We start from the raw sequence: 72,089 nt of genomic DNA on the forward strand, positions 1-72,089 counted from the left end.
AAGAGATTGAGGATTGATTGTCCACACTGAAACTTCCACCATGAATCATGGCTTTAGTTAGCGGCCCAATGTTCTTCTCTAACAAGTATGCATACTCAAACCATTTGATCATGAAAATCGCTCTTACTTCGGACAAGACGAACATGCATAGCAACTCACATGATATTCAACAAAGGTAAAGTTGATGGCGTCCCCAGAAACATGGTTACCGCTCAACAAGCAACTTATTAAGAAATAAGACACATAAGTACATATTCTTCACCACAATAGTTTTTAAGTTATTTGTCCCATGAGCTATATATTGTAAAGGTAAAGAATAGAAATTTGAAAGGTAGCACTCAAGTAATGTACTTTGTAATGGCGGAGAAATACCATGTAGTAGGTAGGTATGGTGGACACAAATGGCATGGTTATTGGCTCAAGGATTTGGATGTACGAGAAGAATTCCTCTCAATACAAGGCTAGGCAAGCAAGGTTGTTTGAAGCAAACTCAAGTATAAAAGGTGCAGCAAAGCTCACATATGAACATATTGTAACTATTATAAGACTTTACATTGTCTCCTTGTTGTTCAAACACCTCAACCAGAAAATATCTAGACTCTAGAGATCAATCATGCAAACCAAATTTTAACAAGCTCTATGTAGTTATTCATTAATGAGTACAAGGTAAATGATGCAAGAGCTTAAACAAGATCTATGTGAGCACAAAAATTGCCAAGTATCACATTATTCAAGATATTAAACCATTTACCACATGCGGCATTTTCCGTTTCCAACCATATAACAATGAATGAAATAGTTCAAATTTCGCAATGAACATTAAAGATGAAGCTAAGAACACATGTGTTCATACAAAACAGCGGAGCGTGTCTCTCTCCCAAACAAAGAATGCTAGGATCCGATTTATTCAAACAAAAACAAAAATAAAAAATACAGACGCTCCAAGTAAAGCACATAAGATGTGACGGAATAAAAATATAGTTTCACTAGAGGAACCTGATAAGTTGTCGATGAAGAAGGGATGCCTTGGGCATCCCCAAGCTTAGACGCTTGAGTCTTCTTAAAATGTGCAGGGATGAACCACGGGGGCATCCCCAAGCTTTGACTTTTCACTCTTCTTGATCATATTGTATCATCCCCCTCTCTTGACCCTTGAAAACTTCCTCCACACACCAAACTCGAAACAAACTCATTAGAGGGTCAGTGCATAATTCATATATTCAGAGGTGACATAATCATTCTTAACACTTCTGGACATTGCACAAATCTACTGAAAGTTAATGGAACAAAGAAATCCATCAAACATAGCAAAACAGGCAATGCGAAATAAAAGGCAGAATCTGTCAAAACAGAACAGTTCGTAAAGACGAATTTTAAAGTGGCACCATACTTGCTCAGATGAAAATGCCCAAATTTAATGAAAGTTGCGTACATATCTGAGGATCACGCACGTAAATTGGCAGATTTTTTTGATTTTTCTACAGGGACTACTGCTCAAATTCGTGACAGCAAGAAATCTTTTTCTGCGCAGTAATCCAAATCTAGTATTGGCTTTACTATCAAAGACTTTACTTGGCACAATAATGCAATAAAATAAAGATAAGGAGAGGTTGATACAGTAGTAAACAACTTCCAAGACTCAAATATAAAATAAAGTGCAGAACTAAAATAATGGGTTGTCTCCCATAAGCGCTTTTCTTTAACGCCTTTCAGCTAGGCGCAGAAAGTGTGAATCAAGTATTGTCAAGAGACGAAGCATCAACAGCATAACTTGTTCTAATAATAGAATCATAAGGTAACTTCATTCTCTTTCTAGGGAAGTGTTCCATACCTTTCTTGAGAGGAAATTGATATTTAATATTACCTTCCTTCATATCAATGGTGGCACCAACAGTTCGAAGAAAAGGTCTTACCAATATAATGGGACAAGATGCATTGCATTCAGTATCCAAGACAACAAAATCAACGGGGACAAGGTTATTGTTAACCATAATACGAACATTATCAATCCTCCCCAAAGGTTTCTTTATAGCATTATCAACAAGATTAACATCCAAATAACAATTTTTCAATGGTGGCAAGTCAAGCATATCATAAATTTTCTTAGGCATAACAAAAATACTTGCACCAAGATCAAATAAAGCATTACAATAAAAATCATTGACCCTCATCTTAATGATGGGCTCCCAACCATCTTCTAACTTCCTAGGAATAGAAGTTTCAAGTTTTAGTTTCTCCTCTCTAGCTTTTATGAGAGCATTTGTAATATGTTTTGTAAGGCCAAATTTATAGCACTAGCATTGGGACTTTTAGCAAGCTTTTGTAAGAACTTTATAACTTCAGAGATGTGACAATCATCAAAATCTAAACCATTATTTTCTACAGCAATTGGATCATTGTCCCCAATATTTTGAAAAATTTCAGCAGTTTTATCAATTTCAGCAGTTTTAGCAGTTTCAGGCAATTTTGCACGCTTTGCACTAGGAGTAGTAGCATTGCCAACACCAATTATTTTACCATTGATAGTAGGAGGTGTAGCAACATGTGAATCATTAACATTACTAGTGGTGGTAATAGTCCAAACTTTAGCTACATTATTCTCTTTAGCTAGTTTTTCGTTTTATTCTCTTTAGCTAGTTATTCCCACCTAGCATGCAATTTAGCCATCAATCTAATATTCTCATTAATTCGAACTTGGATGGCATTTGCTGTAGTAACAATCTTATTATCAATATCCTTATTAGGCATAACTTTCAATTTTAAAAGATCAACATCAGAGGCAAGACTATCAACCTTAGAAGCGAGAATATCAATTTTATCGAGCTTTTCCTCAACAGATTTGTCAAAAAGCAGTTTGTGTACTAATAAATTCTTTAAGCATGGCTTCAAGACCAGGGGGTACACCCCTATTATTGTTGTAAGAATTCCCATAAGAATTACCATAACTATTACCATTAGCAGAAGGATATGGCCTATAGTTGTTACTAGAATTGTTCCTATAAGCATTGTTGTTGAAATTATTATTTTTGATGAAATTCACATAAACATGTTCTTTTTGGGCAACCAATGAAGCTAAAGGAACATTATTAGGATCAACATTAGATCTACCATTCACAAGCATAGACATAATAGCATCAATCTTATCACTCAAGGAGGAGGTTTCTTCAACAGAATTTACCTTCTTACCTTGCGGAGCTCTTTCCGTGTGCCATTCAGAGTAATTTGTCATCATATCATCATGAAGCTTTGTTGCCGCCCCCAAAGTGATGGACATAAAAGTACCTCCAGCAGCTGAATCCAATAGGTTCCGCGAAGAAAAATTCAATCCTGCATAAAAGGTTTGGATGATCATCCAAGTAGTCGAGTCCATGGGTTGGGCAATTCTTTACCAAAGATTTCATTCTCTCCCATACTTGAGCAACATGTTCATTATCTAATTGCTTAAAATTCATTATGCTACTTCTCAAAGATATTATTTTAGCGGGAGGATAATATCTACCAATAAAAGCATCCTTGCATTTAGTCCATGAATCAATACTATTTCTAGGCAGAGATAGCAACCAATCTTTAGCTCTTCCTCTTAAAGAGAAAGGAAACAATTTTAATTTTATAATGTCACCATCTACATCCTTATACTTTTGCATTTCACATAGTTCAACAAAATTATTAAGATGGGCAGCAGCATCATCAGAACTAACACCAGAAAATTGCTCTCTCATAACAAGATTCAGTAAAGTAGGTTTAATTTCAAAGAATTCTGCTGTAGTAGCAGGTGGAGCAATAGGTGTGCATAAGAAATCATTATTATTTGCGCTAGTGAAGTCACACAACTTAGTATTCTCAACAGTACCCATTTTAGTAGTAGTAAATAAAGCAAACTAGATAAAGTAAATGCAAGTAACTAATTTTTTGTGATTTCGATATAGAGAACAAGACAGTAAATAAAGTAAAACTAGCAACTAATTTTTTTTGTGTTTTTGATATAAGAAGCAAACAAAGCAGTAAATAAAATAAAGCAAGACAAAAACAAAGTAAAGAGATTGGAAGTGGAAGACTCCCCTTGCAGCGTGTCTTGATCTCCCCGGCAACGATGCCAGAAAAATAGCTTGATGCGTGCAGTCGACACGTCCGTTGGGAACCCCAAGAGGAAGGTGTGATGCGTACAGTAGCAAGTTTTCCCTCAGAAAGAAACCAAGGTTTATCGAACCAGTAGGAGCCAAGAAGCACGTTGAAGGTTGATGGCGGAGGCGTGTAGTGTGGCGCAACACCAGGGATTCCGGTGCCAACGTGGAACCTGCACAACACAATCACAGAACTTTGCCCCAACGTAACAGCGAGGTTGTCAATCTCACCGGCTTGCTGTAAACAAAGGATTAGATGTATAGTGTGGAAGATGATGATTGTTTGCGAAGAACGATGAAAGAACAATTGCAGCAAGTTTGTATTTCAGATGTAAAGAATAGGACCGGGGTCCACAGATCACTAGTGGTGTCTCTCCCATAAGATAGCAAATGTTGGGTGAACAAATTACAGTTGGGCAATTGACAAATAAAGAAGGCATAACAATGCACATACATATATCATGATGAGTACTATGAGATTTAATCAGGGCATTACGACAAAGTACATAGACCGCTATCCAAAGCATGCATCTATGCCTAAAAAGTCCACCTTCAGAGTTATCATCCGACCCCCTCCAGTATTAAGTTGTAAACAACAGACAATTGTATTAAGTATGGTGCGTAATGTGATCAACACAAATATCCTTAGACAAAGCATCGATGTTTTATCCCTAGTAGCAACAGCACATCCACAACCTTAGAACTTTCTGTCACTCGTCCCGCATTTAATGGAGGCATGAACCCACTATCGAGCATAAATACTCCCTCTTGGAGTCACAAGTATCAACTTGGCCAGAGCCTCTACTAGCAACGGAGAGCATGCAAGAACATAAATAACATATATGTGTTGACGTCAGAAACCCCCTGGCGGGCAGAGACGGGCAACACGGTAGAGCCGGGAACAACTAGGGCTGCGGCTGGCCCTAGTCCCTCAGAGCGACGGCCCGCAAAGCCTCCTGGTCGCACGCACCGATGTTTATCACAAGGGCGTGCCACCTGACCTATACCTGGTCAGGAAGGTGTGGATGATGCCTCGCTTAGTTTCCTGCAGGGCACACACGTAAACGTTAAATACGAGCCTCGATCGGCTCTCGGGTTATCCCGTGAATCGGCTCAAAGAGCCGATCCACCCATGATTCAGACGGGGTGTCCGAATATATGGTGGTCCTGCTTGATCAAGGTAAAGCTAATGAGATCTACGACGATGTGGGGTTTTCACCGCATAATCGGATCGTCCTACTCCAGGTTGGGCCTCGCGGCCACGCACGGTGATCGTAAGCCGATCCTAAACAAGGCCTAAAAACCAACACGAGGTTGATCCTCGGAACATCCTGCTTAGGGCCAACGAACGACACCCTACGTGCCGCTGGATCCTCCCCCTTTGTAAGGCCTAACTATTGCAGATATTAAACTAATCCTTGTAGAACAAGGAGCAATCGTAACGGATCAGATCTACTAAACTATGATCAAGCGGGGTGCCGCCCTACACCTGAGATAGGTGTAAGGGCGGCTAGACATGCAAGGGTTGCACTACGAAAGCATGCAGCATGAAGAACAATGCTAACCCTAACATGTCTAAGATAACTACGTTGCTCGCCATCAAAAAGGCTTCGATACGAGCAACGCATGAACAACGTGGGCAGGCTTGTGCTGCCTAGATCGCAAGATGCGATCTAGGCAGCATGATGCTTACCGGTAGAAACCCTCGAGACGAAGGGGTTGGCGATGCGCCGAGATTTGTTTGTGGTTGAACGTTGGTTGTTGTTTATTCCATAAACCCTAGATACATATTTATAGTCCAGGGGACTTTCTAATGTGGGCGTGCACCAAACCGTGCACAAGTAAGATTCTAACTCTAAACTAAGATGCGATCTAATATGTTACAGATACACGGGCAATTAAGCCCAACTTGGTAAAAGGCCGATTCACGTATCTCTTCTATATATATATATTCTTCACGTCCATCTCGATCGCGGCCCACCTCTGACTCGGTCAAATTCTGGTGATAACACATGCCCCCCTGGTTTTGGAAATGACATTTCCAAAATCATTACGCCTTCTTTCGTCGGGTCATGTCGCGACAGAGCAGAGCTACCACAGAATCTTCCATCATTACGCCTCGCCTCTCGGGCTTCTCTGTATGAACTGTCAATTTCGGCCTCACGTCCTCGAGAACCGTCATGGCATTAAATCTCCACTACACTCTCTTTATTTATCTGTGCCAAACGGTTCACCACTCCATCGCCTTGTTCTGCTCTGTTCACCAAACCAAAAACCCTTCTCTCCTCGCAGCCATGTCTTCCTCTTCCTCCTCCGCTTCAGGCACCTCTCTCCAACCGTTGCCGAAGAACAAAGAAGAGGACGATCTCCGCTCCAGGGCGCACCCCATCTCCTCTGACAAGGAGAAGAAGGGAGGAGAAGCGGAGAAGACCAAGGCCTCCCCCTCCGCCAGGCTCCCGCCGAAGAAGCGCTCACACATGTGGGCGGACAGCGAGGACGATGATGATGACGAGGAAGAAGAAGATGAGGAGGAGGAAGATGATTCCTCCGCCTCCATTGGGTATCCTCCAACGAAGCGCTTCCGCGGCTGGGCGGATAGCGAGGACGATGACGATGACGAGGAGGAGGAGGAGGCTCCAGCCGACGGCTGGGGTAGCAGCAGCGAGGAGCTTCCTGGGAGCAGCGCCGACGATCTCGACGACGGCGACGATAAGGACAGCGACGACTAGTAGAGTAGGACTAGCAGTAGTAGTGCACTAGGCACTAGATCCCTCTTTTGAGAGCCATCGGCTCCTCTTGTAAAGCCGCTCCTTTGAATTAATGAGAATTGTTCTTCCAATTTCTCCTTTCATTAATCCAACTTCCATCCTCCCGCTTGCCACACCAAGACCGATAGTAACGAATCGGGCTATTATTGTTTTTCTCGACCGTGGCGTTTTGCAGTCCCGCAGCCGATGACCATCCATCGGCTAATTTGAGAACCCAGTCTCTTCCTTTTCTTGCAGCACCGGCACGGTCCAATCCTCGTACCAGACGACGGCTTTTCCCTTCCCAGTTCTTCCTGAGAAGATCATGATGCAGTGACAGCCGAGGTAACTCCAATCGGCTCTTAAAAACAAGGCACCTACCAGGCCTGTTGCCCCCCGAGTCTCAGCCAAGGCAGAACAGAGACGAGGATACGCAAACTAGCTGTATGGACCTGGGTTTGATCACGTTTGAGGGAGCTTCTTATGCAGAGCCAGCCGATTTGAACATAAACCGGCTTCTCAAAGCAGAGAGCCTTCAAGGTGAGCTGCCCTCCGAGCTTCTTCAGTTCTTGCCGGCCAGATCGGCTCCTTTCCTTTGGTGGATCTGATGCAATTCATCCTTGACCTGATCTGCACGTCCAGGCTGCTCTTGGTCTTATCCTTGAAGAGAGGATCCGAGCTCTTAAGCTACTCCATTAAGGAGTTCTTTCATTAAAACCCTCTTCGTGCTCCACTGACCCTCTGATCGTATCAGTTATTCCTCTTGAGTCGATGGCCACGCATCGGCTTCCATATCCTTAAGTCGATGTCTGCTGCATCGGCTGTGCTCGAAAATTTTCGAATTTTCAGATTTTTTTTTACGGCCGACTAGTGCATCGGCCCCCATATTCCAATACCCATCACCAAAAGATGAGACGCTTCCATTGCATATCCTCGTGTTCTATCTACCTGGGTGCCCCCTCGAGCCGATTCTGTCAAGAGAATTGATGGTATCGGCTCTGTTGGATAACATGCTGAACCCAGGCAGAATGGTGGGTGAGGATAATTTTGGCCGATTGCTGGAATCGGCCTTCACGTTGCTTGCTCGGTGAAGGTTTTGTAAGTTCCCTTCATAAATTTTTGGGGCCGATCACAAGGACCAGCCTCGCCATGTTTGCTCCTTGACGTGCTCTTGCTACTCGTTCAGGCCGGTAGACAAAACCAGCCCAATCTCTGACTTTATCATGTTGGTGCGCTTGCTATCGTCCATCTTGGATGTATCGTGTAACCGTGGAGCACCGAGCTTCGTCGGAAGAACGAGCACCATGTTTGTGCCAGCCGATGTTTCATCATCGGCTTTCCTTTGCTTGGGGCGCCACTCCATTTTTCGTGGACGACCCTCTTCATCCAGGGTTCGCTGAACCTTCGCAGCCGAATCAGGCCTTGCCTTCCTCAATGTATGCAAGTATAACCTCTCGGCTTCTTCCAGGCTGCGCAATCGTTGAACCCTCGCGTTTCGGGAACGGCTAAGTCCGTCGGGGCACCACCTTGGCCGGTGGTACCTGTCTTCTTCTTCTCCCTCGTCTTCCGAATCTTCGAGATCTTCCAACCGAGGGGACTCAGCTCGTTTGCTCTGTGGCGGGAGAGGTCCCAAGCGCTCGAACACGGACACGTTGGCTGCCTCCTTCTTTTTTCGGTTGCATTCTGGGCAATTGCCGATTGTTGGCAATCGGCTCATTCCTGAATCCCAGCAGTGCCTGAAGAAAGGACAATCCCAGTGCCTGTCCTCGTCGTCCCGCTCCCTTGCCTTTCCCTTGGCGCCACGCTCGTGCTCCTCCTCATCACGATTATGCCGACGATGTCTTCTAGCCGACGATCTCTTTCATCATCATCGCTGGACCGTCGGCGTTGGTCGTACTGACTCACATACTTGTTGAGGAGGTGATCAGAGAGAGGTCGTTGATATCTTATGTTCTTCACTTCTCCCTCTGTTACGTAGCGCTTGCCGTCTTGGTGGAGCCGATCGCGTGGAGCGGCCTCCTCTGTATCTTTGCTATGAGAGCAGCTGCCCTCATCTCCATCCTTGCCAGCGTGATGTCCAAGATCTACCATGTTGATATTGCACAGGAAACTCGGCTGGCACCCTGCATGGCAAGCATACTCCACCATGTTCACGGCGGGAAAGGGGTGTGTGTCGACCTTCATGGCGTATTGGTTGAAAATCAACCGTCCGTTTTCTATCGCCATTTGGATCTGCTGCCGCCACACCCTGCAATCGTTGGTGGCATGGGAGAGCGAGTTATGCCATTTGCAGTATGGCTTTCCATTCAGCTCTTGCGCCGTGGGGAATTTGAGACCTTCAGGTATCTTCAACTGCTTTTCCTTGAGTAGGAGGTCGAAGATTTGCTCAGTCTTGGTCACGTCAAAATCAAATCCCCGGGGCGGGCCTCGGTGGCTTTACCCATTTGCAGGACACGGGGTTCCTCCCCGAGTCCACTCAGCCACTCGCTACTTCTTGGTCCCCCGCAGGAACTTCGTCTTCCTCTCGCATCGACCAGGGCTATCGCACGCTTGAACTTGTCTTGGTACAGGTCCGGGTGGCGCTGTTCATATGCTGAAAGTTTCGAACCATGTGCGCCAGCGAGGATAATCTGCTTGGGAGGCCATGTCCTTGAGCTGTGTTGCAAGGCCTCGCTACCGCCAACTCGATCGCTTCCTTTTCAGTTATACGAACCGAAAAGCATCGGTTCCTAATGGTCCTGAAGCGCCGGACGTATTCCGCCACCGTCTCCCCGCGCTTCGTCGTACTTGCGCTAGATCGGCTAAACCAACATCGGAAGCCTCTGAGTGATATTGCTCATGGAACTGCTCTTCCAATCGCTTCCGTGTTTGGATGGAGTTCGGTGGTAGCGATGTGTACCACCCGAAAGCCGATCCCGTGAGGGACTGCGAGAAGAACCTCACGCGCAACTCATCTGACGCTGAGATCGTGCCCAGCTGTGCCAAATATCGGCTCACATGCTCGATGGAGCTGGACCCGTCTGACCCACTGAACTTTGTGAAGTTCGGGAGCCGATATTTGGGTGGCAGCGGGATCAGTTCGTAGCTGTTGGGGTACGGCTTGGTGTAGCCGAACGCCTTCCTTTTCGGCATCATACCGAACTGATCTTTCGGAATTGTACAAATCTGATCCGCTGTGATGGCTGAAGGTGTCGAACCCTGAAGATTCGCCGGGGTGGCATACTTAACCAGCCATGCTTGCTTTTCCGGTTCTAAGCCAACCGCAGGAGCTGGGCTTTGGAGGTTTGTCGGGGTGGCGTACTTAGCCAGCCACGATCGCTTCTCGAGATCGGCTCCCGACGTTCCTCCCGCCGTTCCGGAGGCCGCTGTCATTGCAGCCTGGTTCGAGAGTGCCCGAGCGTTGCGGTCCGGTACGTATGCGCACGAGTATCCGTGCGGGACCTCCTTAGGTGGCTCAGGTAGGAATTGGTAGTCACTAGGATCACCACCAATCTTGTAGACGACGTATGCCGATGAGTTCGGCAGTTCCGGTGCTACCCATGCGAACGGCTGGGGCTGGGGCGGCATCTCTCCTTTGAATGTCCCCAGAGCCGGTCCCGACGGGGAGTACCGATGACTCATGATTTCCTGGACGACGCGCAAGGCAACACGCTCCAAGGTGTTCACCAGGCTCTCAGAGTGGCGGTGCAGCGATTGAGCCACCATGTAGTTGATCTCCTGCCGCAGCGACCTGGTGCGTTCTTCTGACGGGGCGGACAGGTCCACTCCATCGAGCGCGCCTTCAGGTGTGAAACCCTTCCACCTGACGCCATGGGAGCGGGTTCGGTGGAAGGAGCCGATGAGTTCGGCTTCGAAGGTTGCCTTGGTCTCGTCATGCTTCTTCTTGAGCTCATCAGGCAGATCCTTATACGTGACCGGAGTGTCTTCCGCCATCTTGGATGTAGATGGCGATGTCGTGGATGTCGTCGACTGTCCCACCGGCGTGCCGAGAATGTGTTGACGTCGAAACCCCCGGCGGGCAGAGACGGGCAACACGGTAGAGCCGGGAACAACTAGGGCTGCGGCTGGCCCTAGTCCCTCGGAGCGACGGCCCGCAAAGCCTCCCGGTCGCACGCACCGATGTTTATCACAAGGGCGTGCCACCTGACCTATACCGGTGAGGAAGGTGTGGATGATGCCTCGCTTAGTTTCCTGCAGGGCACACACGTAAACGTTAAATACGAGCCTCGATCGGCTCTCAAGTTATCCTGTGAATCGGCTCAAAGAGCCGATCCACCCATGATTCAGACGGGGTGTCCGAATATATGGTGGTCCTGCTTGATCAAGGTAAAGCTAATGAGATCTACGACGATGTGGGGTTTTCACCGCATAATCGGATCGTCCTACTCCAGAGTTGGGCCTCGCGGCCACGCACGGTGATCGTAAGCCGATCCTAAACAAGGCCTAAAAACCAACACGAGGTTGATCCTCGGAACATCCTCGCTTAGGGCCAACGAATGACACCCTACGTGCCGCTGGATCCTCCCCCTTTGTAAGGCCTAACTATTGCAGATATTAAACTAATCCTTGTAGAACAAGGAGCAATCGTAACGGATCAGATCTACTAAACTATGATCAAGCGGGGTGCCGCCCCTACACCTGAGATAGGTGTAAGGGCGGCTAGACATGCAAGGGTTGCACTACGAAAGCATGCAGCATGAAGAACAATGCTAACCCTAACATGTCTAAGATAACTACGTTGCTCGCCATCAAAAAGGCTTCAGTACGAGCAACACATGAACAACGTGGGCAGGCTTGTGCTGCCTAGATCGCAAGATGCGATCTAGGCAGCATGATGCTTACCGGTAGACCCTCGAGACGAAGGGGTTGGTGATGCGCCGAGATTTGTTTGTGGTTGAACGTTGGTTGTTGTTTATTCCATAAACCCTAGATACATATTTATAGTCCAGGGGACTTTCTAATGTGGGCGTGCACCAAACCGTGCACAAGTAAGATTCTAACTCTAAACTAAGATGCGATCTAATATGTTACAGATACACGGGCAATTAAGCCCAACTTGGTAAAAGGCCGATTCACGTATCTCTTCTATATATATATATATTCTTCACGTCCATCTCGATCGCGGCCCACCTCTGACTCGGTCAAATTCTGGTGATAACAATATGATAGATTGATAATCAACTTGACATAGTATTCAATATTCATCGGATCCCAACAAACACAACATGAAGGATTACAAATAGATGATCTTGATCATGATAGGAAGCTCACAAGATCTAACATGATAGCACAATGAGGAGAAGACGACCATCTAGCTACTGCTATGGACCCATAGTCCAGGGGTGAACTACTCACACATCGATCCGGAGGCGATCATGGCGATGAAGAGACCTTCGGGAGATGATTCCCCTCTCCGGCATGGTGTCGGAGGCGATCTCCTGAATCCTCCGAGATGGGATTGGCGGCGGCGGCGTCTCTGGAAGGTTTTCCGTATCGTGGCTCTCGGTACTGGGGGTTTCGCGACGAAGGCTTTAAGTAGGCGGAAGGGCAGGTCAGAAGGCGCCACGGGGGCCCCACACAACAGGCTGGCGCGGCCAGGGCCTAGGCCGCGCCGCCTTGTTGTGTCGTCGCCTCGTGGCCCCACTTCGTTTACTCCTCAGACTTCTGGAAGCTTCGTGGAAAAATAGGACCCTGGGCGTTGATTTCGTCCAATTCCGAGAATATTTCCTTACTAGGATTTCTGAAACCAAAAACAGCGAGAAAACAAGAATCGGCTCTTCGGCATCTCGTCAATAGGTTAGTGCCGGAAAATGCATAAATATGACATATAATGTGTATAAAACATGTGAGTATCATCATAAAAGTAGCATGGAACATAAGAAATTATAGATACGTTTGGGACGTATCACATTGGAAGTAGTATCAACTATTTTCTGGTGTCATTGCCTCTGTGTTACTATTACTACTGCTGTGTTACTGTTACTATTGCTCTCATATCACTGCTACTTTCACATCACCCCTGTTACTAGTGCTTTTCCAGGTGCAGCTGAATTCACAACTCAGTTGTTAAGGCTTATAAGTATTCTTTACCTCCCCTTGTGTCGAATCAATAAATTTGGGTTTTACTTCCCTCGAAGACTGTTGCGATCCCCTATACTTGTGGGTTATCAAGACTATTTTCTGGCGCCGTTGCTGGGGAGGCATAGCTCTACTCATAAGTTCACCTGGGGAGTACACTCTACCTCTCTCTCTGTTTTTGTTTTATTTTATTTTGTTTTGCTTAGTTTACTTTTGTCTAGTTTACTTGTGCTTAGTTTATTTCTGTCTAGTATTATTTTGCTTAGTTTACTTTTGTCTAGTTTTTTTTGCCTTGTTCTTATATATACCCAAAAATCCATAAAAATTTGAAAAACCGAAAAATTAAAAACTGTTGCTATGGGAGAACCCACAACCTATTTGGAGCTTATTGAAATATATATGAATTATAGAGAATCAAGAACGGGAAAAGTTATGAGTGTTGTGATAGAAAAAATGAATACAATTGCTGAAATCTTGCTTAAACGCCATGATATAAACTGTTGCTCTCAACAGGATACTAAACATCTTAAATTTCAATGTGGCTTTAGTGAAGAAGTTTTAATTATGAACTATAACTGGAATAACTATATTCATCTTGGGTTCGAAGAGGTAGAACAATTTGTTTTATTTATGGGAGCCTCTGAGATAGAATCCTTCATGGCTAAAAATTATGAAACTTGTGTTGCTTGTAAGGACCTTAAAGATTATGTCTCTTCTATCCTTATTTTTTGCATAGAAAGTTACAGCGATAATCCTTACATCATTGATTATAAAGAGAGACTCATTAATGCACAAGAATGCACTCACAATTTGCAGGAACCAGTGGAAGAAGAAATTGATGAACCTGAAAGCTCATTGGATGAAAAAGAGGAGGAAACTGATGAACCTGAAAGCTCATTGGATGAAAAAGAAGAGGAGAGTGATGAACAAAAGGAGAAATAATGGATTAGCTACCCATGCCAACCTTCTAATGAGAGTAACTCTTTATCTCTTACACTATTTGATTGTCCTCCATGCTTACCAAAGGAGGATGAATGTTATGTTCCTGTGGATTCTCTTGAAATATTCCCTATGAGTAAAACTTGTGAGAATAATTATGCTACTGTTATTTATGATAATCCATGCTATTTTGATAAATCTTATGATAATGCTTTTTTTGTGCCTGATGTCGAAATGCATGGTACTAAAGAGTTTTGCTTGGCAAATGTTTATGATAAATCTCTAGATGATGGTCCTTTGTTACTTGATAATATTAATTGTACTACTAATGAAAATGGGATTGGAGAGATCTTGACTTTGTCTAGGAGTCCCATATCTTTTGAGATTGATCAATCATCTTGTTATATTATTGATAAAAGTGGTTTTGAAAGTTTTGATCCTATTATTTTTGAGCTTGATAAAAATTATGTGTTTGTGGATCATGAAAAACACGCTTTATGTGATAGTTATATTGTTTAGTTTATTCATGAAGCTACTGAAAATTATTATGAGAGAGGAGAATATGGTTGTAGAAATTTGCATAGTACTAAAACACCTCTCTATATGCTGAAACTTTTGAAGTTACTCTTGTTTAATCTTCCTATGCTTGTCACTTTGTTCTTCATGAATTTATTTGTGTACAAGATCCCTATGCATAGGAAGTGGGTTAGACTTAAATGTGTTTTGAATTTTCTTTTTGATGCTCTCTTTTGCTTCAACTCTTATTTCTTGCGAGTGCATCATTAAAATTACTGAGCCCATCTTAATGGCTATAAAGAAAGCACTTCTTGGGAGATAACCCATGTTTTTATTTTGCTACTGTTTTGTTGTGTCTTGGAAGTTGTTACTACTGTAGAAACCTCTCATTATCTTTATTTTATTGCAATGTTGTGCCAAGTAAAGTCTCTAATAGAAGGTTGATACTAGATTTGGATTTCTGCGCAGAAACAGATTTCTATCTGTCACGTATTTGAGTAGGTCTCTCTGTAGAAAACTCAGAAAAATCTGCCAATTTTCATGCGTGTTCCTCAGATATGTACGCAACTTTCATTAGTTTTGAGTTTTCGGATTTGAGCAACGGAAGTACCTCTAAAAATTCGTCTTTACTGGCTGTTCTGTTTTGACAGATTCTGTCTCTGTTTTTTTGCATTGTCTCTTGTGGACTTTAAGCAAGGCTTTCTAGACGTGGAGAGCTGTAGCTAATGTTTTATTGAGTTCTTGCAATGTGTCACTACAGCACTAAAGTGGATTAAAGTTTTTTGAGTACTAACCCCTCTAATGAAGTTTATGAGAAGTTTGGTGTGAAGGAAGTTTTCAAGGGTCAAGAGAGGAGGATGATATACGATCAAGAAGAGTGAAAAGTCTAAGCTTGGGGATGCCCCCGTGGTTCATCCCTGCATATTTCAAGAAGACTCAAGCGTCTAAGCTTGGGGATGCCCAAGACATCCCCTTCTTCATCAACAACTTATCAGGTCACCTCTAGTGAAACTATATTTTTATTCGGTCACATCTTATGTGCTTTACTTGGAGCGTATGTGTGTTTTTATTTTTGTTTTTGTTTGAATAAGATCGGATCCTAGCAATCCTTGTGTGGGAGAGAGACACGCTCCGCTTTTTCATATGAACACTGGTGTTCTTCGTTTTATTTTTAAGGTTCATGACAAAAGTGGAAGCTATTGCACTTATTGTTATTTGGTTGGAAACAGAAAATGCCTCATATTGTCTTGGATAATTTGATACTTGGCAATTGTTTTGAGCTCTCAAGTAGATCATGATTAAGCTCTTGCACCATGTAGTTTGAACCTATTAGTGGAGAACTACCGTAGAGCTTGTTGAAATTTGGTTTGCATGATTGGTCTCTCTAAGGTCTAGATATTTTCTGGTAAAAGTGTTTGAGCAACAAGGAAGACAGTGTAGAGTCTTATAATGCTTGCAATATGTTCTTATGTAAGTTTTGCTGTACCGGTTCATACTTGTGTTTGCTTCAAACAACCTGGCTAGCCAAAGCCTTGTACTGACAGGGAATGCTTCTCGTGCATCCAAAACCTTGAGCCAAAACCTATACCATGTGTGTCCACCATAACTACCTACTATGTGGTACTTCTCTGCCATTCCAAGTAAATACTTCATGTGCTACCTTTAAACAATTCAAAATTTTATCACCCCTTATTTGTGTCAATGTTTTATAGCTCATGAGGAAGTATGTGGTGTTTTGTCTTTCAATCTTGTTGGGCAGAACTTTCACCAATGGATTAGTGGCTTCATCCGCTTATCCAATAATTTTGCAAAAAGAGCTGGCAACGGGGTTCCCAGCCCCAATTAATTAACTTTCGTTAATAATTCTCTTCACATGTTTTGCCCTGATTCATCAGTAATCAACTTAATTTTGCAAATAGACACTCCTTCATGGTATGTGAATGTTGGAAGGCACCCGGGGATTCGGTTAGCCATGGCTTGTGTAAGCAAAAGGTTGGGAGGAGTGTCATCCATAAATAAAACTAAAATACATGTGTAAACAAAAGAGAAGAGGGATGCTCTACCTTGCTGGTAGAGATAACGTCCTTCATGGGAGCCGCTCTTTGAAAGTCTGTTTGATGAGGGGGTTAGAGTACCCACTACCATTCGTTGACAACAACAAACACCTCTCAAAACTTTATTTGTATGCTCTCTATATGATTTCAAAACTTAAAAAGCTCTAGCACATGATTTAATCCCTGCTTCCCTCGCGAAGGGCCTTTCTTTTACTTTATGTTGAGTCAGTTTACCTACTTCCTTCCATCTTAGAAGCAAACACTTGTGTCAATCTGTGCATTGATTCTTACATACTTGCTTATTTGCACTCATCATATTACTTTGTGTTGACAATTATCCATGAGATATGCATGTTGAAAGTTGAAAGCAACTGCTGAAACTTAAATCTTCCTCTGTGTTGCTTCAATGTCTTTACTTTGAATTTATTGCTTTATGAGTTAACTCCTATGCAAGACTTTTTTATGCTTGTCTCGAAAGTACTATTCATGAAGACTACGGGTTCTAGCTGTAGCTAGTCGGTACTCTCTCTCCCATGTACTTCAATACAATGATCTCATGAGCTGCCTTACATGATTGAGATTCATCTGATGTAACCGGTGTTGTGTTTGTTGGGATCCGATGAATTGTTACATTATGATCGGTCTATCTATAAAGTTTGTGAAGTTATTGTTGCTGCAATCTTGTTGTGTTTAATGCTTGTCACTAGTGCACGAGTGGCATGATCTTAGATTTAAGCTCTATACTTATTGCTTAGATTGTATCTACAAGTTGTTTGCACATGTCTATGTCCGGAACCCGAGGCCCAAGAGTGACAGCAACTGGGATAACTGGAGGGGAAGGCTTAGGTATGATGATCACATGTTTTCACCAAGTGTTAATGCTTTGCTCCGGTGCTCTATTAAAAGGAGTACCTTAATTACCAGTAGATTCCCTCGAGGCCCGGCTGCCACCGGCTGGTAGGACAAAAGATGTTATGCAAGTTTCTCATTGTGAGCACGTATGACTATATATGGAAAACATGCCTACATGATTAATAATCTTGATGTTCTGTCTTAATGCTTTCAATCCTATCAATTCCCTGATGTCTACGGGTGCTTCTATTCTTGTAGACAGTGTTGGGCCTCCAAGAGCAGAGGTTTGTAGAACAGCAGCAAGTTTCCCTTAAGTGGATCACCCAAGGTTTATCGAACTCAGGGAGGAAGAGGTCAAAGATATCCCTCTCATGCAACCCTGCAACCACAAAGCAAGAAGTCTCTTGTGTCCCCAACACACCTAATAGAGTAATAGGTGCACTAGTTCGGCGAAGAGATAGTGAAATACAGGTGGTATAAATAAGTAGTAGCAATGGCACCAGAAAAGTGCTTTGCCCAGGACAGTAAACAAGCAGTAGTAACGCAGCAGTAGTAACGCAAGTAAAACAATAAACAAGCGATAGCGATATTTAGGAACAAGGCCTAGGGAATAGACTTTCACTAGTGGACACTCTCAACTTTGATCACATAACGAGAATAGATAGATGCATACTCTACACTCTTTTGTTGGATGATGAACACCATTGCGTAGGATTACACGAACCCTCAATGCCGGAGTTAGCAAGCTCCACAATTCAATGTTCATATTTAAATAACCTTAGAGTGCATGAAAGATCAACACGACTAAACCAAGTACTAACACAGCATGCACACTCGTCACCTTCACACTATGTAGGAAGAATAGATCACATCAATACCATCATAGCAATAGTTAACTTCATAATCTACAAGAGATCACAATCATAGCCTACGCCATTCATAACAGTGAATAAGTATTCTGTGAAATATAGCCTAAGAGACCCACACGGTGCACACACTGTCACCTTTACACACGTGGGACAAGGAGTCTCCGGAGATCACATAAGTAAAACCCACTTGACTAGCATAATGACATCTAGATTACAAGCATCATCATATGAATCTCAATCATGTAAGGCAGCTCATGAGATTATTGTATTGAAGCACATAAGAGAGAGATGAACCACATAGCTACCGGTATAGCCCCGAGCCTCGATGGAGAACTACTCCCTCCTCATCGGAGACAGCAGCGTTGATGAAGATGGCGGTGGTGTCGATGGAGGAGCCTTCCGGGGGCACTTCCCTGTCCCAGCGGCGTGCCGGAACAGAGACTCCTGTCCCCCAGATCTTGGCTTCGCGATGGCGGCGGCTCTGGAAGGTTTCTCGTACCGTGGCTTTTCCGTATCGAGGTTTTAGGTCCGGGACCTTTATATAGGCGAAGAGGCGGCGTCGGAAGGTCGAAGGGGCGACGACACCATAGGGCCGCGCGGCCGGGGGGTGGGCCGCGCCACCCTATCATCCAGGGGCCCCGTGGCCCCCCTGCGCGGCTCTCGGGTGTTCCGGATGCTTCCGGTGAAAATAGGCCCTCGGGCGTTGATTTCGTCCAATTCCGAGAATATTTCCTTACTAGGATTTCGGAACCAAAAACAGCAGAAAACAAGAATCGGCCCTTCGGCATCTCGTCAATGGGTTAGTTCCGGAAAACGCATAAATATGACATAAAGTATGCATAAAACATGTAGATATCATCAATAATGTGGCATGGAACATAAGAAATTATCGATACGTCGGAGACGTATCAGCATCCCCAAGCTTAGTTTCTGCTCGTCCCGAGCGAGTAAACGATAAACAAAGATAATTTCTGGAGTGACATGCCATCATAAACTTGATCATATTGTAAACATATGTAATGAATGCAGCGATCAAAACAATGGTAATGACATGAGTAAACAATTGAATCATAAAGCAATGACTTTTCATGAATAGCACTTTCAAGACAGGCATCAATAAGTCTTGCATAAGAGTTAACTCATAAAGCAATAATTTAAAGTAAAGACATTGAAGCAACACAATGGAAGATTAAGTTTCAGCGGTTGCTTTCAACTTGTAACATGTATATCTCATGGATAATTGTCAATGCAAAGCAATATAACAAGTGCAATAAGCAAGTATGTAAGAATCAATGCACAGTTCACACAAGTGTTTGCTTCTTGAGGTGGAGAGAGATAGGTGAACTGACTCAACATAAAAGTAAAAGAAAGGTCCTTCAAAGAGGGAAGCATTGATTGCTATATTTGTGCTAGAGCTTTGGTTTTGAAAACATAAAGAGAGCATAAAAGTAAAATTTTGAGAGGTGTTTGTTGTTATCAACGAATGGTAGTGGGCACTCTAACTACCTCATCAACCAGACTTTCAAGAGCGGCTCCCATGAAGGACGTTATCTCTAGCAGCAAGGTAGATCATCCCTCTTCTCTTTTGTTTACACATGTACTTTAGTTTCATTATTTACGGATGACACTCCTCCCAACCTTTTGCTTACACAAGCCATGGCTAACCGAATCCTCGGGTGCCTTCCAACAATCACATACCATGAAGGAGTGTCTATTTGCAAAATTAAGTTGCTTACCGATGAATCGGAGCAAAACATGTGAAGAGAATTATTAATGCAAGTTAATTAATCGGGCCGGGAACCCCATTGCCGGCTCTTTTTGCAAAATTATTGGATAAGCGGATGTGCCACTAGTCCATTGTGAAAGTCTGTCAAAAGTAAATGACAAGATCGAAAGATAAAACACCACATACTTCCTCATGAGCTATAAAACATTGACACAAATAAGAGGTGATAAATTTTGAAATATTTAAAGGTAGCAATCAAGCAATTTACTTTGGAATGGCGGAGAAATACCATGTAGTAGGTAGGTATGGTGGACACAAATGGCATAGTGGTTGGCTCAAGGATTTTGGATGCATGAGAAGTATTCCCTCTCGATACAAGTTTTAGGCTAGCAAGGTTATTTGAAACAAACACAAGGATGAACCGGTGCAGAAAAACTCACATAAAAGACATATTGTAAACATTATAAGACTCTACACCGTCTTCCTTGTTGTTCAAAACTCAATACTAGAAATTATCTAGACTTTAGAGAGACCAATTATGCAAACCAAATTTTAGCAAGCTCTATGTGTTTCTTCATTAATGGGTGCAAAGTATATGATGCAAGAGCTTAAACATGAGCACAACAATTTCCAAGTATCAAATTATTCAAGACATTCTACCAATTACTACATGTAGCATTTTCCGTTTCCAACCATATAACAATTAACGAAGCAGTTTCAACCTTCGCCATGAAAATTAAAAGCTAAGAACACATGTGTTCATATGAACCAGCGGAGCGTGTCTCTCTCTCACACAAGCATGTATTTATTCAGAGAATGAAAATAACAAAACAAAAATAAAAGCACACAGACGCTCCAAGCAAAGCACATAAGATGTGACCGAATAAAAATATAGTTTCAGGGGAGGAACCTGATAATGTTGTCGATGAAGAAGGGGATGCCTTGGGCATCCCCAAGCTTAGACGCTTGAGTCTTCTTGAAATATGCAGGGGTGAACCACCGGGCATCCCCAAGCTTAGCCTTTTCACTCTTCTTGATCATAGTATATCATCCTCCTCTCTTGACCCTTGAAAACTTCCTCCACACCAAACTCGAAACAACTCATTAGAGGGTTAGTGTACAATAAAAATTAACATGTTCAGAGGTGACACAATCATTCTTAACACTTCTGGACATTGCATAAAGCTACTTGGACATTAATGGATCAAAAAAATTCATCCAACATAGCAAAAGAGGCAATGCGAAATAAAAGGCAGAATCTGTCAAAACAGAACAGTCCGTAAAGACGAATTTTAAAAGGGCACCAGACTTGCTCAAATGAAAATGCTCAAACTGAATGAAAGTTGCGTACATATCTGAGGATCACTCACGTAAATTGGCATAATTTTCTGAGTTACCTACAGAGAATTAGGCCCAGATTCGTGACAGCAAGAAATCTGTTTCTGCGCAGTAATCCAAATCTAGTATGAACCTTACTATCAAAGACTTTACTTGGCACAACAATGCAATAAAATAAGATAAGTAGAGGTTGCTACAGTAGTAACAACTTCCAAGACTCAAATATAAAATAAAGGTACTGTAGCAAAATAAACACATGGGTTATCTCCCAAAAAGTTCTTTCTTTATAGCCATTAAGATGGGCTCAGCAGTTTTAATGATGCACTCACAAGAAATAGTATTTGAAGCAAAAGAGAGCATCAAGAGGCAAATTCAAAACACATTTAAGTCTAACATGCTTCCTATGCATAGGAATCTTGTAAATAAACAAGTTCATGAAGCATAATGCAACAAGCATAGAAAGATAAAACAAGTGCAGCTTCAAGATTTTCAGCACATAGAGAGGTGTTTTAGTAACATGAAAATTTCTACAACCATATTTTCCTCTCTCATAATAACTTTCAGTAGCAACATGAGCAAACTCAACAATATAACTATCACATAAAGCATTCTTATCTTGATTCTCATGCATAAAATTATTACTCTCCACATAAGCATAATCAATTTTATTAGTTGTAGTGGGAGCAAATTCAACAAAGTAGCTATCATTATTATTCTCATCAAGTGTAGGAGGCATAGTATAATCACAACAAAATTTACTCTCCATAGTAGGTGGCACCAAAAGACCACTATCATTATAATCATCATAAATAGGAGGCAAAGTATCATCAAAGAAAATTTTCTCCTCAATGCTTGGGAGACTAAAAAGATCATGAAAACCAGCTTCCCCAAGCTTAGAACTTTCTATATTATTATCAACAATGGTGTTCAAAGCGTTCATACTAATATTACTACCAAGCATGCAAATAAGGTTCCATAGGTTTTTTAATTTTCGCATCAAACCATCCATGTCTTAAATCAGGGAATAGAATAAGAAGCTCATTTTTGTCCATTATGCCTAACTAGTGTAAACAAGAAACAAAAAGATGCAATTGCAGGATCTATAGGAAATAGCTTCGAGTACTTACAACGGCAAAAATGGCTTAGTAGCCGAGATCCGGAGTGTGAGTACCTTTTACCTTTCCTCCCCGGCAACGGCGCCAGAAAATAGCTTGATGTCTACGGGTGCTTCTATTCTTGTAGACAGTGTTGGGCCTCCAAGAGCGAGAGGTTTGTAGAACAGCAGCAAGTTTCCCTTAAGTGGATCACCCAAGGTTTATCGAACTCAGGGAGGAAGAGGTCAAAGATATCCCTCTCATGCAACCCTGCAACCACAAAGCAAGAAGTCTCTTGTGTCCCCAACACACCTAATAGATGCACTAGTTCGGCGAAGAGATAGTGAAATACAGGTGGTATAAATAAGTAGTAGCAACGGCACCAGAAAAGTGCTTTGCCCAGGACAGTAAACAAGCAGTAGTAACGCAGCAGTAGTAACGCAGTAAAACAGTAAACAAGCGATAGCAGTATTTAGGAACAAGGCCTAGGGAATAGACTTTCACTAGTGGACACTCTCAACTTTGATCACATAACAGAATAGATAGATGCATACTCTACACTCTTTTGTTGGATGATGAACACCATTGCGTAGGATTACACGAACCCTCAATGCCGGAGTTAACAAGCTCCACAATTCAATGTTCATATTTAAATAACCTTAGAGTGCATGAAAGATCAACACGACTAAACCAAGTACTAACACAGCATGCACACTGTCACCTTCACACTATGTAGGAGGAATAGATCACATCAATACCATCATAGCAATAGTTAACTTCATAATCTACAAGAGATCACAATCATAGCCTACGCCATTCATAACAGTGAATAAGTATTCTGTGAAATATAGCCTAACAGACCCACACGGTGCACACACTGTCACCTTTACACACGTGGGACAAGGAGTCTCCGGAGATCACATAAGTAAAACCCACTTGACTAGCATAATGACATCTAGATTACAAGCATCATCATATGAATCTCAATCATGTAAGGCAGCTCATGAGATTATTGTATTGAAGCACATAAGAGAGAGATGAACCACATAGCTACCGGTACAGCCCCGAGCCTCGATGGAGAACTACTCCCTCCTCATGGGAGACAAGCAGCGTTGATGAAGATGGCGGTGGTGTCGATGGAGGAGCCTTCCGAGGGCACTTCCCCGTCCCGGCGGCGTGCCGGAACGAGACTCCTGTCCCCCGCATCTTGGCTTCGCGATGGCGGCGGCTCCGGAAGGTTTCTCGTACCGTGGCTTTTCCGTATCGAGGTTTTAGGTCCGGGACCTTTATATAGGCGAAGAGGCGGCGTCGAAGGTCGAAGGGGCGACGACACCATAGGGCCGCGCGGCCGGGGGTGGGCCGCGCCACCCTATCATCCGGGGGCCCCGTGGCCCCCTCCGGCGGCTCTCGGGTGTTCCGGATGCTTCCGGTGAAAATAGGCCCCCGGGCGTTGATTTCGTCCAATTCGAGAATATTTCCTTACTAGGATTTCCGGAACCAAAAACAGCGAGAAAACAAGAACTGGCCCTTCGGCATCTCGTCAATAGGTTAGTTCCGGAAAACGCATAAATATGACATAAAGTATGCATAAAACATGTAGATATCATCAATAATGTGGCATGGAACATAAGAAATTATCGATACGTCGGAGACGTATCATTGCCCAACTGTAATTTGTTCACCCAACACTTGTTATTGGAGAGTTACCACTAGTGTAGATAGCTGGGAACCCCGGTCCATCTCTCATCATCATATACTCGTTCTATATGACATTGGAAGTAGTATCAACTATTTTCTGGTGCCATTGCCTTTGTGTTACTGTTACCGCTGCTGTGTTACTGTTACTATTGCTCTCATATCACTGCTGCTTTCACATCATCCCTGTTACTAGTGCTTTTCCAGGTGCAGCTGAATTGACAACTCAGTTGTTAAGGCTTATAAGTATTATTTACATCCCCTTGTGTTGAATCAATAAATTTGGGTTTTACTTCCCTCGAAGACTGTTGCGATCCCCTATACTTGTGGGTTATCAATCTATAATGGCTCTGGGGAAGTCAGTTGTATCTTTTCCCTCTTGCATATCAACGGACCTGGTGGAGCCTGGCTGGGTGTTGGGGATAACACTACAGTAGGTTGGGAAATCCTTTAAAATCCCCATTTGTGTGCATGAGAGGCTCTATTGTCTATGAGGGATTGTCCATAGTACACCGGGAGTAAAGCCGTATGATCGGGAGATGTCTACCGGGGGTGTACGGATGGACAAAAGGATGGTTATGCAGGGTCGCGAAGAAGGGAGTGATTGGCTTGGATCTTACACCTGGCCCCAATTCAAGGAAGTGTGGACGAGAAACGCGTCTCGGTTGGTATCAAGGATAAGTTCTTATGCACCTCTGCAGAGGGTATCAAACTGTGGCAGTCACTCCTTGTTCCGGGAAGGGAACTACGAACGCGGCAGAAAAGGAACTCCATGAAGTTCTGTTCAACCTATGAAGACTGGCAGGCATAGTTTTCTGAATAAAATAAACCTTTTGAAGAAATGTTTGTGAAACATGCATTGATCGGAGATTTTCTGATCAATGGTCGTAGCTAGTGCATCAAACACATTTTCCCTTTTGAGCTTGCTAAGTACTTCTGTACTCACTTTCTTTCGACACCCTTGCTAGACTGTGAGAATGAAGTGGAGGCCACCGACGGAGCACCGGAAGGTGACTACGAGCTGGTCTATGAAGAACCTGATCTGTCCGGAGGAGTGGAAGGCGTGGACTATGGGATAGTCTACGGGCCCGACAACAATGAGGCGGAGGAGTAGTGACATACCCTAGTGTTATAGAGCCGAGCAGCGTAGAACTTGCCAAAATAAGTTGATGAGCTCAGTTTACTATTTATGCTGGTTTGTAATGAACTTAAGTAGTAGTATCTTAGGGTGTTCTCATAGTACCTTAAACGTCTGAGCTACCTCCCCCTTGAGCTTCCACCACTTCGTTCTAGCGACTTTCGCACTCTTATCCCGCTGGACACGAAGTCGAAAGTGGAAGTCCGCCACCACAAGCTTATGCTGATGGACAACACTCTCTCCAGGTATCACCTTACAATCTAGGCACACACTCCTGTCTTCTCTCCTTGAGAGGATGAAGTCAATCTGGCTTCTGTGGTGGCCACTACTAAAAGTCACTAGATGTGATTCTCTCTTTTTAAAGAGGGTGTTAGCTACGATCATGTCGTACGCTAAAGCAAAGCTTAGGACATCTTCCCCTTCTTGATTCCTAATGCCATAGCCAAAGCTTCCATGCACCCCTTCAAAACCTATGTTAGATGTATCCACGTGGCCATTAAGGTCTCCTCCTATGAAGACCTTTTTGCCACTGGGTATACCCTTGACCAAGTCCTCTAGGACTTCCCGGAACTCCCTCTTGGTGTTCTCATTGTGGCCTATTTGTGGGGCATAAGCGCTAATAACATTGAGAACTAAGTCCCCAACTACCAGCTTGACCAGGATAATCCGGTCCCCACATCTCTTAACGTCTACCACTCCAGATTTGAGGCTCTTGTTGATCAAGATGCCTACTCCATTTCTGTTTGGAGTCGTTCCCGTATACCACAGCTTGAAGCTGGTATCCTCTACTTCATTCGCCTTCTGTCCCCTCCACTTGGTCTCCTGGACGCAAAGGATATCAACATCTCTCCTCACCGCTGTATCAACTAGCTCCCGAAGCTTACCTGTCAGGGACCCTACGTTCCAGCTACCTAAGCGAAACCTCCTAGGCTCGGCTAGCTTCCTTACCCTTCGCACTTGTCGAGTCAAATGCGAAGACCCTTGCTCATTTTCCACTACACCCGGGCGCCGATGTAGCGCACCACTAAGGATGCGACGACCCGATCCTTGCTCACTTGCCACCGTATCCAGATCAAGATACGGCGCGCCACCTAGGGTGACGACCCGGCTCTTGTCCATTTGACACCACACCCCGGTTCCGATATGGCGCGTCGCTAAGAGGGTTATGCCCCAACGAAAATCTTTTGGGTTTAATCTCCATAAGAGTGGCTGGGTTTTTTACGTTGGCTCGCCAAGCCTATCACAACCCTCCTCCTTTACCTGGGCTTGGGAATCGGTTTCCACTCTCCATTTTTTTATTTTACGGAAGTGGATTGGGATTCCCAAGTATCTGACTGGGAAAGCCCCGGCCTCACACCTAAATAAAGAAATTTATTGATCCTCCAACTCATGTGTTTTACGGAAGCAGAAGACCTCGCTATTATGAAAATTTATTTTTAAACCCGGCAGCTGCTCAAATATACATAAAATGAGCTTCATGTTTAGTGCTTTATCTAAGTCATGCTCCATGAAGATAATTGTATCATCATCATACTGAAGAATGTTAATACCACCATCAACTAAATGGGGGTATCAGACCATCCACCTGACCATCCTCCTTAGCTCTTTGTATTAAAAGTGCCAACATGTCCGCAATAAGATTAAATAGGATAGGTGATAGCGGATCACCTTGTCGCAATCCTTTCTGCATTTGAAAATAATGACCTATGTCATCGTTAACTTTAATACCAACATTGCCACAACTAACAAAGTGATTGATCCATTGATACAGTTTAGGATCGAATCCCTTCATACGCAATACTTGTTGTAAGAAGGGCCAGTTAACTTTATCGCAAGCCTTTTCAAAATCGAATTTTAATAACACACCATCAATTTTTTTCCTATGAAGTTCATGAATGGTCTCGCGAAGAATTAACACTCCTTCCAAAAATACGTCTCCCTGGCATAAAGGCTGTTTGATTTGGTCTAATGACAATGTGTGCTACCTTATTAACTCTATTAGTTCCAACTTCCGTAAAGATTTTGAAGCTAACATGAAGAAAACATATTGGTTTGTATTGCTGAATTTGGACAACATTTTCTTTTTTGGGAAGCAAAATAATGGTGCCATAGTTCAAATGAAATAGTGGTAATTTCCCTTGTTGGAATTTTTCAAACATCCTCATCAAGTGAACTTCAATAACTACACAAAAGGTTTGGTAAAATTCAGTGGGAAAGCCATCCGGGCCTGACGCATTATTCTTTTTCATTTGATAGCTTCGCACACCTCCTTTTCTGTAAAGTCGGATATAAGAATACCATTTTATTCTTGGAATATTTGTGGTATTTCTGTGGTTTGTGTTTCAACTAGAGAGACATAGTTCTGGGCCGGTGGCCCAAACAATCTCTTATAAAATTCTGTAATGTAATTCATATATTCTCTTGACCTAGTATAGTCCCATCGTCTTGCTCGAGTTGGAAGATCTTCTTATGTCTTTGATTTTCATTGGCAATTAGATGGAAATACTTAGTATTATTACCCCTTCTTGAATATGTTTTACTTTGATGCGCTGCACCCATTTAGAGTCTTCGTCTCAGTGCAACTTGGTTAGATTATCATTGGCTAAATGCAAATCCTCTATCTCGGTACTGGTAAGAGGAGTGCTCTTAGCCTTGATATCTAAAACATCAATAATATCAAGTTGTTGTTGCTTTTCTTTTTTATAGACACTACTTTGATTTCTTTCCCATCCCCGGAGGAAATTACGAAGGTGGCGGATCTTATTCTGCCAAACCTCCATAGGTGTATTGCCATGTGATATGGTGTTCCACTCATTAGATACCATATCAAAAAAAACCCATCCTATCGCAACCAAGACAATTCAAACGAGAATGTGGACTTATTTCGTCGGTGAGCTTGTTCACCGGAATCAATAAGCAAAGGCGTGTGATCGGAGGCTGCTCTTGTCAAAGCCTGAACCGTCACAAGGGGAAATTTTTGTTCCCAAGACACACTTGTTAGAACTCTATCTAGTTTCTCGTATGTGGGGTTACTTTTGTATTAGCCCAAGTAAATTGTCTACCCGATATCACTAGTTCTGTTAAGTCTAGACTTTCGACAATCGTGTTAAAATAAAAGGCCATCTAGCATTGAAGTTATCATTATTTTTTTCTTCTTGTCGACGAATAATGTTATAATTGGTCCCTACTAGCACGGGTAGATCATCATTGTCACAGAAGCAAACCAAATTTGCCAAGAACTCACCTTACTCGGCATCTTGAGCGTAGGATCCGCAATAGGTATACATCTTTGGTATGCCAATTAGGGACATGGGTCGCGGTCCACTTAATTTTGGGTCAACAATCCAGAGTTGTCTCCGGGCTATTCGAGGAAAGAAGGGATGAAGAAGCGCAGCAAGGAAGATTAAGCAATTCAAAGGATCAAGGTATAAAGACGCCCATATATGATGCTTGGAATTACCTTTTTTATTTCTATTTTAAAGGAGTTACCATATTTTATGTCTACTAATTTGGGATCAACAGAAAACGAACGAATCTTGACCTGGCGCCGACGCATGTCGGTCTGCTCGAGTTCTCGACCCTTGATCCGGATCGATCGATCCCGGGTCGTGGAATGCGGCCTCGATCCCATTTCCGACAACTATGGTATAGCTGGTGTATTGTTCTTGGTAGAAGAGTGTATCATTGCTATATGTTGTTGCTGCATTAGCACTGGATGTATTGTTGCTTTAGTAGAGTATATTCAGCAACTTGGCTAGCTACATTAGCATTAGAGTCACTAAATTGTATTGTTACTTTAGCACTAGTCTAAGCTCGAGTATTGTTCTCTTTCGGAACAACCTGTTGTGAGGCACTAATATATATTAGGAAGTTTATCACAGCAAAACGCCGCGCCCTTGACTGCTAGACTGTTTGCTATCGCTAAAAAAAAGTTAAATCGGTTTCCTCGCAAAGAAAGCACGAGCAAGATATTCTTCCTTGATATGGATCTAAATTGCGGGAAAAAGAAGCATAAATGGAAGGGTAAAACTCCTCTATCGGGAAAAGACAGGAAGGATAAAAGCGTAAAACCAGTTGTTTCAAACATCTTAAAATAAACTTTACTATTAGAAGTTGTATTTTCGGTGGTTAAAGGAAATAAATCAGAAAAGAGGTAAGAGCTAATGGTGAGGCAATGAAAAAAGAGGGTACTATGGAAAGCAGTGGAGGGTGGAGTTTTTTTGTTTCCGAAGTTGTTATAGAAGAGAACAGTAGTATTTTCTCTGGCTGAAATATCAAGCGTGTGATGGAGTAAGTATATCTTTCTAAATGTACCGCAATAGTATTCTTCATAGGTGAAAGAGGCGACTGGCAGCGGAGTAAGTATATTTTTCTTATGGTACCATAGAAAAACACACCATTATATTTGCCAGGTAAAAGAGGTGACAAATGTTGGATTTTGTTTGAAATTGCCGCTAAAGAATTATGCACCGGTGAAAAATATTGACCGGTAGTAATTACTATGCGGAACTACCTTTTGAGGTTGAATATTCATGTAAAAAATTACGACGATTGTGAGCCATTGAGAAACTGCAGTCGTAGAAATATGCGTTTTGAAGGATTACTATTAGGTAGATAACGGCCTATTTTATAGTTAACATTGGTAAATTATCGTTAATGCTCAAGATTTCTACCGAGTATTTGTTTTTCGAAAAAAGATAGATGGTTACCGATTCGTGAAAACGAAATATTTAACACGGCGAATTAGAATTGCCGCTGAAGAATATGCTCACGTGATGAATTACTGGCAGATAATTGGATTACTGTAGAATACTTCTACGGTAAATTGCTGCAGAAAATTACCATCAAAAGGTTTAAAGAAATTGCTTCAAAAGTGATTTTTTTTGAAAAAAAAGGTGGCACTGGTTATGCGCACCGAGTGGCCAAAGGCACGAAAGTGAAGTGAAAGGCCTCAGCCTTTATATATAGTTATACTCAATCTTCGGCAGGGTCTAATGCTTTCTTTACATTGATATATTCCTGTTCGGTTCAAGATTTATACCGAGAAATGGCTTTTAAAAAATATAGGTAGTTACTGACTCGTGAATTAGAATTACCGTTGAAGAATTATACACTCACGAAAAATTACTGCCAAATAATTAAATCACTAGCTTCTACCGATAAAGATAAATTACTGTGGAAGATTGCCATCAAAAGGTTTAAAGAAACTGTTGTCAAAAAGTTAAAAAAAAGTGACACTGTTCATGCGCATGAACACTGTCCAAACGCACGAGAGTGAAGCGAAAAGGCTCAAATGGCCGCTAGAAGCGATATGGCACTCACACCAGACTCTATATATGGCAAACCATGATGGTGCCCCGCGTCCGTTGAAGCTCCTCCTAAGTGGGCCACGTTTAGCGTGTCTCATCAATAAGCAAGCTTTTATATATTGTTACCCTCTCGGGATGTGCGCCTCGTAGACAGCTAGGTGTCTTCTGGGAACATTTATATTTGTGAAGAAACTAAGAAGTTTCTGAATATTGGAAATCGTGTACCTTGTATGAACACCTAGCCTTAGTTGTTGAGCAAGAACCTAGTGTCCTAGAGCATGGGAGGATAGAAGGGTCTTGGTTGCAATGGTCTTGGTGACTTTACAACTTTGTGTATATACACTGGTACATATTAATTTGGAGTCAAGGTGAAAGACGTACCTCTTCGAAAGTGCTATCAAGATCGCCAACAACTTGGTTCAAGATTCCCCGCACCAAGCACATTAAACGTTGTCAACGCTTTCTAAGGGATCATGTGGGCACAGGCGACATCGATTTGTGCCACTTCGGAACCGAGAAGTAGCTGGCTGACATATTCATGAAACCACTAGATGAGAAGAAGTTCTCTGAGTTGGGCGGTGAACTAAATATCATGAATCCTCTGAACATGCGATGAAGCCATGCATACATGTTGATTCCTCTAGCTAGTATTGAAGCTTTAGATGCAGCACACTAAGGGCAGACATTGTTCTTTCAATGAACACGTGGCAATACTTGCGAGCGGAGGATTACATGTACACGCCGTGCACAAACAAATGAAAAGATGATCAATTACTTGGACGAGATTTTGTACAGAAATGGCAGTTGGCCCGACGTCCATGTAAGGCACACACTATCACACAACTGACACAAGTACTCAGAGCAGAGTAGTAGCAGCATTCAGGTTTGTGCTTCTGAATCCCTCTGTCGGCAACCCAAAGGCAGCCCTGGATCTTCTCCGTGGTATGGCATGTTTCACCACTTGGGGAAACGGCAATGTCCATAAAACCGAAGCGAAGCCATCTGTACAAGTCCACCAAGACCCAGGCGCGGGCTATGTTGCAAACTCCTCTGTTTCCTGTGCAGATTTTGTGCCATTCTCCCCAAGCATCCTATGTATCTTCCCCCTGCTGAAGTGTTCGCTGGAGCTTCGGTGCGTAAGAATAGTTCCAGTCAGCGATGATTTTCTCGCAGCTACAGAAGCCCGTCACCTTCATGCAACATCTGATCAGCTATTTTGGAATTCAACTGCAAGATTGAGGTAAGCTAATGAGAAAATTAGTTGCAAGTGCAGAGTAATCTATAGAACATGTGTCAATCGGGCCTTGGAACAATGATGACAAATGTAACTCAGTAAACACATGGAATACTTACAGAAGGATTTGTGAAGACTGTTAGCTGCTTATTAGCTGTTGAGGCAACAAGGGTAGTGTTGTCTTCGTTTAGAGCAACAGCTGTGATATCTTGTCCTTCTCCCAGCTTCAGCATATGAATTACCTGACATGATATCTCTTACTGGTGAGAGTTTTGCTCATAGGAAATAAGGCGGATCAATACATAAGTTCAAAATATATATTGAGTGTTCACCTCGAGTTTGTGTAGCTCAATGAAGCATATCGAGGGCACATGAACAGATAGGCCCATCTCCTTTGACTCTGCTACATCCTCATCATCACCGTGCTTCTCCATTGCATAATCTTCATCAGTAGCAGTACAGTCACCACAAACACATCTACTACCAGATAAACTTGTTCCAATTAAAGCGAAATGGCCATCCTTAGAAACCTCAATGCAACTAACACGCCCTGAGAAAGGTGACAGAACCGAGGTAGCCATAGATATTCCATTGACAGTGAAGGTGGATAGTCTTTTCTCTGGTTCATTCCAAATCAATACAATTCCTTGAGAAGATAAACATATCAGATGTGCTTCTCCCACATCCAGCTTCCTCACGAGCCGACCTGTCCTCAAGGAATGTACAAGGACACCAGACATATGTGAAGAGGAAGCAACAAGTCCCAAGTCAGAACTAACAGAACAACAAGTTACTTCTCCGAGATGTCCTCTTAGAACATGCATAGGACCTTCAATTCGCCGCTTCTTGGAGGTTTCCAAAATTCTGATTGTACTGCTACTGCTACTATTGGCTACAGGACTACTTGGTGTTGTTGGTGTAGAAGGTGGAGGCTCTGGAGCATTTTTCCAATGTGAAGAGCTCATATGATGTATCCTCCATAGTATAATTGTTGTATCACGAGATCCTGTGACAAAATAATTGTTATCTGGAGATAGTGCGAGACAAGTCACAGGAGCAATATGCCCAGATGCAGTTTCAATGGTCCTTGCACCATCTGGGGAGATCAACTTCACAGAATTATCTGCATGCCCACCTACAGAAAGAAAAATGGACATCAGAAACAACACAGGGAAGGAGCAGTCTGACAATATTTCATAGCATAAAAACCACTTTTTTACATAAAATGATAGCATGAAGAACCCTAATGTGGTAATATCATACTTAAATACAGTACTCCTTCCAAACCATATTACTTGTCGCAGATTTAGTACTCCCTCTGTCCCGAATTAGATGTCTCGGATTTTGTGTAGATTCGCATGTATGTATACACTAAAACACGTCTAGATACATTCGTACAGAGGGAGTACAAAGTTGTACTAAATCTGTGACAAGTAATATGGGTCGGAGGGAGTATATCATCTTATTGAGAAGCTAATAAGGAAACTGGTTGTTTCACATGATCTTGTAGTGTGTTAGGCTGGACATCAGGTTTCGTCTAGATAAGAACTAGGAGAGCTCAGTACAAAGAAGGCGAGCAAATGAAGGAGAAGAAAGAAAGAGAAATGATGAGGCAAGGATACAATAATTACCAGTTATAACCTCTTTGTCACATGTGATGACAACAGTTGATGACGTTTGGATTGCAGAAGCAGCAAAAGCTATCGCCCTCGGGAAATGATAGTCTTCTGCAGAAGCAGGTCCTTTGAAGATGCGCCTTATTGCGCCGCCACTTGAGTTTATGGCATTTCTACCGTGATGAAATAGGAAAGGTGTCCCTTGGTCATCTGGAGTGCTCGGCTGCCAATGGTGCAGTGCCACATGTGCTGCAGGCACATTTGCATCTACGACTACAATACACTCATTTGACACAAGAATTGCACTAGCAGGAACATTGCACTGATCTGGATTAGGAAGTGAATAAGATCTGACTTCACTTGGGTTCCGGAATATTGTCTGCACAGAAAACGAAAAAGTCAGCAGTAAGTCATGAGATAGATAGGAAAGTATCCAGTGCTCAACGCACTTGGAAGCTCCTGTGCTGGGAAAACTATACAAGTCATGGAAAAAATCTGTTTATAAACATGTGAAACCAATTGTCATGTCGTGCGCAATGTGAAATATAAATTTGGTCTCCACGTTCAGAAACACGAGACAAATTCTCAACTGAAAATAAAATTGATTTTTTTTGCATGGGTGCATTTGAAGATCCACATGGCGGATCCACATATGCTTTGCTGATATTTTTCCCAGAGGCAAATATTAAGATGGATGTATCCCTAGTATGCCTATAAACTCTTGAATAGTGTCTACTTATATCCCTTGAATAAATTATCACATCATTAATCAGCAAGTGTGTCTTGAAATTTGTACATGATGAAGGTGATTATAAAGGTCTTTGTATTTACTTGGGATGGTTACAATTAAAAACAAGCATTTGCACCAATAAATCACTTTAAACACATGAAAGATACTTGTAAAAATCACCTGCAGCTGTAAAACATCGGCCAATCGTCTTCTCCGTATGTGTGGAACTATCAGCAACTGGGATGGCGTTTGTCCAAAATTCACTATTTGATCTTGTGTAGTCCGCCGTTGCACCTTCAGTATTTTCAGAAAAATGTGAAAAGCTAGATGGTTACTGAGATAATAAAAAACATTCAGTGCGAAGAGCTTACTGGATCGGCAATTTTATCAGTATCTACCGTCCCCTCATATGTAGCGTAGGGAAAAACATTGTTAGCCATCACTGCTTCTTTACCTCTTTGTCTATATCTGAACAAGGAAGTATTGTATGAGAAAAGGGTATAAATAGAGATGATTAATTATATGACATTAATACAAGCATATAAAGATCAATAAACTAAAGGTGTAAACACTGAATATTTTTCCTACTGATGTGTCTGTTAAAAGAAGTCATCAAATATATTGCTTTTCTTTACATCCATCTTTATAACATACTGATTTTTACTTCTATGAATATGTTTGAGTGAAATAACGCGATGATGTTATGGAGTGAATACGATTGAGTGAAATAAAGAGGTGACATTATGAAGTGGCAACATAAACGGAACAGCACAACACTAACGTACCCAAATATTAGATCAATCCATTCATGCAAATGAGCGGAGACATGATCACTCTCAAGAGCCTTCCGATGTTTATGTATAAAATCAACAGGGTTCTCAGCCCAAGGAGGTAATTGTACAGAGCCTGCAGCGAAACTCAAATTTACGGGGATCAGCTTCCCTGTATGCGTAAAGATAATTTAAAAATGCTAAAATGACGACAATATATGGTATTAACTTAAGAAGTAGGTGAGCACCAACAGTGAGCCATCTGAAATGCTAGTGTTATGTCTTTCCCTACAGACTTACACTTGGTTCTCTTATGTGTATAAGACCGAAGAGAGCTTACCTAGCTTTTTGATAAGATGACTCATCCCGGAGTCAACAGAATTCGCGTAAGTAAATACCTCAGGAAGGTAAAACATCTCTGGAACCTAGATAAATAATCACATGATTAGATTCCAACAAATATTATAATTAGATTTCTACAATAAGTACTGTGCATGGTGCAGTATTCATGAGGAAATTTGTCGGGCCAAATTTTTAACAGAACTTACTAACTCTTTTACATCATTCATGTCTTCAAGGACACTATTCCAGGTTCGGATGATATCAGAGAACATGTGATCATCATCATCAAACTTGCCACCTTGCAGCTGAATATGGAGGGTAGTGAAAGGTTCTATCCTGGCAAGATAGTACAATACCTGCAGTAGAGGTTAATATCAACACACCATCATCACAATCAAGGTACATTTAATAATTATTATTATTAAGGTCACACTAAACAACTACAGGAGGATTCACACTAATCAACCACAGGAGGGGTTCACCCTAATCAACCACAGGAGGGGTTCACAACTAATCAACCACAGGAGGGGTTGCCATTTAAATGTAGCGAGAGGAACCAGTTAATATTTTGGAATTACTTCATAAGTAGTACATCTGTTTCAAATTATAAGATGCTTTGGTAGGCTAGCCTACCAAAACGTCTTATAATTTGGAACAGACCCAGTACATCTTAGCTCAAACAAAAGCCACAACAAACAAGCAAAATTGAATAAAGGATGCAAGATCTCAAAATACGCACCGTGCTAGGACTAGAGTAGTGAGAACTGTAGTGGAATCTTGGGATAATTGGATCACTGAAACTAGAGTAATGCTCTTGGAATTTCATCAGACGTGCAGGATTTAGAGCACCAATTGGCTTCATTGAGAAAAATCAAGTACCATCACCCGTGTAAATAAATGAAAAAGCAGGGAAATACATAAAATGGGTCTAGATTAGTACATTACTATTATGAGCAGCGAGAACAGACATATAAAATTTACCTTTGAAAGATCTCGGTACGAGGAAGGATTTTCCAGGTCCAATGTTTTCGACTGGTAATCTGATACTACCCACGGGAAGATAGGATACTGCAGAAATAGGTAGGAATCATTAACAGAAAACACAAGCAAGAACCTATCTGATTCATAAATGAGAATTATGAAGCAAGACTACCTGTGTGATGTCATTGTAACTGCGCCCAGCAAGTGTATTTAGTTCCATTAAGTAGTCAAAATTGCTAATCTGCACAAGGAGGCTATACTTACATCTTTACTCTACTTAACATACATGACTACAAAAGAGTTGCACTCGTGTACCTCCCATTTGGCCCAACGCTCCATTAATTGTGTCTGCTTTAGGATTTGATCCGGTTTCTAAAACAAAAGTATAATAGATTAGTACCTCTGGCAGGGGTAGATTCAAAACATTCAAGTTTCTGAACTGTGTTGAACACCAACCTGGGTAGCTAGAAAAATATCACTCAAATAAGGGGGTTTGGTGTGAATGATAGCCCGATAAGCATGTCTACGTGCTTCTGTATCCTAGATATAGTTAAGATAAAACTTAAAAATGGATTCTCAGACATAAGATTCAAACAACGTAAAGTGAATCTCATCAATGATGTACCTCAAAATCAAAGAAGAAGTTTGATCTATCTACCATAAACAATTCCAAAGCACTTTGACGTAACAAATATCTGCAACAATTAATTTGAATTCAGTACGACACATACATACATACATACATACATACATACATACATAAGCACTAAATAAGTAGTGTTGATCCGCAGACACACGAGAAGGGGCACAGATGGTTAAAAATCTGAAAATGCTTCAGTTAACTTAATATTAGGTAACAATTTTAATGAATACCAGAGAACAACAAATAATTATTTACCTTCTACTATAAATCTGATGCAGTGAAGATATGAACCAGCTCCTATCTTTCTCTTGCTGATCATATTGGCCACTAGTAGATGCAACATCATCCATGTAGCTGTCATCATCGCTTATATGATCATCAACTATGAAGTTAATCCTCTTCGATGTGACCTGAGAAAAGATATTACTTTAGTGCGCCAAATTTTCACTCATGGAGCGGAATAGGAATAGCATTGTGCAACGACGCAAATACGAACACAGATAACTTGTCAGTTCAGTCTGAGCTGCTAGAACTTGATTTAGATAGGTTCGGACACAATTATTCAAGTTTTTGATATTCTTGAACTAGTTCGATCACAAGGTGGTGATTAAGAAAATCGTCAGTGTGCTGGAATATTAGGAGACAAAGAACAGGTGCACCCTAACCACAACAGATGGAAAAGACTGTTATTTGTTGGTTCTGAATGTTTGAAGGGTAGAGTTCCCCAACAGTTGGCTGAGGCTTTGACAAGCTGGGTTAATAATTGATGAACAAACAATGTTTTAGTCTTGTCTGTTCATTTTCTTGTAACATATTTAATTCTAGCTTGTTGATTTTGATTGTGGGTGTCAGGCTCGGGTTTTCTTCTTCAGTTTTCAACTTGCTTAATCTGTGGCTTGCTTCCTGTGGAACCTTGTAAGTTTAACATAAATTACTCCTTCAAAATAGTATATTTCACTTCCTACCCACATTATTTACAGTTCTTAGAGTACCACCAGAGTTTACTACGGAATCTTGTTAGAGATTACAGGATGAATCAAACTCTTCAAAGACTCCAATGACGAGTAATAACTAGTTAAACTGTTGAGCACTGGACATGTTTCTGGCCCAAGTGGCCCAAGCCCATATGTGTGCTGACCTATAAAAGGAGGGAGCTGGAGGAGAGCTAACCCTAAGACAGAAAAACCACACCAGCCGCCAGGGACCAAGGAAGAGGAGGTGAGCTGCTGCTCCAACATGGTATCAGAGCAAGGCGGCAGTGGGGCCTGAAGGGAAGCCGGTTCAGGCAGGGGGTGGGTCTGCGCGGCGGAGAGGAGACGAGGTGGTGCTGCGTGCAAGCGGAAGGAGAAGGACAAGCTGGATTGTGGTTCTTGCTGCTGCGTGCAGCTGCTTGTCCAGGAGTGAAGCAGGGGTGGTGGTTTCTCAAGTTGTGTGTGCCTGCTGCTGGTGAAAGGAGGTTGCTGGTAAGCGTGCCCCGAAGCTGTTTGTTGTTTTTGCTGGGTGAAGGTGAGAGTGCAGATGGGTGAGCCCAAAGGCCTTGCGGAGGCTCTCGAGCAGCTCACGCTGTTTCTCTCAAAAGGGGGTGGCTCTGAGGCCATTGTTCCCCGACAAGAAGTGGTTCAGAAGATTGACCTATCACCCACAGACATCAAGCTAGAGGGGGTTACCAACTATCTGAGTTGGTCTCGGAGGGCAATGTTGGCTGTGGATCAGAAAGATCTTGATGGGTACTTATTGGGGACTGTCAAAGAACCAGGAGACAAGACTAGTGCTGAGGGAAATAAGTGGAAAACCATCAACTCTCTGCTTATTGGGTGGCTGTTGAACTCGGTGGTGCCCTCCATTGGGCGTTCCGTGGAGAGGTTGTCCACAGCTGCTGAAATATGGAAGACCTTGTCCATCCAGTACTGATAAGGGCAATGTCATGCTCATTGCTCAGATTGATGGGAAGATTCGCCATCTCCGCCAGGGGGACATGACAGTGATGGCATATGTGGCAGAGCTGCAAGCCTTATGGGCTGATCAGTGACCCTCTCGAACTCTATGATGCAGCCTCCATCGAGTCAGGGCAAAAGTGGATAGCGCGCAGGCGTGTGCTCAAGTTTTTGGAGGGGCTAAGTAAGTGCTTTGATGGCAGAAAGGCATCTCTGCTGCACCACACCTCCTTGCCCACTCTTGACGAGGTCATTGCAGCAATGGCTCAAGAGGAGGTGCGGCTCTCTCTGGAACCAGCAGATGAGAAAGTTGTGTCAGCTCCAACGTTTGTTGTGACCGAGCATAGACAGTGGAAAGAGACTAAGGACTGTTTCATTTGTGGGGAGACTGGTCAACTGAAGTGGTACTGCCCAACTCGTGGTAGAGGCAGGGGATATAACAGAGGGGAAAGTAGCAGGATGTCAGGAGGTAGAGGTGGATACTCAGAACGTCAAACTTCTAGAGGTAGAGGAGGACACATCGAAAACTCCGGTGGTCAGAGTGCACACATGGCGACTGAAGTGGACAATGGGACGTCAAAGGATGCAGAAGTGGATGGTGCTGCCTATGGAAACTTTGCTAACTTGGTCTCCATGGGTGAAGGTGATTCTGAAAAAGCATCCCTTGCTACTAATGAGAATGATTGTTATGTGGCTGCTAAGGTTTGGGAGGGAGAGAGAGGGCTGCGAGGGCGCTAGAAGGCCGGCCAAGGGCCTTTTGCCACGGTCGGGCAAGAGGGAAGGGATTTCCTTCTTAATTCTTGCTTGATTAGACTGATACATCTCCTCTCCATATATAGAGAGGTTTACTTGACTCCCAAGCAAGGCTTACTTGACCCCTAAGCAAACCATAAGACTAACGGGCCCAGTCCCATGACGTACTCTAAGTGTTATGTGGCTGCTAGGGTTCGGGAGGGAGAAAGAGGGCTGCGCGAGCGCGAGAAGGCCGGTCGGGGGCCTTTTGCCCACGGCCGGGCAAGAGGGAAGGGATTTCCTTCTTAATTCTTGCTTGATTACATTGATACATCTCCTCTCCATATATAGAGAGGTTTACTTGACTCTTAAGCAAGGCTTACTTGACCCCTAAGCAAACCATAAGACTAACGGGCCCAGGCCCATGACGTACTCTAACAATGATACAGAATGGATTCTTGACTCTGGTGCATCTAAGCATGTTGCGGGTAAATTCGGTGTGTTTGAGTCTTACATTAAGCATCCTCCTACTCACAAAGGCACCATTCAAACTGCTAATGGTACAAAACAACCTGTTGTTGGAGAAGGCACAGCAAAGTGCACTTCAAACATCTCTTTGTCATCTGTTCTACATGTCCCAGCGTTTCCTGTTAATTTGCTCTCTCTGAGTGCTCTCATTGATGACATAGACTGTAGTGTGACTCTTAACAAGTTTGGTGTCATGATTCAGGAGCGGGAGACTGGCACCAGGCGTAAGGGGCTCTGGTATGTGAAAAAAGGGGTGCAGCCAGAGTTGGTGTATGCTGCAACCATGGAGAACAAGCTATGATCCATCACTATAGGATGGGGCATGTGTCTTTCGATAAGATGAGTAGAATATTTCCTGACATTATGTGTGGAATAAGCAATGGCAAGTTAACATGTGATGCTTGCAAATATGCTAAACATACAAGAGCCTCATATGTGAGTAAGGGGCTTAGGAGCATATCTCCTTTTATGCTTATTCATTCAGATGTATGGACTTCCCCAGTGGTGTTAGTGAATGGAATGAAGTACTTTGTTACCTTTATTGACTGCTATTCTCGTATGACTTGGGTTTATTTGATGCGCCACAAGGATGAGGTGTTTCACTATTTTCAGAACTTGCATGCATATGTAAAGAATCAGTTTCAAGTACAGGTGCAGGTGCTCAGGACTGACAATGGCACGGAGTATTTGAACACCACCTTTGGGGCTTTCTTGTCTGAACAAGGTATTCTTCATCAAACGACTTGCCCAGATACCCCTCCCCGAAACGGTGTGGCAGAGCGGAAAAACAGACACGTTTTGGAAGTAGCTCGCTCGCTGATGTACACAATGAATGTGCCCAAGTTTCTGTGGAGTGAAGCAGTCATGATAGCCACTTTTTTGATTAACAGGACACCCTCCAGGATACTCGGTATGAAATCCCCATGCGATTTGTTGTTTGGAAAAAATAAGTTTGTTGTCCCTCCGAAATTATTTGGCAGTACATGCTTTGTTCGGGACCATAGACCACCGATTGGGAAGTTAGACCCACGAGCAGTAAAATGTGTTTTTGTTGGTTATTCCTCTAGTCAGCAGGGGTATAAATGTTGGTGTCCCTCTGCAAAACGCATGTTTGTATGTATGGATGTCACCTTCAGGGAATCCGAGCCATTCTATGGTGAGCAAACTGATCTGAGCTTGTTGTTTGCAGAACTTGACCAACTTCACTCTATGCAAGATGGTCATGAGGGGGAGAAGGTAGTGTCTCACACTAAGGACGATTCTATGGGTACTAAACCTGATGGTGATGTGCAGGTTCAAGTCCAACCAATAGTGGGTACGGTTCCACTTGATTCTCCCCAGATTCCTGCTCCTGTTCAGGATCGGTGGCCACAGAATCTCCAAGTGTACACTCGACGGCAGCCACATGTGCAGGGGGAGCAGGAAGGTAGTGATGTGAGTTCATCTGACACAGTGGGACAGCAGCCACATGTGCAGGGGCAACAAGGCAGTGCTAGCAGCCCATCTGACACAATGGATCTGCCAATTGCATTGCGAAAGGAGACACGTGAAGCAGCCAGAAAGGGTGAAGTGGCAAGGAAGGCTCTTTGCGAAATGTGTGCTCTAAAAACTATTTCTGATGAACATGACATTAGCAAATTTGTTTCTTACAAGGCTTTGTCTCCTTCCTATAGAGCTTTTGTGGCCTCTCTACAAACCGTGTCAATTCCAAACGATTGGAAGACGGCAAAGCAAGATCCGAAGTGGCGCGAAGCGATGATAGAAGAGTTGGAAGCACTGAAGAAAAACAAGACATGGGTGCTAACCACATTGCCAGCAGGGAAAAAAGCAGTGAGTTGTAAGTGGATCTATACTGTGAAGCAGAATCCTGAAGGGAAGGTAGAAAGGTATAAGGCCAGATTGGTCGCTAGAGGGTTCAGTCAAACTTATGGAATTGACTACGATGAGACGTTTGCTCCAGTGGCGAAGATGAACACAGTAAGAATATTGGTTTCATGTGCTGCTAACTTTGGGTGGAAATTGCATCAATTAGATGTCAAGAATGCCTTCTTACATGGTGACCTACATGAAGAAGTGTACATGGAGATACCACCAGGTTTTGGTACCTCACAGACCAAGGGAAAAGTATGCAGGCTGAAGAAATCCTTGTATGGTCTGAAGCAATCTCCAAGGTCATGGTTTGATAGGTTTAGACGAGTTGTGTGTGGTATGGGGTATAGTCAATGCAATGGTGACCACACGGTGTACTATAGACACGCTGAGCGGAGGATCACCATTCTTGCAGTTTATGTGGATGACATTATCATCACTGGAGATGACCAAGAGGAAATAAAGAGATTGAAGGAGTGTCTGAGCAAGGAGTTTGAGGTGAAAGATTTGGGCAACCTAAAATATTTCCTTGGCATAGAAGTGGCTCGGACAGAGAAGGGAATATCTTTATGTCAACGAAAATACACCCTAGATCTCTTGAGTGACATGGGCATGATGGGATGTCGTGCAGCCCCTACCCCAATTGAACAAAATCATCAAGTGACTGCACAATCAGGTGAGCTAGTGAATAAGGAAAATTATCTGAAATTGGTTGGGAGACTCCTGTACTTGTGTCATACCAGACATTACATATGCCGTGGGTGTGGTGAGCAGATACATGCATGAACCAAGGAGTGGGCATCTTGATATAGTGCACAGAATCTTGAGATACTTGAAGGGAACTCCGGGAAAGGGGTTGTGGTTTGCAAAGAGTGGGCACCTTGAGGTGGATGGCTATAGCGACTCTGATTGGGCTGGTTGTCGAGATGATAGAAGATCAACGTCAGGCTATTGTGTGTTTGTGGGAGGAAATCTGGTGTCATGGAGAAGCAAGAAACAAACAGTTGTGTCCAGATCAACGGCAGAAGCTGAATACAGAGCTTTATCTAAAGGGGTGTGTGAGATGCTTTGGGTGAAGCATCTCCTGAGCGAGTTGAAGCTTCTCAGAAAGGGGCCCTTGAGAGCTTGGTGTGACAATCAGTCAGCCATAAGTATTGCAAACAATCCAATCCAACATGATAGGACAAAACATGTGGAAATTGATCGCTTCTTTATTAAAGAGAAACTTGATGCTAGCCTTACTCATGTCAGTTCTGGCTTGACAAAGGGACTGGGAACAAGGGAATGCAACTTGGCATGTGACAAGATGAGATTGATAGATATCTACCATCCATCTTGAGGGGGAGTGTTGAACATTGGACATGTTTAAGGAGGGAGCTGGAGGAGAGCTAACCCTAAGACAGAAAAACCACATCAGCCACCAGGGACCAAGGAAGAGGAGGTGAGCTGCTGCTCCAACATAAACTCATGAGAGAACCAAGGTCGATCAGAATCCAGTCAAGGCAAAGAAAGCTACGTCAAAGTTTCGAGCTGTATTAAGAAATAAGGGAAGCATGCATTTATATTCCGTGATCCATTTAACTTTAGCTTTCAAGTAATATATGCTACAATCACGAATGAGAAAGTTGGCACTACTAATCGAAGCTCTTTGGATTCCCTAAGAAAAGCTTATATACCAGGTATAACTATACAGGTGGAAGTACGTACATTAGCACACACTTACTTGGAAGGTTCCCCGCACAGTCTTCAGTGGTCGCACCATTATTGAGGGAAGTTCAATTATAATTCTTTTATCTTCTTCGCCGGATCTGTAACCAGGTGCAATTACTGTGGATCTAACCAAGTTGCGAACACCAGAAAAGTCTGAACTTCTTGAATCCACTGATCCTTTAAAAGGATCAGGTTGCAAGGAATTTCTTAGTTGATCATCTACACTGCTGCAAATAGTCTCAGTTTCTGTCTGCTCAGCATCTTCATGTCCTATATCCACTGACATTGCCTCAGCCACTATAACCAACGAACTTCTTGGGAGATCATTTATAAATTGAGTGTTCTCTTCCTCTGTGTGGCATGGACTGGATTCAACGCCATCACAAAGAAGCTTCTGCTCCTCAATATTAACAACTGCACCCAAATGATCCGACCCATTGTAGTTTCGTTTCATAAATCTTCTCATCCTTGATGAACACTCAGTAAAATCTAACTTCCAAAACATCTATATGAAAAAATGTAGAAAAGTACAATAAGAACTGTACAGTAATAAAAAATCATGATGGTTTTTTGATATCAATGCAAGTGTAGAAGAAAAACAAGATAGGTTCCGTACACTATCGGGAGTACATAGAAGTTCTCCAAAAGGTCCATAGAGTCTGTTTGTCTCGATCAAGCAATGAAGAAGACGTCGCCATGCCCGAACTCCAACAGATGCACAACGACGGTTCAAAATATCAGCCTGTGTTTGCCTCTCCATCTGAAAATACTAAATATCAGAAGCGGAAGTGTTCTGTTTGATGTTGATAAGCGGTCTGTTCTATGTTGGTAAGTGTTCAGTTTGACGTCAACATACCTCAACTCGTTGCAAGTTCCGTGCTAAGGCAAAACTGGAAACAAGAAGTGCAACATATTTGTATGAAAGGGCAGAAAAATCTCTTCCTGACACAGACTTTGAATCAGCAGATTGCAGACATTCCATCCATGCAGCACCCATAGCTTCAGATGTATTCCACCTCTGGGCTCGCTCAATATCACCTGCAGCCCTCCTCTGTCCTGAAGTTGCCATTGCTACAGCGCTAAGACCCCTTCTCGAGCCAATCTTAGAGGTACGCTCAAGGTCACGAGCAGCGGCCAAGGCTGCAGCTTTCGCAGATGCTTTGTCCTTCGGTGCAGATGAAGACATGGTTGGTGTTGTATCGAGAGGCCTCTGGAAACTTGAGAAGGTGTGTAATTTAGCTGATCTACGCTCAAGCAATGAGGTGTCACGCCTGCGCAACTTATTCGTGGGTGGTGCGATTGTTTCCGCCCCAGAGGCACCAGCAGCAATAATAGCCAATGCCATTGCAACTGGAGGAGAAGCAAAAGCAGCAGCCCACCCAGGTGATATCATTGAAACCGCGGCCTGAATTTAATGCAAAACAAAAATCCCACTGTGAACACATAGAACTATGCATACAAACAATGATGAGATCTTTATCCAAGAGGAGCAACAAAATCATATGAAATATGAAAACCTTAATGAAACGTTATGTCTAGATACAATTAGTCATGCTCAAGATCCAAATCACCATCTAAAAATAAATTCTCGAACATAAAAATGAATGTACAAAGTAAGCAATTGTAGAAAAAAACACATGGTCATAAGCGTGCCAAATTCAGAGTTGTGTTGCAAAAGTAGAATTTCTTTTAGAAAGCTGTAAGATTCTAACCAGCATTGCTAGATCAGAAGTATAAAGGGCACAAGAACCAAGAACTGCAATAGTTAGCTATCTTGTACGACCTAGTTAGAATCAACTGTTACCTCAATGGGCAAAGCATCTGCAGCATAAGGGGAATCATCAACAACTAGTGGATTTTGTCCATCTGAAGATGTAAGCTCGTGAATACCAGCCAAAACTGAGCGATATCTTTTCAGGACAGCTGCAAATGGTGGCATGATCAATTCGAGATACTTCTTCCTTAATGGTTTTCTGTCACTACTTACAGCTTGCCATACCTGTTAAGATATCATAAATTTCATGAATACAAACTTTGCTGGATTTATATACTAAACAAACAGCATAAGCAGAAATACAGCAGCAGCATAGAGTTATACGATTTTCCTACATCATGTCTTATAAATAGCGGGGCTCTTTTTTTCCTCAAAAAAGTGGTCCACGCTTCTTAAGGCCAAACACAGCGAATTTTACTTGAACCTTCTGAAAGATCGCTATTGAAGTGATATCTCTGAGAGCAACCTGTATCAGTTCACCTCATTAGGGGTCTTTCCATATAAATTGCTCCCTGATTTCTTATCTTTTGGTACGGTCTGTGGCTTTGTTGTTAGTCATGAAGGTATTAAATGCACGAAGGTAGATTTCCTTGCTAAAACTCAAAACAAATATAAATATAAAGGGTTGAGGATAGCTTTGAACATCCAATTCAAAGTTAAGACCCAAGATGCTTTAGATAAACAGTGGGGAAAACAAGCTTTGTGCATCAGGACAATTTAACTCACAAGTGTTTGGAAAACTGCAACAGTGATCATAAAAATTCTGAACGTGGTTTATATGCTACACTTCAGAAAAAGGTGGCCCAGGTTCCTTCAATACACAGAAACTAACTTAGCACCCTATCGCTCATTGGATTTCAAGAAACAACGTGGTAAAAGTAAAGGATGGTTATGATTTACAATTGCATCAAATTAGCATGTTATTTCTGCTGTTAATCGCCACATAACCTTCTACTTCCTGGGTCTGCATGTCATGGGTACAAAATTACAGCTCCTTCCTCCTCATTCCACTTCTTGTGTGGCATGTAAATCCAAGACGCAGAAAGTAATGTGGCGATGAACAGTTGGAAACAACACTGATTGTCTGATTTGATCCACATTTGTAAAACCGCTATCTGTTTGGAAGAGGAGCATTTCTAGGTAAAATTTTGGTATTTTGTTCAAATTTCGACTTAAATACCAAAACTTCACCAAGAAATATAGGGGTGTTCTGAACTTTTTCAATAGTTCATAGTTCACAATCGTGTCTGGTGTGGTGATTACGAGGAATTGTTCAATCTGAAAAATAACATGGAAGACTGGTATGTTTCTAGATGCAGATCATATTCTCCCATAGGTGAAAAATAGTTTTACCTCAGAATAAAGAACAGAAGATGCAACCAGAACCCTCTGTCTCTTAGATTCAGAAACTGGCATATTCAGAACGGGGCCAAGCACTCTGCAAAATCAGGAGTTTCCAAATATTAATGAATAAGTGATGGACAAAATGAATAGTATGGAGTATAGAATGAAAGGCACTGGCTACTATCAACTATGATGTGATAATTCTGGATCAAATCCTTTTCTGGCACTGCTATATTATATAGATGATACTAAATAGCTGACATGGTGTACCTCCATAGAAGTGCAGACTCGGGTTTTCTGGCAGAAGAGCAAGAGTTACCATCAAGCGCAATCACGCTTCCAGATTGAGAGCCCAATCCTTCTGATATATCATTCTTCATGCTAATGTTCCTCATAAAGAGGTTGTCTTCCTCATTTTCACCCTCTCTCATCGAAATAAGAGTCAATCGGAGCATGCAAAAAAATGGTTGATCACTATCTAACAACTGATTAAGTGCACTCATAACATCCATGCCAGCGCCAGATACCCCTCCAGAGCCCAGGCCATCCCCAAATCCAGAATCTAGTAGAAGTGTCTGCAGCATTGCAACTGATTTCTTCACTAATGGAAGTTCAATCCAGTTCCCACTGGAGTCCTTCTCTACAACAGATTTCCAAGCTTGCCAACCACTTCCTCCTCCCCCAAAGATATTAGATTTGGATGGAATACATACACCATACCACAATCGGCTTCTGTACTTCCAACCTTCAGAAAGATCTGAAATACAGCTCCCATAGGATACAAATGCATGTCTGACAGATCCATAAGGCTCAGCTGCTGCTGCTGCCGTTACGCGTTCCATCACCTCAGCAGAAATTTGCCCATTTGCATCAGACATAGAAGCAAGAACCTGTAAAAAAATCACACCAATAATAAAGTAAGATGGTATGAAGTAGATGAAAGTGAACATGAGACTATGGACTATGAAGGGAAAATTCTGAAATAAGCTATGCTACACACAGTATACTTCTAGATTATACTCATACTTGTTACCAAGAAATAGTACACACATCTTCTCGAGTTCTAAGAAATGGTGCAACTCCTATAATGGGTAGTGGCCTTATTGACAAGAAATAGTGTACACATGCTTGTGGAATTCCAAGAAATAGTGTAATTCCCACAATGGATGGTGTCCTCGTTGACCATTGAATTAAAAATAAATACCATCGTTTACTCATCATTATATTCATGAGAAATTTTTGCTAGAAACTGGACTTCCAATCATTTTTATATTACCTAACCAATACGATGCCACTGATGAATCAACATATTCAGCAACAAAATGATATAGAATCCCGCAAATTCACACAAATATCGCAGAAGGAAAAGGTTGATATACATGTAAGAACACTAAAAGAGCATGAAAACTTGGAGCTACATTAAATTATGAGCATAAACTGAAATTACGGAAACAATATTGTGATAATATATGCCCGTTCTAGATATACATACATCAACCGGCAGTCCACCAGCATCACTGGACAAAGACTGCCTTGATCCCCCAGCTTCTAAAGGCTCGCTACCAGTCCTGCTCAATGACCTACTGGAAGCCATTGATGCAGGAGATACAGAACTGTCAATTAAGCAGGATGTAAAGAAGTGCTGACTGCGTGACCTCAGATGATCTTCTACAAGCATCATCAGAACTATTGCATTCTCAGCCAAGACTACAGAGAGATGGGCAGCTTTTTCTGCTTGCATTTTTGCTTCTCTAGGTACCTCTGCTGCAACACCAGATGCTGCGACAGTAGTTCCTTCTTCAGACTGCTGTAGGGACAAACAATATCAACTGTGAAATGATAAAACCATAACTGCACAATTTATAAATTAATACTCCCTCCGTCTCGTGAAACTTGTCTCAGATTTGTCCAAATTTAGATGTACCCATAAACAATGCAGACCAATGTAGAATAATATTTTATAACAAAAGTTAAGTTTGGGAAACAAACGCATATTATGCACATTTTTTCTGTTTCTTTGGGATTACATTGATGAAAAAATATGCTTTGGCAATGCATGTCTACTGCACTTGTGTATATTCATACACAGAAAGTAGTGGTGAAAGTAGTGGCCATGCAGGTTTAACCATGTTACATCTATGGACCCAATTGACTGGTCAACCTTAATTTGTAGTCTTGAATTAATCTTAAGTGTCAGATAGATGATTATTTGCAGGCACATTTGATAAGCCTAAGGTCTTTCAAAAACAGAATCTTAAGCCAGGGAAAATGGCTTGGGAGTTCTACAAGGTTGCATGGGTTTACAAGCAAAAAATCACTATGTAGCTTCTTGTGCTAATCTCATGAGTTAGCTTGTTTCATTTTCACTTAGGACCCCAGTAAAATGGATAACAAATAAGGTTAACATAGGCCCCAACAGATTCGCAGGTTTGTTCTGACTTATTCTGGAATTTGCCTTTATTTTATATAAACAGAAACGAAACGGACCTGAATAGGTCACGAGGTAAAAAAAAGGTTGAAAACTGCAACAAAGAAATGCGCAAGAAACCATGCCTTGGTCTCTGAGGTATTGTATTGTCAAATGAATAAAATTTCAATCCCGAAGCAAAAATACTTGTAAAATAAGTAGCATCTACCTGAACTCGAAGCTCCTGAGCAGAAAAGTCAAGCAGACTACCCAGTAATCTCCTTTTGAAAATTGGTATTGATTCTTCACGTCTGAAAAAAAATCATGGAGGATATTTAGAATCCTGGTTCTCAACTAAGCTATTTTTAAAAGGCACATGGAGGATATTTAGAAGGAATTTCCAGTTCATATGATAGGCAGGGCTGCATAACGTCATGCTTGAACATCTTATGAACTCGGGTGTTCTTTATCACCTAAACACTTCTTCTAGTGCCTTGTAAATCAAACAAAAGGCATGTTTTGTGGCAGGTGTTTTGTGGTGGTAGATGTAGAACTCATGGATATGATACTATATAATAAATTAACAACAAATTATGGCACAGGAGCATTGCTGCTTATTGACCTTTTCTTTACCTAATTCTTTGTTCCCCCGTGCTAGATCCCCCAACCATCGAAAGCCATTCTGCACAGTGTATTGTTGCCTCAACATCCTGAAGTATGACAGCATTAAAATACCATCAAGATACAATCAAGTAACCTTGTCAAAGAAAATTCTGGCTAGCATCAAGTCAGAGAACATCATTATCATAAACAAGCTTACAGTCCATTCTCAAAAAAGAAGCTTACAATCCTACTCCAATGGTTAGGATTGACCAGAAATATAAAGGTGCCGGGGTTTTCCAAGGTTTAGTATTGACCAATGGTTTGTCCAGCTATATGCGGATTATTTTATATGAAATAGTTATCATTTAATGGTGCTTTTGAATAAGAATCCGGCGATATCAATTTTGCATCACACAATCTATGTACATTGAACAAGTTATTGGTCAAAGATAAATCTTGAAAAGCATGTGAGCCTTATATTTCTGGAAGGATGTATAAAGTTAATCTCCAAAGAAAAACAAAATAGATCATAGTCACTTGCCTTCCATCCATCTTTTTGCTGCACTGAATGCTCCAGCATAATAATTAGAAACTTGTGTATGACATCTTCAAGTTCATATATGCTTACACCATCTGAATCTTTGTTATCACCCATCTAAATATCAACTTTACATATTAGAATCGCCAGCAGTAAAAGTACAAAAAGGAAAAATGTAGAATACAACTAACACCTCTCAATGTAATACACTGCAGCATGTTCGATTTGTCATCAAGGAAAACATTACCTCATGATTAGAAATCATAACCTCCAAAATCCATTCAGGCCATTCCGCAATGGAAGTCATAGTACTTCTATTCTCGGGGTGACTGCAAACCAGAAATAGAAGATCCTGAAATGATATAGAAGGCACAAGTGATCAAATTTGAAGTGAAATAAAAATTTCCATAAAAAGCAATAATTAATCTGAAAAGATGCAGAATGACAGGTGTCCCATCCAAATACGCTTTGGTTGCTCCTAAAATGATAAAACAAAAACTCAGCACCCGTATAGGACGTTAAACATGTCTAGACTTTTACTAATTTTGGTCGCTCCTCAAGTCGTTCTTTAACATCATGGCCAACCAGCCACATCCGCACATAGTAACTTTCGAACTGCTTGTCAACACAGTGAGTACTAGTTATGACTCAGGCCCTCTAATAAACCAAAACTCACTCTCGGCATACCTCATCTGCACTACACATGGTTTAATCAAGAAAATGCTCAGGTAATACGGAGGGAACTGACAACTGAGTAAGAGGGAAGAGTAGCTGTTAAATTATATTTATCCATATCCTAAAGAATCCTAGGAGGAGGCCAACGGTGCGGCTGCGGTCATGGAGTGACAATTGGCACTCTACCCTGTCAAGTACCTGGGAATCCCACGCTCGATCAGCGGCTTCCAGGTGAGGCATTCCAGCCTGTGGTGGACCAGGTAGCAAACAAGCTGCCTACCTAGAAGGCATCGATGATGCCCAGGGCTGTGCGCTTGGCTCTTGTCCGCTCGGTGCTAGCAGTCATCCCGCTGCATCAGCCCATAGTGCTTAGCATCAAAAGGAAGGCACTTAAGCGGGTGAACAAGATCCTATGTGGATTCTTGTGGGAGGGCAGGGCAGATGCCAATGGTGGTCATTGGCACGTCAACTGGTCCAGGGTCTACCGCCCGCTACGGTTTGGCGGTTTGGGGATCCCAGACCTTGCTCGCAGGGCCATCAGCCTTGGGGTGCGCTAGGTCTGGAGGATGCGTACCGACCCCCTGCGACTTTGGTGCGGGCTCAATATGTAGTTCTCCAAGGCAGAGCGGGATGTCTTCGCTGCCTCCACCTTTATGGTGATAAGCAGCGGAGCGTCCACCCTGTTTTGGGAGGATAGGTGGCTGGATGGGAAATCCATCAGAGAGATAGTGCCGGAAGTCTGCGCGCTGATCCCTAAACACCGTAGGAGGCAGCGAAAGGTACAGAAGGCGCTGCTGGAGCGCAGCTGGATTACCGACATAGTTGGCGCCAGTGCCTTATGTACCTTCCGCTGCGCTCCTGCGGCGTTTAGGGATCAGCGCCCCTGAGTCTACTCCACAACTGGACGTACTGCCAGAGGGCCAGAGCGCTAGGCGCGCCAACAGCTGAGATCCATATACCATATGGATCCATATAGATCCATATACCATATGGATCCACTGAACACGACTGTAACTCCAGTACGAGAAAGACAAAAAGGTGACGACAGAGTTAGTTACAAATTAAGGGTGGGCCTGCCTAGTATTCGGCATACATCCATAGACCATACATACTCTTTATAAATAAACTAATAATTCCAGTCTGAGGAAGCAGTGAACACGACTATAAAAGAAAGAAAAGGAAATTGTGTTAGCTACTCTCATGCCAATTGCTGCATATTTATCATTAAAAAACTGAAAATCACTCTCCAGAAGATTGATTCGCTTACAGGCATTTGCTGCAGCATAGTGGTCACAGTTGGAAAAATATAAACAACAAGAAATTTCATGAATGCCAGAATCTCACAAAATGAGATTGACAATGAAAAAAACAAAAGTATTTTGTTCTCCTTTTTAAGTATTTGCTATCTTCCAAGGCGTTAGGAAATTATCACCTATTATTTGATTCGTGGATGTGATAAAGTATTTAGACAGCTGAACAAACTAAAATTCCTAATATGACATTGATTTAAACGTAAAAATGTTGAGCATAGAAATGGAGAATTCTTCATTCATGCATATAAGGAGGTACTCTATTTTCTTATTTTCTAAGAGCATGTAGAACAATCAGATCATCATGTTTGGGTTTCCGCACAGCTTCCCACAAACTAACTGGGTAACTCGCTGTTCTTCTAACATTTAATGGGCTTATTGGACGCAACTATAACATTCCTAGCATGATCATGACATCAAAAGACAAGAATGATGAGATTGGTATAAGGAATGTAAATCAAGAGAATAAAAAGAATGAAACAACTTTCTGTGAGCATATCATCTGTGATAATATAGTCATTAATGTCAATAACAATTAGGAAATAATTTAATCTTAACAATCTAGTAAATGTACCTGAATAGCACGAGCTTGGAATGCTCGTGATGCATATGGAAGAGAACGAAGTAGAACTAACAAGAGCGGAATATGTTCAAAGCGATAACCCGAATCATGAAAGTTTACATTATCATTTCCTGAAGAAATATTAATCTGCATCCAAGAAAATAAGACATAATTCAGGACAACAGAGTAAAATAAGTTGGATCTGTGACATGCTTAAATGAGTAAAACTTGAACTAGTGTGAACCATGGCCAGATAAACTTCGAAGAGCTTTTATTTGGAAGTCCTGCTTGAACTAATGTTCCGAATATTTCACTTATTCAAATAATTTAAAAGTGATAACATAATCTAATAGAAGGAAAGGTAATTGCATCAACCAATTAGCATAGTGCTGAAATAAAACCACATATCTGTCCTCAATAAGTCAGTTAAAGAACACCATACCACTGCAGACATTAAAGATCTATATACATTTCTGGTCATGAGCCTTCTTGGAGCTGCTTGGAAAGCTTTCTGCAATGCAAAGAGCAATAAACATACTCTGTCTTCAAACATGGAATTTCCTTCACCACTAGTGGTTGTCAGAAAACTGCTTGGCAACTTTGGTTTTGCAATAGGTGAGGCAAGCTTCAAGTGACCTGAGGCAAGTAAAGCGCCCAAAACATGAACTATCCCAACAAGTACTCCATCACCATTATCAATATTGTATACATTATTCTGAACATTGTCAGTGATATTTGGGAAGTCCGTGCCACCCAAATTCTTTATGAACTGATCTTTTAGTAAGCACCATTTGCTAGTGGATTCATCAAGGCCAGTATTGGGTTCATGAGAGGGTGGTTCATCACGGTCAACTGACTGGATCTCATGATTATAGTTTGCTTCACTACTGGCTGGTTTCAAGACTGAATCACTGTTACTAGATTTTGAGTGAGAACCTCCATTCCACACAGCAGCATTTTGTGGCACATTGCAACTGTTGAAAATATTGTTACCGCCAGATTTAGCCTCCCTCTGCAGAAGAACAAGTAACGCCTCTACACCTCCACGGGAAATAAATGACTGAGCAAACATCTGTGCTCTAGTACTATTCGGGTGCACAATCAATCTGTAGATGAGGAGCAAGACCCTAGCAACCTGCCAACAAAGCACATTATTAAAAATCACCAGAACAATTCTCTTAATCAGTTACCACTTAGAGAAGCTATACAATGGTAGTAACGCTGAGTTTGGTGCATATCTCATTATCGACATCCACAATTAAACATTTGTACTGATTAATTGCACAGAACATAACTCAAAAATATGGCAATAGTTTAACTAACACAAAATTAATTTTTCTCCAGAATTTTTTTATGAAACAACGACAGACGAGTATGGAGTACTCCAAATATGTGAGCATAACATACTATACCAAAATACAAGATTCCAAACTCGGAACAATTTGACAAAGTATTTCCATGTATAAACATCGTCCTGATGAACGAGAGAAGCACTAGCAAAACTTGGATGAGACTCTTTGTTTATTGGCAAGAGGACTGTAATGTTGGGCTTGACTGCCAGTGCTGAGTCCAGTTACCTGGTTAGGTTGTGGGCAGTCAACAACAAATCCTACCAAACGACGGACATCATCAGAAGCCATTGTGGAAGAAGCCGCTCCTATCAACAGTTCAATAACGACTAAAAGCTCATCAACAAGAGCATTCACTTTCCCTAGAGGTCTTTCAGTTTCTGTAAATGTGAAATTATCTATTGAATCTCTTTCACGAGTTACCCAGTAACACCTTCTGCATCCATCAAGAAGCATCTGCAACGCATTTGCTTCATACATGCAAGCAGCTTCTGCAAAAACCATGTCTGCGAGAGAAGAGAGAAGCTTTTTCTGCAGAACGAAGTTGCATGAGCTCCACATCTTGAGGTCCAGCAGCAAAGTGCTAAAGAGCTGCACTTTTAGACCAGGATCATTTCTTTGAGACTGACACAAAGATACAATCGCAGCAACAAGCTCCTCGTCATTTAGTATCTCTTTCTTCCCACTTTCCAGTTTTGACAGTGTTTCCAATAAATAATGTAAAACTTGTGATAGAAGCTCTGGTCCATGGGTACGGCATAATTCTTCCTTATTTCCAGGATGTTGAATTGCCAGGGAAATTATCCTGAAAATAGGAACACAAAGAGAAGAAGTGGCAAGAGACAGTGACAAATCACCAAGTATAGGTTCCAGGTTATCCATCTCGACATTGCTCACAGTTAATGGTAGTAAAGCCATTGGACCTCCACGAGCTAATGCCCATAAAGATTCTGCAGGTCGCACACGAGAAGATACGTGAACCATCCCAACAACTTCTGCATGCCTTCGGTGAGTACCTAAGATTCAATATAGGATAATATCAATAGTTATTCTTCTGCTATAACCGATAAGCCAAATAGAAAATACAGAAAAATCTGTGTGTCCTTGGCAAGGATTGTAACTAGACCATGATTCAACTCCCCAAGTAACACCAAAGATATGATTACAGCTAGGCAAGGCCATCCTGGTTGCTTGTTTTTGAGTTTTTTCTTTGTTGGCCTTTTGCATTTTACGTTGAGGGTTCTTATATGAACTCATAGGCTGGCTGGTTTGTAAATTAAAATGAAGAAAGGCAAGTAAGATTGACAGTTCAACCATAGAACGAACCTGTTGAACCAGACGGAGAAGCATCGGGGCAAGATCGACCATTAAGTAGATTGGGGTGATAAAGAAGATGTAAGCTTCCTCCAGTCTCAATGTCAAGTGCATAACTATCTTCTGATAATTCCCTAATGTGGTCACAGCTAGCTTTCCAAGGCAAACCGGCGCCATTGCTGAAGCTGGGAAGTGCATCTCCTCCCCTGGAAGCTAGCCGAATCATTCTTTCTGGCCCAATCGGCTCCACGAAAATATAGATAGGCCCCATTTCGGCAAACAATGGGCACTGGCGGCAGCTGTGCTCCAGGTCAGCAATACTTGGTGGCGGGTTCGTCCCAATGCAGCAGAAGGACAGGGGTTTCAAGATACGTGGGAACTCAAATGGACAGCTCTCATGAAGCTTGCCATCCACATACAACCGCAGTTCACTGTCGACCTTTCCGAGCAAACCCTGCTTGCTTGTGTACTCCAGACCAACAAAGTACCAGCACTTTGGGTTGAACTCATAGGTGAAATGCTTCTTTCCCTTTCCAGCCCCACTCTCCACGACTAGAAACTGGCCATGGAAATAGGCCTCCACACCATCGTTGTCAGCAGTGAGGAAACTGAAAAGCCGGGGCTTCATCCCTTCTCCAGCAAGTGTGCAAGCAGCGGCAGCCGCTGACCATGCCGATGATCTCCCAGACGTTGATGCTGCAGTGGCTGCCATGGCCACTGTGGCCATAGATGTGTTCCTTGAGTTTGGGAATGCCTCTACATATATCCATGTGGCAAACCCAAAACCATTAGAGAATGGCCACCGGTTGTCCCCCGGGGCAAGCAAGCCAGAGCTCTCGCCGTCGAACTCAAACGTCGTCGCAGGGCCCTTGGCCTCGTTGCAGCCAACAGCCTTCTCCAATGCAAGCGTCAGCGGCGTTGCCCAGCGTGTCCCAAGCGCCTTCTTGACCAAGAGGAGCCAGGAATGCAAGTCCTTGACACTAACCGAGTGCCCCCCGAGGACCTGAATGCACTGCACTAGAGGTGTCCCGTCCCAATCCCTGCTCTGGCCCATTCCTACGAACAGCTTCTCTGCGGTGCCGAGGAGGATAGCGAGAAGGCCTGAGGCGGAGCACATGGTGCGGTTGCGGGTGCAGGCGCTGAGGGTGGCGAGGAGGCCACGTGCCATCCGAGTACGCGGCGACGGCTCGACGCCACATGGAAGGTAGGGTACGAGTTCGGCGGCGATGGCCGCCGCGCGCGAGCTGAACATAATGGTGGGTGCCCTGCTGCTGCCCTCGTCGAGGCCGTCCACGCCGCCCATCGTGATCATCAGCACGTCCACGATGAAATGCGAGACCTCGCCGTTCTCCTCGGTGGCCATCTCGCGGAGGCGCTCGACCCCGCCGCCCATGATCACCGCGTCCACCGCCCGGATCACCGCCTCCGGGACGTCCGACGGCACGGACGGAGCCAGGCGTTTCCGCAGAGGTGGAGAAGGCTGGGTGGATGCCTCCGGAGGGGCCACCGGCGAATCCGCGGGCAACTCCACGTCCGACATTTCCTCATCGTCGACGATGTACCGCTCGCTGCTGGGCGACGCTACGTCGAAGTGCTCGACGACGCCTTCCTCCCACGGCGAGGTCGGCGAGGCGTCGGACATGGCGTGCGAGTCCTCCCCCTCCATTACATCGGCTTACTCCATGGAAAAAATCGACGAAAATGCGAGGAATCGGCGCAATGTGGGAAGGATCAAGCGCAATGTGGGGAAAATTTTGGGGAAAAACTTTGCAGCTGGGATGTGAGGCCAGGGAGAAGTTTGGGAAAATGCTCGCGAGTGATTAGCGGTGGTGGGCAGCGCGGTGCATGGCGTGGCCCGAGAGGCGAGATGCGGAAGGAAGAGGGGAAGCGGCCAAGCGGGGAAGGCGAAGAAATGGTGTCGTGGCGGCTTTCATGTGACCGGGCCGGTCGTGTAGTTATACGGGCGAAATAAAATCCATTTATAAAAGTTCAGCGCAAAATGTACCGGCTTTGAAAATATTTTTGGACTTAGTTATGTGTTTGATTAGCATTAATATAGGCATCACGTAGATGATGCAACATATCCCACTTAGACTTAACTAGAAAGGAAAAAACTCTACTTAATCTAAAATTAAGAATAAATAGAGTATAGCCTTAAGTATTTTAACATGATGTTTGAATATCAAATGTATCACTTTCAAAAAATAAAACCACCTTAGCTCACCAGGTGATTATAACACATGCATTCACTTTATCCCTAACTAGCAAGGTGGCCCTCGCAAATGCGAGGGCATCATCTTTGACAGGTTAAAGCTCTCGATGATATAAATTTATGGTGTCATATATAATAGAAATTTAAATTCTCCCGCAAAATTATATAAGGTAAAACATCACATTTATGATATTATTATTTGAATCATTTATATTTGTAAAGAATAGTTACTATGACATTTATAATTATACCATGTCACATATTCTAGAATTTGTGTTCTATTTTTTGGTAACTAAAAGTCCACTGATTTGTTGAGTCGATAACAAAGGTGTAACCTTGCATTTGTGGATTTTTATCATGACAATCCAACATATTGTTATAGATACTCTTACATTTACATTATTGTTCTCTCTTATGATAGACCAACGAAACACCTGCATGTACATATCTGTTTCATCCAACTATGCTAGTGGATTACTTATGTATCACTGAGTTTGATTCCAAAATAAGAACTCCAATGTTGTTCACATGATCTTTCTAAAACTACCTCTTAAGGTACATGGAGCAATCTTGTCCTCATTCTATATCCTTATGTCAATGTGAATTTTTTGATAAAACAACTTAAATCCACGCAAAATAGTACTCAAATAAGAATAAAATAGCAATATGAATATAATTGTTGTTTATTTTTCCGTGTCACACTCTCTCCCCCAGAGTCTGAATCAGTATAACGATAAATTTGTCTGGACCAACTTAGAAGTGGGATATGTCTATCTTCAAATTACCATCTGAATAAATTCATAAATAAATGTAGCCAAACATGGCGGTGAACTTTAAATACAAAATCATATAATAAAGTATGTGTAATCATTTAAGAGATTTTTCTAACATGTTTCTTTGAAACATTGCACTCTATCGAATATAATTTGTCTAACACGGGGTTATTCACCCTTTGGAACCAATTACACCATGTGCTCATAATAACTAATTAAGGATGAGTTGTGATAGACCCGATGATATGTATGTGTGACAAACACACGTTAGCATGTGGTCACCATGTGTGTGTTGTTAGGGCATGACAGATCATATTACCTGCGGCTAAAGCTGAAGTTATGGAGAAAGTGTTGGTATCGAGTGCTCCGAGCTAAATAATTGTGAAGCAAGATTAAAGCCCTTAATATTTAATGCATAATATTTTTTTGTATATCGTAGATACATGTTCTCTACTTTTTACTACCTATATCCCGAAAAGATGTCGCAAATGTTTCTAAATTTAAATAATTTATACAATATTTAGTGTAAAGATACATCTAAATTTAGACAAATCTGCTACATCCTTTTCATGAGAGTGGGGCTTATATTTTTTTTTTCTTCCAATTGTTTAAATATAATCAACTCATCTATAGTATAAATCACCTTCACACTATTTAACCTAATGTGTACCATCGACTGAGCTGCCGGGTTCGACGGCAGGACGACGGTAGCAGCTCGATGCACAACACGTCGTCCTAGCCAGCACTCTTGTTCAGCTCCTGCGGGCATGGCCTATGGCGTATATGTCTACTAAAAAGACTGCATTATGATTTTAATATGTTTCACGTCCTAATCTAGAGACATTACCATATTTTCATGCAGTGTGGTTTCAGAAAATTTAAGAACACAACAGCTCGTCCGGCTCTAGCATAGTACACAGACAACTCACCTATTTTTTTTTAAAAAACTGGCCTAGACATGACGTGATAGGAAAACATGTATGGCTCAATGTAGTATGTAGATCTTGCTTAGGCGTGATTAAATAGGACTCATATGGTCAAGAATAAAAAAAAGCAATAGCCTTCAATCGTATGGAAAAAAGACTCTGTTTCAAGTTTTTCCTTAAACGTGCATTTACTTTCCCGTGTCTAGTACAAAACTTGATACTACTATCTTTGTAATAAAATCCCAGCCATAACTTACATACCTAAACGTTGAGGTTTGTATATTTTGTCGTGAAAAAAATATATCGTGTCAAGTTCACGTATGTTTCACACGTGGGCACATTTACGTAAATATTTATCTCTTATTAAATCTTGGTCACAGATTATGGATCCAACGGTAAAAAATAATTATGATGATGTGGATTAACCTCGTGTCTCTATTTAAAACTCCTTATTTTGCTTTTAGTATATAATAGATGAGGTAATAAAAAAATCATAGTGGATCTCGAATTTGTTGTTAATATCCAATCACCACCACCATGGACGTGTTTGGTAGCCTGCATGAAAATTGGTAGACTGCATAGAGTGAGAAAGATTTAGCCACAACAAGTGTTCCTCCACACATATTTCTCCATAAAAATTTAGGCACAACAAGTACTTAAAATGGTATACATAATATGCATCTACCGATACATCTTACACATAGTAGAATTTCAATCTCAAATATCAACTTAAGAATCAAAGATCTACCACATAGGAGTTACATAGATGACGATAATCATGTTGGGAAACTAATATGGTAGTAAAACAATGGGAGAGAGAGAGAGAGAGAGAGAGGTGAACTACTCCCTGTTCATCATGGTGTTGATGGAGATGATGTTGGAGAACCTGGACCAACCGGGGGCGGCTCAGGCCCTCCAATCTTCGCTAGTTCCGCCTCCTTTTCTGTTTTCTGCGCTGCCACATCTGAGGACGCGTCGGGGAACCTTTTTATAGGTGTTTTTAAGTCAAGACTTCAATTCTGAGATGAAGAGGGGCGGATGCGGAAGCTCGAGGAGGAAAAGAGGTAGGGCGGCACCAGCCCAAGGTGGTACCCGCGCCACCTGTGATCTTTTGGTCCTCCGGGATCCCCTCCCGAGGTTCAAGTGCTCCAGGTTCAAGTGCAATTTTCCAACCATGTCGAGCCCCCATTGAGCGAAAGGCCATGCCAGAGGTATTGGCATTAACTCGGCTGCTGGAGCATGTGGCTTGGACGCAAATATTTGACAAGCTTCGTAGGTACGCACGATTTTCTTCGCGTCCTCTATGGATGAGAGCGAATAAAAAACTGCTCGGAATGCCTTGGATACAATTGCTCGACTGCTTGCATGATGGCTGCATATTCCTTCATGTATGTCCTTGAGTATGAGCTATTGAAAGAGCAAGATATCTCCATAGTGTTTTGTGTGTTTGATAACAACACTCGAATGTACTTCACCGTGTGCATTGTTGCCTTGAAAGATTTGCAGGTACACGGTGACCTCGCTGAACACCTCAGGATCAGAAGACTCAAGAGTAGTTGATAGGTTTTCTATTTTTGTGTGTGTGTCGCGAGGCGACGTGGTTGGAGAGGAAAAGAGAAGAAATCAGTTCCGGCATGACCGGTAGTGCCGGTACCGAAAGCGGTAGTACCGCTACCGTCTTTGCTACCGGTCAAGGTACCGCTGCTGTCATCGCACACGTGAAAAAGCTTGCAGTAAGCATGTCGGTACCTTGAAGGTACCTTGACCGGTAGTACCGCTTGAAGCAGTACTTCCGACCATGTACCAGCACGGTACCGGTCATGCTAACGCGACGAAACTTCCTCCCAAGTACCGCATCGGTACCGGGCAGGAGTCCGGGGCTCCCATAGACCATGTCGGTACCTTTACTGTACCTGCAGCGGTAGTACCGGTTGAGCCCCACGTGTCAGCACTTCAGGCCGATTCAGGACCCAGAGCGGTAGTACCGCTCCCATGAGCGGTAGTACCGGTCGTGCGGGAACTGGGGATAACGGTTGGATTCGGGAGCCCCTATAAGGGCTCGTTCGGTTGTAATGGAACGAATCCAAACTTGGATCTGAGCCTGACGGGGATTTGGTTGATCCCTGTGCTCCACCCAATCCCTTTGGGGATTAATTATCCTAATCCATGCATTACTTATTTTGTTCGATTATTCCAGATTCTGCAGTAAATCCCCGCATGGAAACAACACAAACGAAGCGGCATCTGCTTGTCTCGCTCTCGTGGAAAAAATTCCACGCATCGTGTGGGGAGATAATTTTTCCAAGCCCAGACGGTGAAAATTTGACGGGATGGGCTGGGCTATAATACCGTCCGGGGGTAAACGAAGAGCTTAGATTTGCTGGGCTGGACAGTCGGGATTCGGCCGAAATCCAGACCAATCCAGGCCGATCCCTGCCTGTTAGGGAGTAAACGAACAAGGCCTAAAAGGGGGCCTTCTTCCCCAGCTCGACGCAAGTCTTCTCTCTCTCTCTTTCCTTCATTGTTGTTGAGCTCAAAACCTTGAGGATCTCCCTCCCCATCCAACCAATCATGCCCAAACTTTGAGGAGTGGTGGAGGAGACCCCGATCTATAGTTCCACCGAGAAAGATTTCACCAATCCCACCTAGTCCTTTGTCGATCTTGATGTTAGGGTTCCTATTGTGGGATCTGTTGGAGATGAGCACCTATGGAGGCTAGCTTGGAGTTGTTCTAGCCCCATTAGGTGTTGGGAGCCTCCGGTGTTGTGGAGCTCACCCCAACCTTATGAAGGAATCGCCGCCTCGACCGGACTCATTAGTGGAGAAGGGAAAGCTCCTTCATGGGGTTTTCTCGAGGAAGAAGGTGAGGCCTGTGTGGCCGTTGGACCTTTGGGGTCCACACCTCCTCAACACATACGTACTCCCTCTTGTGGGAGGAACTGCGGGAAACAAATCGTGTCCCATCTCCGCTACCCCGGTTGTCCCGCTCCCTCTCTTTACCCGCTTATCGATTCCTTTACTTGTTGCATTGCATAGAATCCATACTAGGTTCACCGTACTTGCTAAAGTTGACACCTTTACTTCCGCATCGCGCCTAAAATTGAAAAAGACATAAAAATTGAGTAGCGACCATTCAACCCCCCCCCTCTAGCCGCGGCACTGATCCATTCAGATGTCCCTCTTCAGGTGTAACACATCTTTGCAGGACGCCCGAGATACTATGTTTATATAGCTCACCTTTGACAACTGTAAATGCTTAAGATCGCCTGATGACTCTACGAGTCTCAACTGGGTCTTCCGGTATTTCTTTGTTTACAATGTACGCCAAGTATGTTTGCATCATCCTCGCCCGAAGTCGATGATTCTGGGGCTGATGCAGCCCCCGAGCCTCTTTTATGTTTGTCCTTCTTTTTCTTCTGCTACTCCTGTACTGCGAGTTTCTTTGGCTTGATGGACCTCTCGGTGATTTCCTCCCAAAATACTCCTGGGAGTATGAACAGACATTGTGACCCGATATTTTCCAGAACATCGGCTTCATCGTTACTGAATCTACTCACATGATTTACTTCGCATCCATCGAAAGTTTTTTCGAGGTCATTTTATGCATCCGGATATGCTATCATGTTATCATTGACCGCATCGCACTTGTTCATCACTTGCTGCACTACTAACTGTGAGTCTCCGAAAATTTTCAGGCGCGTTGCGCCGCATGCCTTTTCCATTCTCATCCCATGTAGTAAAGCCTCATATCCTGCTTCATTGTTTGTTGCATTTGGGAAAATCATCCGCTATATGTACTTCAATTTATCGCCTTGCGGAGAAGTGAGTATTACCCCAGCTCATGCTCCTTCTGTTCTCTTGGACCCATCGAAATTCATGTGTCAGGTACTCGATAGGTCCGGTGCTCCTCTATTTTGGATTTCCATCCATTCTGCTACGAAATCTGGCAAGATCTGCGACTTGATTGCTTTTCTTTTTCATACGTGATGTCCCGAGGGGAAAGTTCTATTCCCCAAAGGGAGACACATCCTATAGCTTCCGGACTGTTCAGGATGTTCGAGAGGGGCGCTTCATTGACTACTACGATCGGGTGTGCCGAAAAGTAGTGTCTCAACTTTCTTGCGGACATAAAAACCCCATATGCTAGCTATTGATAATGCGGGTATCGCTGCTTGGATTGAGATAAAACTTCATTGAGGAAATATACTAGGAGTTGGAACCCATGGATTTTCCCTTCTTCCCGTTCCACGACAAGGACGGTGCTGACCACCTGCGGGGTGGCTGCTATGTATAACAATAGGGGTTCCTTTTCTCGTGGTGCCACTAGAACTGGTGGTGTCGAAATAGTGCGTTTCAAGTGCTCGAACGCTTTATCTGCTTCCTCGTTACACTCGAACTTTTCTCCCTGTTTTATAAACGCTTAAAATGGTAACGCTTTTTCTCCCAACATGGCGACAAATCTGCTTAAAAGCTGCGACATGCCTTGTTAACTGTTGTATTTCCTTGAGCTTGGTTGGTTTCTTCATCGTCAGCATGGCTTGTATTTTCTCTGGATTTGCTTCAATCCCTCTAGCCGACACTGAATATCCGAGGAGTTCTCACGCAGGAACACCAAAGTAATATTTTGTCAGGTTTAATTTAATGCGGAACTTATCGAGGTTGTCGAATGTTTCACGAAGATCGTCGATTAGGGATGGCCCGCTTTTTGTCGTGATGACCATACCGTCGATGTATACTTGGACGTTCTTGCCAATCTGAGTTGCGAGGAACTTTTGCATCATGCACTGGTATGTGGCTCCCGCGTTCTTCAACCCGAACGGTATTGTTTTGTAGCAAAACACGCCATAAGGGATTATGAAGGCTGTTTTGACTTCGTATTCTATTTTTAATCGGATATGGTTGTAACCAGAGTATGCGTTCAGTAAGGAAAAACGTTCGCAGCCTGCCGTGGAGTCGATGATTTGATCGATCGAGGGAGGGGGAAGTATCCTTTGGACAATATTTATTGAGACACACGAAGTCGACGCACATGCGAATGACATCAGGGTTTTTCTTCGGGACCAAAACTGGATTGGCGGCCCAAGTGTCCTCAGTCTTAATTTCTTTGATGAATCCGGCGTCTTCAAGGCGATGAATTTTTGACAGCATGGCCTTGCGATTTGGCTCAGAGAAGCAGCGCAGAGGTTGTCGTATTGGTCTGGCTCTTGGATCTAGATTAAGTGCATGCTCACACTACAAGAAAAATTGCCATAGTCGACGAAGTTGAAGTCACGTCGTGGTTGCTGATGCACCATGGCCGATGATTTTTGCTTGCTCCGTGGTGCATGTCAAAACTTTTTTCCTCGTTTTTGAGGCCACCTAGCCCGACGAAAACGTCCAAAACGTCGCGTATGGTGGCCCGGGACGTGGTGCATCATGAATTATCGGGTGCGCCGGCCGAGTCAATGCAAATCCGCACCGCCCAGGGATGTAGGGCCCAGCAGCCTCTCTAGCATTGTTTTTTTCTCGATCGCGCCATCTCGTTCAACGCTCTCCGATCGAGCCGTTTACGATGCAGGATTATGGGTCCCGCATGTCATCCTCTATGAACGAAACTTCTTTCTTTTCTTGGATTTTTTTGACCCCCTGATTTCTGGCTACTTCCTTTTTCTTTTGATTCCGTGCTGCCTTGGAAACGTTGAGACCGCTGCTACAAAATGGGACCCGCATGTCATCCTCTATGTGCAATCAAGTTTCTTTTCTTGGAGTTTTTTTTGTACCTGATATTTGGTCACTTGCCTTTTTCTTTCGATCACGTGCCGCCTCTCAAACGGTGATACCGCTGCTGCTAAATTGGACCCACATGTCATCCTCTATGTACAATCAAGTTTCTTTTCTTGGAGTTATTTTTGGCACCTGATATTTGGTCACTTGCCTTTTTCTTTTGATCATGTGCCGCCTTGGAAACGTTGAGACCGCTGCTGCAAAATGGGACCCGCATGTCATCCTCTATGTGCAATCAAGTTTCTTTTCTTGGAGTTATTTTTCGCACCTGATATTTGGTCACTTCCCTTTTTCTTTCGATCATGTGCCGCCTCTGAAACGTTGAGACCGTTGTTGCTAAATGGGACCCGCATGTCATCCTCTATGTACAATCAAGTTTCTTTTCTTGGATTATTTTTGGCTTCTAATATTTGTTTACTTGCCTTTTTCTTTCGATCTCATGCCGCCTTTGAAACGTTGGGACCGCTGCTGCAAAATGGGACTCGCATGTCATCCTCTATGTACAATAAAAGTTTCTTTTCTTGGATTATTTTTGACCCCCTAATTTCTTGCTACTTCCTTTTTCTTTTGATCTCAAGCCGCATTTGAAACGTTGAGACCGCTGCTGCAAAATGGGACCCGCATGACATACTCTATGTACAATAAAGTTTTTTTTCTTGGATTATTTTTGGCTCCTGATATTTGGTCACTTTCTTTTTTCTTTCGATCTCATGCCGCCTTTGAAACATTGAGGAAGCTGCTGGCTCATGGGTCCCGCATGTCATCCTCTATGAACAATAAAAGTTTCCTTTGTTGGATTTATTTTTTACCCCTAATTTCTAGCTATTTTCCTTTTTCTTTTGATCCTCTGCCCCCTTTGAAACGATGAGGACACTGCTGGCAGGTCAGTCCCACATGTCATCCTCTATGAACAATAAAAGTTTCCTTTGATTGATTTATGTTTGACCCCTAATTAATTTCTGGATGTTTCCTTCTTTATTTTGATCCCCTGTCGCCTTGGAATCATTGAGGATGTTGCTGCCTCATGGGTCCCGCATGTCAACCTCTCAGAACGGTAAATGTTTCTTTTCTTGGATTTTGTTTACCAACTGATTTTTGGCTTATTTTTTCTTTCGATCTCCTGCCGCCTTTAAAACGTTGAGGACGCTGCTGGCTCATGGGTCCCACATGTCAGCCTCTATGAACAATAAACGTTGAGGATGCAGCTACATCATGGGTCCCGCATGTCATCCTCTCAGAACGATAAATGTTTATTTTCTTTGATTTTTTTACCAACTGATTTTTGGTTTATTTTTTTCTTTCGATCCCCTGTCGCCATTAAAACGGTGACGACGGTGCTGGCTCATCGGTCCCCGATGTCAGCCTCCCCGTATAAGAAACATGTGATATCTTGATTATTTTGCAGACAATAAACAGTGTATTCCCCTCTGAGCTATTGCAAACAGATAAATTAAATCTTTATTTTTACATAAACAAATTTATATTTTGATTCTCCTTGTTTTTTTTGTTTTTGCGAAGCATAGGACTTACCTATTTTGGAGTGGGCTGAAATTGTATGTGTCAAAAGGCATCCAACAGGATAATTCGAAGGCCCAGATGGCCAGATGCAGCCCCAATTGAAATATTTGTCACTCCCTTTTTTTGGCGGCAATAGTTTTGCCAATCCTCTTTGGAATCAGAGAAGGGCATGATACTTCAAATCAAGAAGGTTGCAATCCTCTTTCTATAAAGGTTGTACTTCTAGATAGCTAAGGTGGATTCGAATCTGCTGTGGTTTAGCAGCTCAGGTAAGCCTTTTTGCACTGATTAATGGAAGTTGTGTATAGCAAGGTCAAGACATGTGGCTCGGTGTAATGAATCTATTTGAATCATGTTGTGGGTTCAATCTGATAGTTCTCTAACACGTCAGCCAAATACAAATTAAGTTTTTTTCTAAAACGGATTAAGATGAACACAAACATTAGTTATCATAATAGCTGATCATACATACATACTTGCTAAGAGCAAAAGCTTGCCACAGTTTTACCACCCATACAATTAATTAGCAGTTCAGATAAGATAACCTTATATAAATACAACTACAAATGCATTTGCTAAGGGATCATGGGACAATAGAATTAGACAACCGCGAACTTCATGACCAGCATGTCACAGCGGCATCGAAAGATCTTGACCTTCAAGTTTGATCCAATGCGAAGTTTGGCACCATCAATGAACTTTTTCCACCTGGAAGTAACAGCCAAGCGGCCATCTGTTGGACTGACGGAGCACCGTCCCTCCATGGTGAGACCTTGAATCTTCATGACGAGGGATATCTTGCCCCTTCGGCCAGCATTGAGATCCTTGGAGATACTTTTAGGCAATTTCTGATTCAAAGCAAGAGATACCACCAAAAAATTAGTCAATGGCACTAATGCACTGAACCATGTGAGACTTTGAGCAGAGAAGACATCAAGATAACAGTAGTTCTGCTATCATATACTCACGAACATAGCCTTCAGATGCGTCCTGGTCACCACACACGTGTGGCCACAGCAATGAGCTGAGACTTCGGTGATCTGGCTGGGGCAGGTGCAGGAGCCTGGGCTGGTACACGAGCTGGTGCTGATGCAAGAGACTGCTGGACAGGTGCAGTAAACGGTGCCTCTAGAGGAACCGGTGCTGATGCAGGAGGCTGTCTGGGCAGGTGCGATAACGGTGCCTCTAGAGGAACCCGATGCGATGCGAGGAGCCTGCTGGGCAGGTGTAGTATATGGGGCCTCTACAGGAACCGATGCTGATATAGGGGCCTGCTGGGTAGATGCAGTAAACGGGGCTGGTACAGGAACCGGTGTTGATGCAGGAGAGTGGGAAGCCGGTGCCGGTGCTGGTGTGGGTGCCCTTTGTGACATCCGTTCCTGTTCCGTCAGGGGATCTGCAGCTTTGATCATGTTAAACCCAACAACCTAGAACAGAGATAATGGTATAGAACAACTGCTTGGAATGGAGTAATCAAAGGATATGAGTATAATAAAAGTTACATATTATATATTTGGAAGTGTCTCCAACTCTGTAAGCAGTTACGTATATCTTCCCTTTTGAGTTTCTGTTCCTCAACTCGTCGCCGTTCTTCAGACCGTAGTCAAAAGCAAACTTTCTCCAATCATGTCCATTCAAATATGTGATGGACTGCGTCTTGTAGACAAACACCTCATAGTCCGTGTAGGTGTTCATCAATTTTCCATTGCCATGCATAGTGAAAGACCCTTCATGCGGACACATCTGGTTAATCATTGGACGAAGTTCATAAGGTACAGTCTGCATGTGAAAATTGATACTAATGTAAGAAGCAGAAAGACTGAAAATAAGACTTTATTATATGCCAATTCATGCTAAACCACTGAGAATACATACATGTAACTCTGCGAAGGAGTTATTAGAAAGGTAGATAGAGCCATAGGAGGTGTTATATGCCGGGTATGTACATGGGCCCGCCATATTCCCGCAAGCTCGGCATCGGGATGTTGAAGGAAACATGGGAGGTAATACTGGTGCGTAGCGCTGAATGTAAGTGGAAGAATTAGGTTGTGTAAAGTGCATAGTTTAGAGCAATGCAAATGTTGACAGGCGAGTGCATAACTCTATGTTACAAACTGAAGAGTGAAAATTTAGTTTATGATGAATATAAGCATGCTAATTTGGTGTTTCCGAATTCCAAAAAAGCATTTGACAGAGCCGGTGATAATATCAGACATAAATCATGGCATGTATATGTGGTTTAAGAAAACATACATGAACCCTTGGGGACTTGAGCTTATATACGCATCCAGAATGTGGGGCTGACAGTAACTTGGTGGCAGCCTCTGTAGATGCCTCATCAGCAGGAGTTGCAATCCTTTTGACCAATGAAGGCTTAGCAGTTTGAGTCTGCATATGAAAAATTGAAGAGCAACAGATATCAACAGTGATATTAAATCAATCTATGAGACACTGATGCATATAGTGTTGGATGTAAGTGGAAGAATAGGGTTGTGTGTGTTTCTGAACTTTTGGTAAGCATTAGACAAAGCCGACAATAAACAGAAAAAAGTCAAATCATGTATGAGAATTAAAAAATATATACCTGCTTCCTGAAAAGGATACCACCCAGCTGGCCCGTGGCCTTGTGCTTGTAGAGGTTTTCAGAAGATGGTGGCGGCACCATCGTCTTCACAGCAGCCTCATGAGGATCATTTTTTACCCATTTGAGTAGAGGCACAGAAGTTTCATCCTGCATATGAATAGAAACATAACTCAGCATTGATATTTAATAAATCTATGAGACAGACTGATGCATATAGTGCGGGATGTAAGTGGAAGAATAGAGTTGTGCATAGACAATAGTTCACAACAATGCAAATGATTACAAAATAAGCCAACGGAACTCAGCAGTTTATATACTGGATGAGACAGACTGAAAAGTGAAAAATTAGTGTATGATGATTGTAAGCAAACGTGGTGTTTCTGAACTTTTGGTAAGCATTAGACAAAGCCAACAATAATTAAACAGATAATAATAAAATCATGTATGTGGATTAAGAAAATATACCAGATTCATTAAAAGGTCACCACCCAGCTGGCCCATGGCCTCGTGCTTGTAGAGGTTTTCGTAAGATGGTGTCGGCACCATCATCTTCACAACAGCCTCATCAGCCTTATTTTGTATCCACTTGAGTAAAGACACGGCAGTTTCAGCCTCCATAAGAATGGGAACAGATCTCAGCAGTGATATTGAATGACTCTGAGACAGACTGATGCATATAGTGTTGGATGTAAGTGGAAGAGTATGGCTCTGTATGGACAACAGTTCACAACAATGCAAGGGTGTGTTCGGTTCTGAAACGGCATGGAATGGAATGGAATGGTTCCATTTCAGAGGAATTGAATGGTTACTTTTTTGTTCGGTTGGGAAAATTGGAGAGCAGAACAGATCGAGGTTCAACTAATCTTTTGTCTCAAAATTGTAATTAACAATTGCAAATGACATTTTAATCTCAAAGTCGTAATTAACAACGCCTAATGGTGCTCTTTTAATCTAAAAATCATAATTAACATCATTTTTTGTTGGGTTAGGGTAGATGAACATTAGTGTACGATGATTGTAAGCAAACAAATTTGGTGTTTCTGAACTTTTGGCAAGCATTAGAAAAACCCGACAATAAATAGACAAAAATCAAGGTATGTTTTGTGGATTAAGAAAATATACCATATTCATTAAAAGGTCACCACCCAGCTGGCGTGTGGCCTTGTGCTTATAGATACATTTAGAAGATGGGGGCGGCATCAACATACTGGCAGCCTCATCAGCCGCAGTTTTGATCTTCCTTTTGAGTAAAGGCCCTAAAGTTTCAGTCTACATATGAATAGCAAAAAAGCAGACCTCAGCAGTGATATTGAATTACTGTATGAGATAGACTGATGCATATAGTGGATGCTCTTAGCCTTTTGCGCCATGAACACTAGCTATGGACAGATAAAAAAAAACTAGTTGACTCAGCTTTGTCTCGATATGCATGTACTACCTCCATCCCAAAGCTTAAGGCTTATTTCTTTTTAAGAAGTCAAACCAAGTAAAGTTTGACCAAACTTTTAGAACATTCTATCAACACATATAATATTGTGTAGATACCGTAGGAAGATATATTTCATCATATATTTAGTGAAATTAATTTTGTATTTTGCGTGTTAATGATTTTTGGTAAAAGCTTAGTCAAACATGCCATAGTTTGACTTTCTAAAAATAATAGAAGCCCTAAGCTTTGGGATGGAGATAGTAGTGTCTAGAGCTAAAACACATCTAGATACATCCGTATCTACAGATAGTTGAGTCAATTATTTTGGATCTGAGGGAGTATCAGATTCAGACTACATCATGGTAAGTTGGTTTAAAAAAAATTACCCCTGGGTGGTCCCTGCCCAACTTGGCAGTGGCATTTCGCTTCTTGTGCTGCAGATCGGGCCATGCTCCTGCAGTAGGTGGAGCGCTATTCTCGTTCCCCATAACCTCAGCACGGAACCTGGAGGTACCAACCTGATACAGAGAATATAGAGCATGGTGTCACAGAGGCTTTACGCACAAACAGATGAAGAGATGTGCTACTTTAAGCATCTTCCAGCACAGGAACAGATTGAGGATGCAGACAGACACTTAAAAGGAAAAGAGTGGATAAGCAAACGGAGTACCTTCTTTGCGAGGATGGGGACGCAGCTCAGGCTCAGCCAACCGCCCACATGCGTGGTGGCCTTACGCTCCATTGTCCCCCGAGGTCTTTCCTTTCCTGTAGAAGCTGATAAAAGATACAATGAGGATCAACAGAAACTACAAAGGTTGCAAATGTTGACAAATAAAGGAAGAACACCCCAATCCAAGCAAAGGTAGCCCCCACCCCCCACCCCCATCAATCGCTCCCAGCGCGAAGGTGACCAGAAAGACACCCCTTCGTCCAGGATAGTAAAGAGATGCTCCTAGCTAGGCAGCAAGATCTCGAGGTGAGCAAAAAGAATCGATCATGAAAAAGGAAAGAACATTACTAGTACTACCTAATCCACTTGGTCTAGATGCAGCTTGCCACTCCAAGCTGGATGCCTGGACGGTGGAGGCGAAAGGAGGGGATCGAGCTAGCGGTTTGGATCGGTCGGCACTCGATCGGGAGAGAACGGGCGCTACATAAAGGGGAGGGGTAACATATTTTATTACACAGTGAACTTACTGATGTGACTAGTCATTACATGTATCACTGAAACTGGGGCCCGTAGTGTGGCACCCCAAATTCACTTGAAGCTTCCCGGCGGGATGCATTGGCGCGTCAAGAAAACCCCCAAATTGTAGAGGGGAACTTAAACATTTCACAAAAATACGAAATTCAAGCACAACGCCATGCGCCAAGCACGCGGGCAATTCCTTCCTCTTCCTCCTCCCCTATCCGAAAAAACACCAAATCCCAAGCTCAAAAAAA

The 72,089-nt window shown here is 42.7% G+C and overlaps 1 protein-coding gene across 1 annotated transcript; it reads right to left on the reverse strand.

Moving 5' to 3' along the window:
• Window positions 1–31,621: 31,621 nt before the first annotated feature.
• Window positions 31,622–57,107, reverse strand: LOC124690505 (BEACH domain-containing protein C2-like). Its single transcript, XM_047223885.1, has 33 exons — window positions 56,270–57,107; window positions 55,463–56,137; window positions 54,343–55,143; window positions 54,218–54,252; window positions 53,221–53,913; window positions 52,791–52,925; window positions 50,479–50,583; window positions 50,235–50,348; window positions 49,724–49,800; window positions 49,320–49,401; window positions 48,176–48,487; window positions 46,954–47,573; window positions 46,693–46,777; window positions 45,370–45,564; window positions 44,422–44,970; window positions 44,182–44,325; window positions 43,579–44,070; window positions 37,048–37,202; window positions 36,775–36,844; window positions 36,606–36,689; window positions 36,465–36,521; window positions 36,322–36,390; window positions 36,150–36,236; window positions 35,908–36,024; window positions 35,375–35,524; window positions 35,167–35,251; window positions 34,842–34,962; window positions 34,428–34,524; window positions 34,237–34,350; window positions 33,342–33,705; window positions 32,043–32,845; window positions 31,830–31,952; window positions 31,622–31,703 (listed from the first exon to the last, which is right to left on the reverse strand). Exons 1-33 carry the CDS (start codon window positions 57,105–57,107, stop codon window positions 31,650–31,652), a joined length of 8,502 nt encoding a protein of 2,833 aa, XP_047079841.1. The 3' UTR covers window positions 31,622–31,649.
• Window positions 57,108–72,089: the final 14,982 nt, after the last annotated feature.

Source organism: Lolium rigidum, chromosome 2 (assembly GCF_022539505.1).
Source record: "Lolium rigidum isolate FL_2022 chromosome 2, APGP_CSIRO_Lrig_0.1, whole genome shotgun sequence".
Classification (NCBI taxonomy): domain Eukaryota; kingdom Viridiplantae; phylum Streptophyta; class Magnoliopsida; order Poales; family Poaceae; genus Lolium; species Lolium rigidum.

What these genes read in the sequence shown, in the direction of transcription:
- LOC124690505 (XM_047223885.1), bottom strand. Translation starts at nt 57,107, where the DNA reads ATGGAGGGGGAGGACTCGCACGCCATGTCCGACGCCTCGCCGACCTCG. An exon ending in CAGATGCTTTGCCCATTGAG is followed by an intron (nt 44,971 to 45,369) that starts GTAACAGTTGAT and finishes CATTAAATTCAG; the next exon opens with GCCGCGGTTTCAATGATATC. An exon ending in TCATCTTATCAAAAAGCTAG is followed by an intron (nt 34,963 to 35,166) that starts GTAAGCTCTCTT and finishes GTTTCGCTGCAG; the next exon opens with GCTCTGTACAATTACCTCCT.